The following is a 72,089-nucleotide window of genomic DNA, read 5'->3' as shown; positions in this document are numbered from 1 at the left end:
CAAGCGCATACTCGACTGCAACTTATTTATTTAAACATCAAAGAGCTTGCAAAATAGACAAATTAAACATATATTTGCATTTATGTTTGGTTTCTATCTTTTTCCTTGTCGATAACTTTTTAATAAAAAGAAACTCGTGTGCGGGTAGTAATCAAACGGATATTTATCACCGTCATCTAACCAACGAATGGTTAGATCAATTGAATAAATCACGCTAAAAAATTGTACAGCTTCTTTGTCTGGGTCATTTAAAACAATTGTTTCCGATTTTTGAGTAGAAATGTTGATAAAGATGCAATGCTTCATCAATCATCGCTTAATCTTCGTTTACATTAAAGGGGCCTTTTCACGTTTGGGTAAATTGACAAAATTGAAAAAAAGTTTGATTTTTTTTTCGTTTTAGTTATGATATTTGAAACAGTAATACTGAATATTTACCATGCTCTAAAATAGCCATCAATGCATCTTTTGACTATTTCAAAACCCGAAAATCTATAAAGCGTTGCAACGCGAAACGAATTAATAATTTGGAGAGTTCTGTTGTTGTCATTATATTTTGTGAAACTACAAGGATAGCTTATATAAAGTATAAAATGCATCTGTAATTGTATCCGGAAGGATTGCCGAGTGGTCTTATTGGTAGACTTTTTACTCCAGGAGTCCAGGGGTAAGTGGTTCGAGCACTGCTGAGGGTTACCTTTTTTTCTATTTTTAATTTTATTCTTAATTTTTTACTGGTACATTTTATATCCAATTTTTACATTTATCAATATAAAGCATTAAATGACAAACTTCAAAACATGCCAAAATCTGTGAAAAGGCCCCTTTAAGTAATTGATATTTTATGCACTTGAATTTTTAGTGGTGATTTTCTAGCGATTGCATGATACCGTTCGTTAGCCGGTTCGACTCGCAGATTACACAATGCACTCAATTATTTAGCTAGTTCAACCGTTTTTGTAGATAACGACTCCTAATAAAATAATGTTTCCATATCAAATTATGTGACTGTCCTAGCTGGTGGTTATGTTGGAATTGTTAAATTGTGTTGAGCGGAAGACTTACATGGACTTTAAAACACTTATACGTGATACTTGTATTTAAATAAATGTGTTTTTGACAAATTCTTAATGGCCGACTGACGGCCATTGTACAATTAAGTAATTTTCCAGCTTTCATTTACTTCATATAACATTAACATTCAAATACGGTGCTATGTGTTTGCAGGTTTCAAAGATTGCAGTAAGAAGAAAATGTAGTTAAATACAATCATAAAGCTAAACATTATAAAATAAACAATACATTTAGTTGCATATATTGTGTACTGTGTAGGTCTTTTTTTTAAATATCACTTTAAACAAATAACATTTACCCTCCTTATATTTCTGAAGGACGATTTGTAGATCAAGTGTTTCAATTCAGTGAAATGTCTCAGCAATCGAAGAGAGCTGCGAGTGTTCTCGTTAAAACGGAAGATTTTAGGCGACTGTCCTATTCATTATCTTAGGTCCAGTGCAAGTAAATGACGTCTGAAGGACATACTAAACTTAACAATACCATCATATACATATTTTCTAAGTAAATGTGTCACTTGTTTTGAAACCAATTGTTTAGTTAAAGAGGGCTTTTCGAAGATTTAAGCTGTACACTTTTGCAACGATTTGTGATAAACATTCAGCTGGTGATATATCGTATTTGAGACTACAATAGTACTACAGAACGAAAGGAAAATATACCTTAACTGTGTATAAACCATTCAACGTACCATTTTACAATGAGGAATAAGATGAGACCACTACATTTATAAACGCAGCGAAAATTAAAGAAGGCGAACAGATTCGAAACACTTACCTTTCATTCATGCTTTAACAGCAACACAATAGTTCAACATTCTGATTTTACAATCAAGACTATTCATGGAAAAAATTCACGCATGTAATACATGTTATGAAAACGGACCTTGTTAATTTATTGTATCCAATTAAAATTAAAAAATGTCCGTTTCTACATATGTTTAATTTGATAACAAAATAGCCCCCCAAACCCATTTTAATAAAGTGTTAAAATGTCAACAACACAGTATAACCTTTGTTGGGCCAATAATTAAATGATTAAAGTGACACTCTAAATAGTGTTTGACCCCAAGTGATATAATTTTGAAATATAACTGATATTTTAACCAAATATTGACAATAATGGTCATCGGTAATCTAAAAGAATTTCTTAATATTGGACTGATGTGCACAACGCATCATAAAGTATAATTAAATGTTGTTGTTGCGTTTCAGATTCATCAGCAATATTGTCGTCAATTGTATCCGTCGTTATTGTTGTCTGCATAATGATAATGATAATGATGGTGATACTGATGATGATTATGATGATGATGATATTTGAGATGATTACGATGATGATGATGATGATGACGATGATGATGATGATGAGGATGATGATGATGATCTGCCTCTTCGAAAATGTTGTTTTTGTACCACTTTGCAGCGTAGTTAAAGGAAAGTATTGTTCCCTCATGAGGTATTTCCCCGAGAGTCCAATTTAAAAAGTCGTATCATAATATACCATAATTTGTCGCATTTTACTGAGTAATAGTTTATTGTAATTATGGCTTTTTGCATCTCTGATCCGGTGTTAAAAGGCATTACTTACACAGCTTTCCAACTCCGCCAAGGACGGTCCCAAGCCCGTGCTGAAAAAGGAGGAGGGTTGGCGTGGGGCTAGCAACACCACCCCGTCAAAAAATGCTTGCTATGGAAACGACAACAAGGGAACAAACGACAAACGGCGCCGGGAGCGAAGCAGACCAGGCAACTGGACTTATGAAGGATGGGTATCAAAGCCGCAAGGACGTCCCCACCCCGATAGCAGAACTCTTGACGCCAAAGCGATGGATCAGAGTTGGATGTTGGAACGTGCGAACACTCTACCAGACTGGAAAGCTAGCGCAAGTGGTGAGTGAGATGAACCGATACAACCTGACCCTTATGGGAGTAACAGAAGCAAGATAGACTGGCTCTGGCAAGCAGAAGATGAGTTCCGGAGAAGTCATCATCTGGTCAGGAAAAACTGACAACGACCACCGGGAAGGAGTTGCCGTCATCATCAGCAAGAGCAAGGCCAACACCGTGCTAGAGTGGAAACCTGTGAACGAGCGCCTGCTGTACGTCAGGATGAACTCCAAGTACGCCAAGCTGTCTGTTGTTGTGGGCTACGCACCAATAGACCACGCGGAAGAAGAGGACAAGGATGCATTCTACGACGCCCTTCAAAGTGTTTTAGAGGACATTCCCCAACACGACCTGCTGATGTTTCTCGGCGACTTCGATGCTAAGGTTGGCTGCGACAACAAAGACAGAGAGAGGACCATGGGACGACATGGAGAGGGTGTGATCACCGACAACGGGAAGAGACTAGTCAACTTCTGCCAACAGAATGACTTGGTCATAGGAGGGACCCTGTTTGCGCACAAGGAGATCCACTAAGTAACATGGACATCACCAGACGACAGGACCCAGAACCAGATCGACCACATCATCATCAATGGTCAGTGGAGGCACTCTCTGCAGGACGTGCGTGTGATGCGACATGCAGACATCAGCAGCGACCATAGTCTTCTGGTGGCCAAGGTGACTTTTAAGCTCAGGAAAGCCAAGATAGGAGACATCAAGAACCTTCGCTAAGATGTGGTCAAGTTGAAAGACCCAAAAGTAAAAGAAGAGTTCAGGCTAACCCTCAGGAATAGATTTAGTATTTTGGAAGATGAGGCAGCACTGACCATCGAGGGCTTCAACAGAGTAATGAAAGAGACAGGAAAGGAAGTTCTTCAGAAAGAGCAAGAAGACAGAATTGATCTCAGAAGAAACGTGGTCTCATATAGAAGAAAGAAGACAAATAAAAAAGAAACTGCTGGACACCAACTCCCTAAGACTTAAGGAAAGAATTTCAAAGGAATATAGTGAGAAAGACAAGGTGGTGAAGACAGCAGCCAGAAGAGACAAGAGGAGGTACATGGAGAGGCTGGTAGAGGAGGCGGAGACAGCAGCCGAGCACAATGACATGAAGACAGTGTACCAGAACACTAGGAAGCTGAAGGGCGACTACGGCCAGCACCATGACCTTCCTGTGAGAGCTGTAGACGGAACTCATGTCACTGTGGAAGAGGAGAAGCTGAAGAGATGGAAGCAACACTTCGAGTCCATCCTAAACCGCCCAGATCCACCAACCCTAGCCGACATTCCTGAAGCTGAAGAGGACCTTGACATCAACCTCGGCAACATCACTGTAACGGAAGTTAATGAAGCCATCCATAAGCTGAAGAATGGGAAGGCGCCTGGCGACGATGGAGAGTGCCCTGAGATGCTGAAAGCAGAAGACACAGTGACACCGCCGCTTCTTTGCCAGATTCTTCAAAAGATTTGGGAAAGTGAAGAAGCGCAAAGCGCTTGGAAGACCGGAACCATCGTCAAACTGCCCAAGAAAGGAGACCTGGGGAACTGTAACAACTGGCGAGGCATCACTTTACTATCTCTCACCAGTAAGATCTTCAGCCGCATCATCCTCCAACGCATCACAACAGCAGTGGACGGTATCATTCGCCAGGGGACAGGCAGGCGTCAGGAAAGGCAAGTCCTGCATCGACCACATCTTCGTCCTGAGGCAGATCCTTGAGCAGTCGCATGAATGGAATGGATCCCTCTACGTGGTTTTTGTGGACTTCGAGAAGGCCTTCGACAGCCTACACCGAGACTCCCTCTGGAAGATTCTGCGACATTATGGCATCCCTCAGAAACCTTTCAACGTCATCAGGTCCCTGTATGAAAACTTTGAGTGCAGAGTCATCCACAACAACCAGCTCACTGAACCATTCAAGGTGGAAACTAGAGTGAAGCAAGGATGTTTCCTCTCGCCGCTCCTCTTTTCAATGGCAATTGACTGGATCATGCGTCGCACCACAAAGGGAAGATGGCAAGGAATACAGTGGACGCTGACCTCGCTGCTAGATGACCTGGACTACGCCGCCGATATCGGGCTACTTGCTAGCAGGAACCAGGACATCCAGCAGAAGACACAACAATTGGCATTGTCAGCAAGCACCATAGGTTTCAGGGTCAACATTGGAAAGACTCAGGTCATGAGGAAGAAGACCAGAGTGGGCGACCCAATCACCATCAATGGCAAGCCTCTGCAAGATGTGGACGAGTTCATTTATCTGGGCAGCAAGGTCACCACTGATTGAGACTGTGCAAGGGAGATCAACACGAGGATCAGCAAAGCCAACCAAGCCTTCGCGATGCTGAAGCCCATCTGGAGGACCACAAGTCTTAGCATGCACACCAACTTCCGCATCGTCAAGAGCAACGTGCTGAGCGTCTTTCTATATGGGTCTGAGTGCTGGAAGACCACTGCTACCATCGAGCGCAAACTGGAAGTCTTCCAGAACAAGTGCCTGCGCCGGATCATGAAAGTCTTCTGGCCAAACATGATCACGAACATGGAACTGCGTGAAAGAGCTGGCGCAAACAGCATCGCTGAGACCATCGCTTTGAGGAGATGGAGATGGCTAGGCCACGTCTGCAGAATGCCACCCGACTCGCTACCCAGGGTGGCACTGAGATGGACTCCACAGGGGAAAAGAAACCGTGGACGACCGAAAGAGACGTGGCGCCGAACCGTGGAGCGAGAACTCAAGAACAGAGGCCTCACTCTGCAGACAGCACCCGCAACAGCAGCTGACAGACCAAAGTGGCGCTCCCTTGCCGTCGCCTCAAGCACCAGACGGCGCAGAGAGGATTGATGAATATGATGGCACAGCTTTCCAACTATTTAGATGTGCATATAATGAACGGTTGTTCCGGTCCGTTGATCTGCGGTATAATTATTTTCTTGTGTTCGTGTGTACATGCTTGAATACACTTATCCATTTACAAAGTGCTTATCGGGGAGCATCCTTTAGTTCTATAGTTTCTATAATGGTATTGACTTTTAGCCACTCGTACTTAGCAGTATTGTAGAATGGATTAGGTTTTCTCTTACTTGCATTTCATTTCTTCCTATTTTTTGGAGGAACTTTGGAAAAGAGAAAAGAGGAACAAAGGCAATTGTCATTCAATGATCGGTGTGTCAGATAATTAAACGTTTTGATTGATATTCAATGTACCAAACATTCTTGGGGGATTGTTTAGTAATTGGATGATTGCGTCTGTTAACCGGTGCGTTTATTATGCTCCCCAAAATTTTTTGGGGGGAGCATATAGTCGCCACTTCGTCTGTCCGTGCGTGTGTGTGTCCGTCCGTCCGTGCACAATTTTTGTCCGGGTTATTTTTCAGCAATTAATGACCGGAATTCAATTAAACTTTATGGAAAGCTTCACTACCAAGAGGAGATGTGCATATTATCAGCCGGTTCTGGTCGGACGATTTTTCACAGAGTTAGTGCCCTTTGAAATTTTCTATAAACTGTATATATAGTGCAATTCTTGTCTCCCCAACTACTTTTCCTTTTATCTGAATATATAGTGCAATATTGTGACAAAAAAAACCTTTGGGGAGCATCACCCGTCTCCGACGGTTTCTTGTTACTGACGCCATGGACTAAATCTTTCAGATCCTTGAGCAGTTTTGCTTATTTATTATTCCAAATCAATTTAATTTCCGTATCACACTTTGATATCCACATAGTGGATTTGTTTACTTTATTTATGCAGAAGATTTTCATTTTTTGTTAAATGCTGTATTAGCAGTGCATGTATTCGAGATAATATTTTCTTTAATAAACAAAGTGAGCAACCACTTTTTTATTTAAATGTAAATAGTCATTTTTTATGAAAAGAAATACTCTTAGGATATTTGTGACAGTGGCAAACATTTATGTTAGAAAACCTTGCTGTACGAATGGAATTGCATGCCTGATTATTACTTAATTTATTAAAACTTATAGCTGAGAATGCTAGTATGGTCTCTTTAAAATACCACCATCGATAAGGATTCTTGTTCTTCGGATCGCATAAGTACGTTTTGCAAAGTTCCTGTATACCGAGAAATAAATGTGCACTGCATAACCTGTTTGAAAAATGAGATTGTTCTTCTTTACAAAGAAATGTTTTTGCCAACTGGTCAATTGGTCTATTGCTAATAAGAAGTGTTCATTTGAAACCAAGTGATGTCTTAAGTAGATACACAACTAAACACTAAACAATTTGAGTATGTACTTGAAATACTTTTATACAAAGACAATCTGCCTAAGAGTTTGTTTTAAAAGATTCAATGATTACACTTATCTTTAATTAGTGTAATACACTTTTAAACACTTCGAAACAATCCCCACATGATTCTTAAAAAGTTCTTATGATTGACCTGGACATTCGTAATTATATATTCATACAGTCATATGCTATCAAACGTAAATTATCTAAATGTAACTGTTTATTTGAATGGTTTTTACTTAGAAGTTTAATATTTTATCATACTTAAACGTTAAATAATTTTCATCAGTATGTTTTGAGTCCACAACATTTTAGCTCAGCCAATCACAAAGTGCTAATTAATAAGGAACTTCGTCGCCTGTCTGTCTGCACATGCGCTTGAGCTTCCGTTCATTTTTTTCTTCACACTGCCTCTCCTCCTGTACTGGTTGACAGTGTTTTTTATATATTAAACTCTACGCAATTAACTTTGGGTGACCCTCTTTCAGTTTTAAAATCGTTACGGGCCATTGTATATTCATGTCACCGGAACGAAATATAGTTCTTAGAACTGAAAACTTTAAATACTTTTTCTCAACAAAAAAAAACAAACAAAAAGACCACGGATTACGTATTTGGTGTGTTTTATCGTTTTGTGGTTTTACATATCATGTCCCTAGCGTAAAAACTAGCTAAGCTCCAAGGGTCAAATGATTCATATACATGTTGACTTGTATGGTTAATCCGGAAAAATAACCTATGAAACAGTAAGTGTAAATAGTTTACTAGTTGATGTGAAACATTGTATTGTGGTATTCCATATACTGTGTTCAAATACCCATAGGGTCAAAATTTGCTCTTGCAAAGTTTTCTTGCTGTCCTCGTATGTATTTAGAGTAAAACAATTGTATATTACCACAAGAAAGGTTTTCTAATTGGCATGAAACATTTAATCATGGTCTTCGATATTGAGTTTGTTGTTAATGTTTGTATTTGCATGACGACGAGGTACATTTGTATAAGTCTGAATAAACTGTCCATCTGTCTGTCTGTCTGTCTGTCTGTCTGTCTGTCTCTCTGTCTCTCTGTCTGTCTATCTGTCTGTCGGTTTGTCTGTCGGTCGGTCTGTCGGTCCGTCCGTCCGTCTGTCTGTCTGTCTGTTTGTTCAATTTGTTCAATTTGCTCAATTTGCACAATTTGTTCAATTTTTTCAATATTCAATTTTATATAGCGGAAACTAAAGTGAGTGATTTATAAACGTGTCTGTTGAGCCCGTTCGTGGATATCTCAAGATAGTTGTCACAATAGGTGAGTGTCTGTTACTGCTGAAGTCTAATATTTAACAAACGTTATCTTAAGCGCAAAATTTTGAAATAAAAGTTTACCATAAGGAGACATCGGATAGTGTGTTATACACATCTTCTTCGTGGATTTTTAACAGTACTGTTACTTTATCACAAATATTCACCAAATATTCAAATGCCGTGACTCAAATGTTCACCATATTGAGTGGTCATGTAGCATGTACGACTCATGCCCCTAGGTCGATGGTCAATTAGAGATCTTAGAGATTGATATAAAGCGTATCTAGGTCAAATTGAAGGTTGTTAAATATGTCAGCATTTTTTAATGGTAGTGACATGTTGACAACAGTCATATAATTCCCCACGACTGAAGCACGCATTCTTTTTTTACCCTATGCCATTGCTTTCACAGAAATGTGTACATATTTGTTACAATTTTGTTAAGAAATATTCTACCTTCAAGCGATTAAATTTAAAATTCAAATGTGACATCACAATGACGTGTCAATGTGCGAGACACTTTTTTTTCATAATACACAAGTTATACACAAATGCTTGAATTACTTGCCTTTGGTCATTGCTTACAAAGCATAGTCAATACCATGTTCTTAGTTTGTGGATCAAACTTTTACAGCTAGTCTCAACCGTGTTACTTGAAATTTAAAATATTTCCTTCCTCATCATGATATGCGAAATATAATTACTCAGCCGAAGTAATCAAGACAAGAACGTCAAAATAATGGCTTACTTTTATTGTAAACAGTGTGAACGGTTTTATTGTGGAAACATTGTTGATACGCATGACCAGTTGTTTGCTTAACATACGGCAAAAGGAAGGTAACATGATATCAAAGGGTCAGTTTTAGAATGTTCACTTCTAAAACCGTTTATGTATGCAAAACAAATCATGGTATAAAGTTAAACGTGGAAGAGAGTTGGAACCCCAATTTGTAACAACGTTTAGACGTAAAATAACTGGGCTACACGCTGAAAGGCAATACTTGTTAGAAATTACTTAAATATGAAGATCCTTACGCTTATCATAAGTATTTATTGGTGATTTCGCGGATGAGTTTGTCTGCAACAAAACGAGCCTAATTTTTCGGCTTAAATGCATCAAAATTATTGAAACTTAAACAATACTAAAACACAAATTTGGGATATCCGCTCCGACAATTGTTTGAAACCAATATGCACTAATGTAACTGAATACGTCTTTGCACACGTTTAACATCTACGTGTACGATTTATATAATGCATACTTGTCCATAAAGATAATTGTATGCGCACACGACAACACTTATATGTTCCCGATACTTCAATATGTATTGTTTATGCCGAGTTTTTCTTAAAGATAGTATTTCATAATTACCAAAAATAAGAAATCTGGAATGAATTAGTATAACCAGAACAGAACACGTTTTTATAATCTGTCTTTTGTCATAAAATACGATGAACATACATGTATTTTTGACTTCATGTTAGCAAACATCCATTAACTAATCAAACGTTAACAGTAAACATCGAAAAACAGTAAAAGATAGACAACTTAAGATTCGTTTGTGGGGACGGAAATCGAGGACTTACACCAGCTTCTGAAATGATTCACACTATCATTAAGGTTTTGGGACGTTAATTCTAGATCAAAAAAGTCAAAAGCCCATGTATACAAAGTAATCATTAAGTGTTTACAAAGTAAAAAGATATGGTTATACAAATAATACGTTTAATTGCAACAATACATACATTTACAATTTTGTATTTTTTTCCAAACAGCGTACGCACGTGCGTATTTTCGTATGCCCAGCAACGCCCCTGATTTGATTAACACGCAGTATTCTTTCGACACATTCAAATCACACTTTAATAACCGCGTAATGCGTAAGTGGGTCTTATGGCGTTCCGGTCAGCATAGCTCAAGCCCAGCCTGCGCTCAGAGGCGATGCTGTTCGCTAAAATAACTCAAAGTGTTATGGTCTCATTATGATTCTCCTGACCAGACTGCAAGGTGCGCAGGCGGGATGGGCTATATCTTTGATGGGCTCATATGGCATAAGACCCATTTTAGCATGATGCGGGTCTTTACAAATCTCATCGCGTATTGTAAACTGCACATTTTAGCAAAATGCTTTTCGATATAAAATTGAATTCAAAATAGCAAACTGGCAAAAAAAGGCATTTTGGAACGATTTCCAGAATTAATGACCGAGTACGGCAAACATCTGTGGTGAGATAATGAAACGATTTTTCTCTTATCGTGACCCTATACTTTTCGGTAGTGTTTGTTTTCTGATCTTGAAAGCAAAATTATGTCTTCTCTTGACGATTTAGTGACCGATTACAGACCCTGAAATTCTGCGAGATGGATTTTAACGCGTACTTGTAAGTGGGCCGCACGTAGTGGCTATGTGTCGTTTGAACATGCAAAGAGTAGTACGGAATTCCTTACACTGTTACATTGAACAGTAGTACATCTGTTACGACGTGCACCGACACCGTAATATAGCCAAAATGCAAAAGATTTCTCTCGAATCAGCCTGTGAAATATTCAAATGTATCGATTCGTGTCTGCTGGCGTTATGTAAAGGTCATTTAAGGTCTTATTGTACATTTTGAATGTGTATATATGGTGTAAACAACTTTTGAAAATTGAATTGCCATCATGAAATTATATCCTTAGTGTAAAATGTATTCGATATTTCAACAATGTTCATTTAATTTGAAAGTGAATGCAATTTTTATTTTATAGTAACTGGTTTTCATTATACCATTTTCATAATATTTTCTATGCTTCCTGAAGGTCTTAAAAGGACATGCTGGTGTTATTTCGTCTAAGTTATCTCTATAAAATAAATATGATTATAAACAGTGCACACACATCTTGACCAGTGCGCTAAGACACACTCTTTATAGATTTTAATGGGTTGTGTTTATTTTGTCGCCTAATTGATTTATATGTCTTGTTCGCAATAATGCATGCCTTGTGTTTACGTCAGTATGGCCGGAACTAATTAGTGTGTTGACAGTAAACGCACGCTTGTAAATGGGTTCAGTCCGTTTGAATGATGTTTTTTTTTTAACAAATTGGTTTGACCCATCAAGTTGACATATTTATGTAACGATACATGTATATATGCATTGCGTTTTGGACACTAAAAACAATAAGGATTTATCACATATTAGGGACGATAGAGGTTTATCTTCGAGACCCCACTTGTGGTGGGTCCTGTCTGGGTGAAGTTAAACTGATTTTGTCATGTCTTGGAAACGTTATTAGTTACTTGGAGAATTACGTGGACTTACAAGTATTGCATTAACAACTAATTTAAAGAATTATATGGACTTGGAAACATTATGTTAACAACTGAATAAAGAGCAAAGAACCATCCATCGAAATGCATGTGTTGTTATTGTACAATTTCAAACTTGCGATAAAAAAGAAGCTAAATCATAATTAAAAAAATAAGTTGTGTCAAAGATTATGCAATAGAAAAAAAACGATACTATGAGAAGGGCCGATACAAGAGAATAAGGGATATGTATCAATACTTGAACATATAAAAATATTTTTTTCAATCGCAGATTCCCTAGGAGCGGACTTTGTATCAATACGTAGATTCCCTAGGAGCGGACTTTGTATCAATACGTAGATTGCCTAGGAGCGGACTTTGTATCAATACGTAGATTGCCTAGGAGCAGACTTTGTATCAATACGTAGATTGCCTAGAAGCGGACTTTGTATCAATTCGTAGATTGCCTAGGAGCGGACTTGGAATCAATACGTAGATTGCCTAGGAGCGGACTTTGTATCAATACGTAGATTGCCTAGGAGCGGACTTTGTATCAATACGTAGATTGCCTAGGAGCGGACTTTGTATCAATACGTAGATTGCCTAGGAGCGGACTTTGTATCGATACGTAGATTGCCTAGGAGCGGACTTTGTATCAATACGTAGATTGCCTAGGAGCGGACTTTGTATCAATACGTAGATTGCCTAGGAGCGGACTTTGTATCAATACACAGATTGCCTAGGAGCGGACTTTGTATCAATACGTAGATTGCATAGGAGTGGACTTTGTATCAATACGTAGATTGCCTAGGAGCGAACTTTGATATCAACCATACTCGGAACAAGACATGGTATTTTACATTACAAAGTTGAATATTTGGTTTGAGTGATCAACAAATAGAAGTGGGTTGCAGTGGTCCAACATCTTTTTATTTCAACTCTGTATTCGCCTCTAACTCGTCAATGCCATCATGAACAACAGCATCGTGATAAATTTATTTAGACATAGTGATACTGTTATCTCGTGGTTGATGATAACGATGAACTGCCGCTGCCTAATGGGCGTCATCTGTGAGTTTTCATGGTTATGAGGGATTTCTATACAAATAAAGTCTCCAAGCAGTAACACCATTAGACACTACGGCGAATAAACTGATTGAAATTAAATTCGACCATATCATATCATAATAGCTTCGATATTATTGCTTGTTTTTTTTTTGTTCACGAACATGCGATACCAGAAGTAAGTACACAGTGACAATGTTACTCATGAACTCGTTATAACAGACAAGCACATCTAGTGTTTGATTACGAACATATGATAGCAAGTTAACAACCACGATACTTAAATGTGAAAACATGAATATGCCACAACAGAACAGAACAAGACTTAGTATTAACCCAGAGGGGTAATCACGTGAAAAACAAGATGGCGACGATTATGCCAAGTCCGGTAGTTTTCGCCGTTTTATTCCCTTTATTACTTGTATAAATTGTTAAAATGCCACTCACTTTCCAGCCATATCAGCAAGAAAGTGATGAGCGTTTATTTCGTATTTATACTCGCTCTTTGTCTCGACTTTACTCGCTGAAAATTTTCTAAGCGGGACATGTAATTTTGTGACCCACTAAAAATAACGCTGCGAGTTAGCTATGCCGATCCCACGAATTTGCTTTGTCGTTCTTATGAGTAAGTAAGGCTTTCTCTCGACTAACGTATTCGTTCAAACGACTTACTTACTCGTCGAGTTGTCTAGAACCAAAGTCGTGGAAATGAAATAAATAAAAGCACGCCATGCCCATATGTATCATCGTACATAACGATTTGCCTTTTCCAGCACCCACGATAAGTTCGCTTTAACTTTTTTCGATAGATTGAAATAAACTATTCCGATTGTGATAACTTCAATCGTAGCGTTGTATATCAGTGCGGAGGTTATGCAATCTTTCGTTTGGTTGAAAAACACTCGATTATGATCTGTTTTTTCCTACAAAGCACAACTTTAAAATCCGACGCAACTTTTACAGAAGTTAGTGCAGTTAACGAATAAACAAAATGCTTAAGTGCCTGAGGACATTTGAAAATTTGAATAATAAAAAGAGAACATTTGAATATCATTTCATTATTAGTCGATCCCTCCCCTTTTATAAATTAATGTACTAAATAATAAATACGATTTGAAGTTTATCTGAAGAAGCTTAATGGATTTTTTAATGATACGAGTTCATGGCTGCTATGAAACAGCCAAGCCACGATGAGACAAAGATGGATGCGTTAACCACAAACAGTACGACGTCCAGACAGTTGACGACTTCTTTCCAAGAGTACTCAACATCACCAGTTTAGGACGTGTCAAATATTTTGCTCTCGGTAATCTTTTTACTGTCCACACGATTCGTCGCAATGCTGAACTCTTTAGAAAAAAGGATTTACATTTCAAACATCGCATGAAGAAGATCAGAATACGAGGAATGGCCACCGTCTGATAGCAACTGGACATGCGCAGTAGGACTAATGCGGTCACGGTTGTCATGGTGCTGCAAATTGTTTGGATAATAAGAAAGACAGCAATAAACGCCGCGGAGTCGGAACTCTGAGGAAACGATGAAGAAATAACAATAAGGAATACCGTGAACGCTAAGAAAACCTTTATAGCGTAGCCGGCATTTTCTCCACTCGAGGTAGGCAACACGGTAACACAGAGGTATAACATTGCTAACGTCGTGATAGTATGATAACAGACAACACAAAATACTGTGATTTTCGTTTTATAGCGATGGAAAAGCTGATGGTGCTGTCTTCGTTGTCTTCCTCAATGTCCCAAGTGGAGTCGATTATTTTCCAAGATGCATTTGGTTCATAAAGAAGTGGCCGAAATCGTCACCCGTATGCTGATACAGTAGACATTGTCGATAGAAGTGGCCGAAATCGTCATCCGTATGCTAATACAGTATGAATTGCCGATAGAAGTGGCCAAAATCGTCACCCGTATGTTAATACAGTATGCATTGCCGATAGAAGTGGCCGAAATCGTCACCCGTATGCTAATACAGTATGCATTGCCGATAGAAGTGGCCAAAATCGTCACCCGTATGCTAATACAGTATGCATTGCCGATAGAAGTGGCCGAAATCGTCACCCGTATGCTAATACAGTATGCATTGCCGATAGAAGTGGCCGAAATCGTCACCCGTATGCTAATACAGGATGCATTGCCGATAGAAGTGGCCGAAATCGTCACCCGTATGCTAATACAGTATGCATTGCCGGTAGAAGTGGCCGAAATCGTCACCCGTATTCTGATACAGTAGGCATTGCCAATAGAAGTGGCCGAAATCGTAACCCGTATGCTGATACAGTATGCATTGCCGATTGAAGTGGCCGAAATCGTCACCCGTATGCTGATACAGTACATACCTTGAAAAAGTGCAATGGAATTTGTTATGCTTTTTGCCCCTTTAAGTATTTTCCGCTGAGTGCTACAAACAGGATTCTTTGTCAATATTGGAGGGTGAATTCAATGAAACATTTTATTTTATAGGACGCCAAGTGTGTGGGTGTATTTGCAAAGTAGATTAGCAACCAATAGGCCGGTGTAGAATATCACGTATAATGAATTATAAACGTCACGCTGGTAATGCGGATACTTGGATAACGGATGGCACTTTGATAACAAAAAAAACAAAAGTATCGCGCAAAATATAAGTTCCGCATTTTTTTAACTTTATACCCTTAATATACGTTTTTGAGACACGATACATGGTGGAGTTGATAAATGGTATATCCATTGTAATATGAAGAAAGAATTTTAAAGAAGAATGATAGATTTTTGCTGGAATATTAGAACATTCCATCGGAAAACAACATAACCTGAATGCGCAGAACCTATTTCAACAAAATATACATACTAAGAAATATTGCAATTCAGTGTTTGCTATTCCAGCTTGTAGAGTAATCACTGTGCTTCAAATACTGAAATTTTGATAGTACTCAATGAAATATGGACGAACATATAGCATATTTTAATACGAGGTATGCATGATTTTGTAGACACTTCGATTCCAGATGAAGGGAACGTCGGATAACATAGACTCTCAACAAATTGGACACTCTAATATCTTAGTTTTATCTTCTACTTGAAATGTGTTTATTTATATTGTTACTATTTTTTGCAAAGGTCGTTGCTATTCCAGCATGTAGATAAATTGCTGAGTTTAAATACTGAAATTTGGATAATGTTCAATGAAATATGAACGACCACAGAGCCTGTTTTAAAGGTGGTGTGCATGATGTTGTAGACACTTTGATAACAGACACGTCGGATGATGGAGACTTTTTACAACTCTGGCACTCTGATATGTTGTAGTCCGGCGAGACTGCCGGTGTAGTACCAAAGAAGCAACCATCGGCAGGAGTGTATATAAGCTTCAGCGTTACAATCAATATAAGAAAACAAAGAAACTTCACGCTATCATGGTCATTGTTTAATCCACGAGATGTCGTGTTTAAATTGAATATGCCATGAACAACTAAATCATGCTCACATTTCAAAGGGATAAGAAAAATTAAGCAAATTTTCGGTGATTCGCTTTTAATTTACGTCAGTCCAGAAATTGTTACTTATTACATGCTTTCTTTAACAGTATTCATCAGCGAATTTTGCATTTCTGGTTCTGGTTTTCAAACTCAGCAGAGTATTCCATTTAAAAAAAAGCTTTGATTCCTAGCAAGTTTCATGAGGATTGGGTAAACATGTAACTTCTGGAATGCTAAGAAACTTTTCATTTAATCTGACATAGCAACCTAGTTTTTGAACGCAGTTTTGTGATTTACCCAATTATCATTTAGACCAATCTTTTTACGAAGTTTCGTGAATATTGGAAATAAATATAATCTCTAGAATGTTAGCAATCTACATGTTGATAACGGGCAATATAGGAACGATGATTAATAATGTGCAAAATGTTATCACAAAAGCTCCCTGTAAGCAAGCTGTGCTTATTAGATCTAATAAGGACTCTTGTTGGTACATATGTGTAAGATATGACAGAGCACTTTAAACAGGGTTTAAATTCCGCGATTTTGTTAACAAACTGGGGTCCTTTGAGTTCCAAGTCGTTTCACTAAAACTGATAAAAGAAATTTCCTTTTTTGCTTACATACACTTTACAATTGAAAATAACAGTATTTACATCATTATATTACAATAATAAGTATACATGTACACAATGCATCTCCTGAAAACAAACTTGTTGACCAGACGGGGTTTTTCATGGGATAACAGAAAAATACTTATTCAAGTGCAAAGTCCAAATGATGGTATTGTTCTGGTTTTGTATATGCTTCCGACATCACTTAGTTTGATCGAACACTTCTCACTATCAAAAGAGCAGCTGTCTATAATCTTCCTTGTAAAAGAAGAACTCCTACAGTTCTCAGGCAGTGGTTGAAGTGTGCTGTTATGACTTTGGATTAAAAATTTCCTTCTTCAGTATGTAGAGGTTGAATATTAAATTATTACAATTTTAATGTGACAATAAACAAATGCAACTTTAAGATTTTATAGACAGTGTTCGACAATGACTATTCTGAGTAAGATGTTCATTTGTACAGTCATTCTGATTTTGGAAAACGATTTTGTTTATATAATTCAAAGATGATTTTGAAGGATTCCGACGGACTTCCTTGAAACAAAAAACGAGGAGTCCAAGTTTTATTGAAATCTGTCTTATTTTTGGCAAATTGCTGAAAAAGGTTAGGCATTTTGCACTGAAAAAACCCCAACTTATTAATAAAACAATGAAACTGTTATTTGGACAAAAGCAAAAAAAAAAATTAAGCCATATTTGTTAAATGCCCAGTGTGTTTATTAAATTCATTTTATGTATAAAATAAATAGCTGTTGAATTCATTCAGAATACAAGTGTTTTTCATATTTGACATGTATCAAACAGTCTGTTTATATGTTACACGTGCTGAATGATAACAAGAGTCATGTGGGTGATTAAAGTCCTTTATCCATATTTTAGGTAAACTAATTTGCTTATTCACAGTTTAGATACATGTAGCTTTAATTTCTTGTTAACTTGCTTCTCAGTAGTGAAAGGAGGTATAACTTCGGTAAACAAAGTTTGCATATATGCAAAAAAGTTTTAATTTATTTTCAAGTACAAATGCAGTATATATCATCTCAGGAACCAGTAAATAGAAATGATATTGTATTGATGTAAGATTGCACACATTTAGATTATTGTATGACTTCTTGAAGTTTCAAGAAGGTTTATTGAAGATCATGTTCTAGTGAGTTGACATCTAAGTGCTTATAGCTGCCCATATTGCTTCAAAATATACCAAAGATACGCTCCATCAGATAATTTTAAACCTATTTATTTAAGAACGATTGCATCAAAAGCCCCAGGCTTATTTAAGGTTTTGTCCAAAGTTGTGGAAATTGGATCACAATTATTTACCCAATCAAAAATTATAGTTTTCTCTTCCTTGTTGTTTGTCAAAAGGTGTTTTAAAGCATTTTAAAGTTATTTGATTGTATTTTGCCATAATGCAACTTTATTTCCAACTAATACTATGGATTATGAAAATTTGGAATATGAATGTGTCAACTTTCGATTGCACGCCAATGGTTTATGAAGCATGTGTTATCATAAATGTACAAGCACTAACGTTAAAACATGTTTGATCAAGACTAGAGCCCAGCAAAAACACACAACATATTACATTTAGGTGTCATAACTGCAATGTAACAAACTTCCTTTCCTTCAGATAGTCATTGGGCAAAGTTTGCAAAACATTAACATAACATAAATTATTTATTTTTAAAATGTTTGATAAAAGCTATGGCCTGGGCTTATTTGACAAAATCATGTTGTTTTTAATATTTGCTTTAATACCAGTAAATCAACCAGATAATCTCCAATTATATATCTATTTCTAGTTTTTATATTACATATATATTGTAGACATTAATCAACAAGATAACATTCATTTAAGTTTACAAACTAAAGAGTGAGATTGAATGATTGCATATTGACTGACGGAATATTTGCTATCATAAACATATTTTGAAGTCCATTAATCACATGTAGAATGTGTTATTGTAAATAGTTGGCCATACGCTATCTGTGTTATCTTTAGTCCTGATTAGAGGGATTGGTATGCTATGTGTTACATGTGTTATTGTAAACAAATGCACACTGACTTATCGAACAAATACTGAAAGTGAATCATTCTATTTAAATTTCCAAGAAATTAAATTTTGGTCCTTTGATTTTACAAGTGGTATTATAATGTGTATAGCTTTTTCAAACTGTAGATATTTTAGTGAATAAAATGCAATTGTGATGTTTTAATGTCTTGAACAATATTGTATCAAATGGCTTTAAGATATCATTTTAATCAAAAATTATAAACATGTACAAGGCATACTAATGTGAAAATTTATATCATATGAATAGAAAACTTTATAAATAATTTATAACTAGTCATTAATTAAAAATTTAAAACACTTAATGTTTTCTTATGAAATTATTACCCAGTATTCATAAACTCAGAACCAACATCAACCAAATGATTATAAAACCAGATACAAAGAAAGAAGAACAATAACAAATACAAAAAAGCCACTTTTGTTCTCAGAATTTCTTTTACACGTATGTTTCACCCAAAACTATTAGCAAAACATGTACCCATCTACAACAGTTTTCTACAATATCAAGATGTGTTGTATATAGTATGCAACATTGTACATATTTCCCCCCTTCTTGTTTAATCATATCATGACCCTGGGGTCAAAACTGACCACACCCAGGGGGCAACAATAGTTTATACAGATTTATTTTCAAAACAACTTGAAGATATTTTTCTCTGAATCTGCAAGGGCCACATGTTTAATACTTGGTATGTTACATTGTACTTTGGTTCTCTATTGTGTTCAAATTATGCCCCTAGCACTAAAATTGGTCAAGCGTCAGAGTCAAATTTTAATTGTTAAAGTTCAACTTGAAAAGACAGCTATAATTAGAAGTCCAATGTAACAAGACACTCTCCTTAATTTATAACATTAAGATCACCAAGCCGGCTCTCTCCGAGTTGTTGTAAAATGATGCAATTTGTTGAAAGTGGCGTTTAAATATTCATATTTGCGAAGTAAGTGGTGACAACGTTTTGTTAATACACAGCTCAGCTACTCTATCATATGGAGGTATCAAAATGTTAGAGATATTGTCAGACCAACCTGACAAAATTAAGAAAAACTGCTTTATTGGACACAGCCAGACACAGTTAATGTATGACAAAGTTTTGAACATTTCAAAATTAAAAGTCACACATGTCTAACAGATTTACCAATTGTCTTACAAGATTTCTACATTATGCCAAAATGAGTATGACAGGTCCTTTGGTCCTCTCTGGAACATTGCTTTCCAAAAAACACAATTTAACTACTGTTGTTACAATGTTTATTAAAGGGAAGCTATGGATGTGCCACCTGAACTTAAAGAGATAAGAAAAGCACTGGCTCAAGCATATATTGAAGAAGATGCACCACATAGCATTGGCACTGTCGACTTTGGAAGTTTTGAGAAGGCTGTCGATGAAGCTAGAGGCCCAGGTGTAAAAGACAGAATAAAAATGTTTGAAACTGTTGGTAATACAGAGGCATATGAACAGAACTTGCAAAGTGAGAAAAAATGTCCAAATATTGGTGAGAGTGATTCTATGTCTAGATTGCAAGATTACTCGATTATTGAGAGTACGTCAGAGAGGGAAAATACTGATGATATGAGTATCACCCAGTCATTTAAGAAAAAGCCACCATTGGCCCCTAAACCTGTGATGAAAAAGCATCCACCACAATCTGAAGATTTTTTGTATGAAGATGAGCAACCAAAAAGGGAATTTAAGCAGGATTTTTCCAAATCCCTTTTTGCAGATCATACACAAGACAGCGAAAGCAGTGTTGCAGAAGAAAAACTCATGAATAGAGACAGTTCAGAACATGATTTTGATATGGTTTGTTCTAATACAGAACTGTCAAGTTTCCCTCAAGAATTGGAAATACTGAAAGCTGACCAAATGAAAGCGGATCACCCAGACGAGCATGTTATGACTGATGGTGATGAAAAAAGTATTGTTACAGAAACACCAAATATTGAACTCTCTACTGAAACATTTGACATTGAAAACGCTGATAAACACCATCCTGCATGTCAGTTTGAAAATGATCTTTATGATCATGACAGCTCAAGTGAGGATAATCTCACTACCAAAGTTGAACAGTCTGAAAAATTTCTGGATGGATTAAATGAAAGTCGGGAAACTACGAGTGGCAGACTGGATGCTGATCTCTCTGCATGTTTAGAAAGAGGATTGGATCAAATGGAAGGAGAGCCCTACACACTGAGTGCAGACACTGGACAAGAGTCAGTTGACTATGAAAATGTACCTCAAATAAGTGACCCTAATGCAGATAATGCTCTTCACACTTCTGAAATATATGAACCTGCTTCTGAACATACAATTGAAGATATACTACCTGTCCGCAGTCACTGTGCAAAAGATGATGAGGGCAATCAACTATCAGTAGAGTATACATATGCAGATGAGGCAGAAGTCTCAATTCAACTAGTTGAAGCTCAAACTAACCAACATATTAAAACATTCAGAAGCATGTCAAGCAGTGTTGAAACTGCAGATTTAGGTTGGTCATATATTGAACCAAAAACTGAAGATGGAAATGTACCACTGTCTGACTGCCAAACTGAAGAACTAGGTGAGTCATCATGCAGTATTTCAGGGATTTCTTCAAGTGATGACAACATTACTATGAAATATGAAGATGCTTTTGTCCCAATGAAAGATGATGATTCAAGTTCTCAAATTCCAGATCAACAACCAGTGTCTGATGCTGAAGTCAAAAATGAAGATGAACCATTCGTGAGTACTACAGAAGATGAACGACCGCCAACCCCACCACCAAAGTCCTTAGTTTTTATGGAAGAACTAAAGTCCTTAGCATATAGTCAGGAATCTGAGCTTATGTCGGGGCCATACCAGCAGTTAGGAAATGACAATATGCAGTCTGAAGAAGCAAGTCAGCATCCTACAGATGACACAAACTCTACTTATGCATCGTCTGCATTCCGTAGTCAGCCCATACCACCCATTCAAGGAAGTAGTCCAAACATGTCTGATTTTGCAGATCATACACAAGACAGCGAGAGCAGTGTTGCAGAAGAAAAACTCATGAATAGAGACAGTTCAGAACATGATTTTGATATTGTTTGTTCTAATACAGAACTGTCAAGTGTCCCTAAAGAATTGGAAATACTGAAAGCTGACCAAATGAAAAAGGATCACCCAGACGAGCATGTTATGACTGATGGTGATGAAAAAAGTATTGTTACAGAAACACCAAATGTTGAAATCTCTACTCAAACACTTGACATTGAAAACGCTGATAAACACCATCCTGCATGTCAGTTTGAAAATGATCTTTATGATCATGACAGCTCAAGTGAGGATAATCTCACTACCAAAGTTGAACAGTCTGAAAAATGTCTGGATGGATTAAATGAAAGTCGGGAAACTACGCGTGGCAGACTGGATGCTGATCTCTCTGCATGTTTAGAAAGAGGATTGGATCAAATGGAAGGAGAGCCCTACACACTGAGTGCAGACACTGAACAAGAGTCAGTTGACTATGAAAATGTACCTCAAATAAGTGACCCTAATGCAGGTAATTCTCTTCACACTTCTGAAATATATGAACCTGCTTCTGAACATACAATTGAAGATATACTACCAGTCCGCAGTCACTGTGCAAAAGATGATGAGGGCAATCAACTATCAGTAGAGGATACAGATTCAGATGAGGCAGAAGACTCAATTCAACTAGTTGAAGCTCAAACTAACCAACATATTGAAACATTCAGAAGCATGTCAAGCAGTGTTGAAACTGCAGATTTAGGTTGGTCATATATTGAACCAAAAACTGAAGATGGAAATGCACCACTGTCTGACTGCCAAACTGAAGAACTGGATGAGTCATCATGCAGTATTTCAGTGATTTCTTCAAGTGATGACAACATTACGATTAAGTATGAAGATGATTTTGTCCCAATGAAAGATGATGATTCAAGTTCTCAAATTCCAGATCAACAACCAGTGTCTGATGCTGAAGTAAAAAATGAAGATGAACCATTCGTGAGTACTACAGAAGATGAACGACCGCCAACCCCACCACCAAAGTCCTTAGTTTTTATGGAAGAACTAAAGTCCTTAGCATATAGTCTTGAATCTGAGCCCATGTCGGGGCCATACCAGCAGTTAGGCAATGACAATATGCAGTCTGCAGAAGCAAGTCAGCATCCTACAGATGACACAAACTCTACTTATACATCGTCTGCATTCCATAGTCAGCCCATACCACCCATTCAAGGAAGTAGTCCAAACATGTCTGATCAAAATTTAAATAGAGGACCATTTTTAATGGAACAGCAGCATGGTGTTCCTTTTAATATGTCAGGCTTTCCATCAAAATCACCCCTTGCAGGCTTTCCTGGATTTTTTCCAACAGGTCCACAAAACCAGTGGCCACATCAACCACCTACGAGTGACCATTCTTATCCTGGAAGCTTTCCCCCAACACAAGCTCCATGGCCACCATTCATGCTCGGGATGAGGCAACCAATACAAGGACAATTTCCAGGCCAAAGTATGCCAACTCAGATGTATGGAGGCCATCCTCCACCTCACTTTGTTCCACCAGGCCCTGTCCTGCCCCCCTTTTATCCTGATCAACAGTTTCCAACTTTTGGTTTGCATTCGCCACGTGCACCTGCAACGAGCAAGGAAACATCACCCACTGATGCAAACACCCAACCTTTTAAGACAGAACAACCACAAAGTAAGGAGTCACCAATGTCTGCAAATATTGAAACACCAGTTTCGCGAGTACCAAGATCACAATCCAAACCACAATCCAAACCGAAGTCCCCAGAAAGACCAAAGTCGACAGGTAGAGACAAACCCCGTAATGTGCATGCTGAGTCACCTGCAAAAGATGAACTTACAAAGCAGCAGAACGCTACACCAACACATGCTTCACCAACACATGCTACACCAACACATCAAAGGCAGACAACAGCTCAGCTTACCAAGCATTCATCTTCTCAGAAAAATGTAACAAAACAATCAGAAACTAAGCCAAAGATAACAGAAAGAAAACCAAAAGGTGAATTTTTGTCTTTTTCAGTAATTGATTATCTGCAATTAGATTTTATATAAAGACCAAATATACTGACCCAATTGAAAGGTTAATTACAAAACAAACACAATCTAACAGTGTTTACTAAACATGTTATAGTTTTAAGACAAGTAGATCTCTACCAACACACTATGTACTATAAGTATGCCTTTATATTAATGATTACTTGATGTGTTCACTTCTTTCTGTAATGCTTGCCTACTGTTGTCTATTATTAGAGAGTGAGAAATATGAAAGGGATACACCGAAAAAGGAAGTAAAAAAAGAGCCCAAAGTAAGTCCATTAGCAGCTTTTTGGATGTTTTATTCACATTTTCAACTATGTTGAAAATCCTGGTTAGTACAAGAAACTAAAAGTAGACTAGATTTTTAGTAAATGATGTTAGAAATTAACCAAAGTTCATGTGCAGAATAAGCATTCTTAAATCATGTATTGCATTTATAAAATAATATACAAAATACACTGAAAAGGGGATTGTTGACATAAACTAATGTATATTTTGGTTTATTGTCAGTCAATTGGATGTACTTTTTGTAGTCAAATGCTTTGAAATGGCATCGATGCTTGTTCTTTAACAGTGATTCAGATTGGGATCTTTAAACATTTGTAAGTCCTCATTACAAAGCAATTTGTCATCTTCAGATACCTGAGAAGGAGGTAGGCCAAGACACAAGTACACAATACATTTTTATGAACGTCCTCAATCCACCCATGGCCAGTTGTGTCTCTCAAACGTATATGCAAGATTACCTTGAGATCTGCACAGATAAAGACATTGACCTTAAAGATATAGTCTTCAATTATTCACGAACATGCGTTGTTTTTTCAACCAAGGAAAAGCCAGGTTTGTATACATTGTTTGGTGGTGTACTTTTATGAGTATCAATAGGTTTTTGCTCAAATATGTGAACATGTTTACATAAATTATTTCCTAGAACAGCTGTTTACATTATTACACTGTTCTGTTTGGTTGATACCTAAATGAAAATAAGTATTTATTTTAAATGGTATTTGATATCTTTTCTAGTTCTGAATGATTTAATATCCCATATAACTGTTTTCTCTTTATTAGATATGGAAAGGTTAAAGCAGAAAGTCAAGGAAAAAATATTGTCTGGAACAAAATTTGAAGTTTGTCTGATTGATAGACCCTGCAGTGTTGCCATCAGCAGCGAAGTAGGGCTTGAAATCAATGATTCATTGGAGTTTTTTTTGGAAAGCCCACGTAACCATGGTGAGCATGTTGAAATCTGCAGTTTGTGTCAAAGCTAATACGCAGTTTTTATAAGTCATATTTTGCTGACACAAGCCCAAAGTGTCATCTTTTGTACAACTGTATACAAATAGAAACAATACTTACAGTTAACAGTTGTACATTCATACGACTTTTGTATTTGGCTGCAATATCATGTATTAAATCAACCCAAAGCAGCAGATTTAAATGGTCGCTCCAGCCTCTACTGGGTTGATTATTTGAATAACTAATCTATGGTAATATATTGCTACATGATGCTGCTTGTTATCAATATAATTTTATTTTGATGCCATGATTGGTTTTATTATTGAAGTGTCTTAACATAATAATTCTATACCATTAAATATAAAGTGCAATAATATTTCATAAAATGTGTCTGTTACAAAAACAAATGCAAATGTTAAAAGCTATTATTAAATTTCAATAAATACAGCAATTAAACAATGCTTCCAAGATTCAGTGTGACTTGTAAATGAAACACACTGTGATTGAATGTATCTACAAATTTAAAAAAAGACCATGATGATATCATTTCAGTGTTTACAAATGTGAGATTGCCCTGGCATCCATAAAATTTAAAACTAGAATAAAACTGGAAATGTTTAAAATCTAACGTAATAGCCTTGGGCGTTATAACTTCCTTATGTAGATTTTAAAATCGTATCATCAGTAAGCAACTTCTTTGGGACTTCTTAGTTATCTTAAAGGAATGTTCTTGTATTAATGAATAATACATTTTTTGAGATAATTTTGGTTTTGTTTAAATAATGGCAACTATTATTCAGTCATTTTTATTTATTTTCAGTGCTCAACTTCAATCTTGTGCTTACTTTTTACACATCACTTGTGTTACTTAATCTCAGTTGAGCAACACGTGGCCATCTTGGTCTTCTTGTTTGTTTTGTTCATTTCCGACAATAGCTGTTCAACTTTCAGGAGGTGATTTAGATCTACAACAGCAAATGTTTGAAACTGATGATGGAAGCTGCATAGTAGCTACTTTTAAGGATCCAAAAGGTGGGTTTGCATGATAAATGAGCCAGGCTGTGGGTAAACTGGACTAAATGCATGTAACATCCGCATAAACTTACATAGTCAACAACAAAAATCTGCTTTTATGGAATGTTTTGTAATAAAGAAGTCTCTTCTAAACAAAAATACAGTCTTGGTGAAACGTGTCTTCTCTGCTATGAAGGTGCTGACTGTACAGGATAATCTGGGACGAAACTTGACGCACATGCATTGAGCCTGGTTTACCCAGAGCGTGTTAAAACTTCAATATTCTTTAAAATTATTCTTTAAATTTGATTGTCATCCCCTGTGGAGGGATATGGAATTGGCATCGTCAGTTCATTCGTCATTCCGTCAGTCCATCTGTTCGTCTGTCACTCAGATTTTCATGGCTATATCTCAGAAACTACATGAGATATAAACTTGTAAATTCATGTATGAATACATATCAATGAGGAAAAGTGAGGCACTTGAACCATAACTCTACACTTTTGAGTTATTTCCCTTTGTTTTTTGTATGATGTAATTGTTCAGGGCTATATCTTAGGTACTATGAAAGACTTCAACATGAAACTTCATGGTCGTATTGATATCAATGAGAAGTTCCATGCACAAGATCCATAACCCAACACTTTCTTAAATAAGAGTTATTCCCCATTGTTGGTTTTGTATTGTGTAACTTTGTAGGGCAATATCTCACATATGCTACAAGATTTATATATCTAACTGCATGAATGTATAGATATTTATAAGGAGAATTGCAATGCATAAAAATAATTATTTTGCGGGAGATATCAAATCAAAGAATTTGCTTGTTTTTTTCTGCTGATACATCTGGTAAGAATGTGAATACCAGGTATAAGTAATACTGGACATTTTGGAATGTTAAACCGTCATTATTTATAAGCAACCTAAATAAGAAACTCAGTCCTGTTGAAACAAAGTCATGTAAATACAATTCATTCACAGTGGCAGAGGCATTCAGTCAGAAAAGAGACCATGTCCTTAACAACAAACCTTTGGTTGTTTCCCTGTTTTTCCGCTGCGACTGGGGAGATGTGTGGGATCCAGACCTTCATAAGGTTGTCTTGCCAGAACCAATCATCATTCGACTTACAAACAACACAAAAAGGCTTTTGCAAATGTAATTGATTATCATTATCTTTGAAGTTCATATCTTGAAGATGTCTTTTTATACTTGGCAAAAGGAGTCACTCCGTAAGGTGGTCAGTTTGTTTGCATAAAATGATATAAGTTTGTGGATCGATCAATTTGGATACTGCTTCGTCAAACACCTCAATTTCAAATAAATGACCTTTTCGAACATTTTTATAGTTGTGACTTTTTCTTTCTTTGTCTAACTAAAAGTTTAATCTTCAATTTGTATTTCCTTATTTAAATTAATTTTAATTTCTTACTTAATTGTTTAATTTTTTCCGAAGTTGCAACAAAATTAAAGCACGTATTTAAATGTATGGCTACTTAGCATCACTGATGTTTTAGCGCCTGCTTTAGATTTTTGCCTAGCAAGTGCTTACTGCGGTGGTAACTATGAATAAAAAATTAGTCATTATATATTGGGTTTGCAATAATGATTACATATATTTGGTATGCAATATTTATCACATTTTCCTAAGTTAATTCTTTATTATTGAAAAAATCCGACAAAGCGGTACCGGGCTTTGGTCATAATTGTGGGGACAGTGGTCTAGTGGTAAGATGCTGGGCTAGGGATCGAAAGGTCCCTGGTTCGAATCCCGCCCATGCACTGGATTTTTCTGAGCAAAAAATTAATCCCACGCTTGCTCCTCTCCACCCAGGTGTATAAATGGGTACCTGTGAGGGAAATAAGCCAATGTGCCGTGGCTGCCTGGTGCGCCATGTGTTAACGGATGACTTATATCCCAGTGATCGAGAGGTTGATTGTGAAGTCGGCTGAAGATGTATATGGAAGCAGACTATAAACCGCACCTTTTAACCTTAAACATAATGGTGACAAAGCTCTAGATATCTTTAATTTTACCTTCGAAAGCCTTATTTTGTTCTCAATAACTTCCTCACAAATGAAGCAGTCAAGTCTTTGCAATCATACATTCATAATACATGTTGTGGTTTATTTTAGGCCAGCTTGTATGACCTTCATTCTTAATCTTGAAAGCAAGTCATGTCGTTGTGAATTCAAAGACGAGGGACTTAAAATCATGTGCACACTTAACCGGACGACGACTAATATCAAAACTAGGAAAGCTAAATGGCATGGAGAGGTCGCTCAGTTTGTAGAAAACTTCATGAAACATGAACTTGAGCATTATGATCTTGATTGTTCTGCACAAATTTGGGAAGATATGAAAACACTTTGCAAAAGTAAGTGATGAATATTCTTTGCTTAAGGAAGATTTTTATATTATTATAAGAAAGATAAGTCAATGATGGAACATTATATTTGTATAGTCAAGGGATTAATAACTCATTGTAATAATAATAATTTATTGTAAAAAAAACTGTAAATATTGATGTTAAGTGGTAGTAAATGCTCAACATTTCTGCAAACACAGTTTATAATGGAAGATCTTGATTCAATAAACAATGGCCAACCTTAACAGTTAACTGGTGCTTGACAATAAATGCAAGTTAGTACAGTGTATCTATCTGAAAAATAGTGATTGCAATTTAATTGCTTTTGTTAACTTGTCAGAAAAGATCATCTCTCGAAAAGCTTATTAGTTTGGCTCATTTATAGTGTAACCGATTATTCTAAAATGTTAAATAAATATGCTAATTTAAATATGATTGGCATTTATGGAAAAATTTATCATATGTCATCCTGTATTTTGTAGAATATGAACATGAAGAGAAGGTTGCTGTGTGCTGCAATGACAAAACAAAACTGATTGAGATGGACAGTTTGAAAGGCTTTGGACAAGACGTGAAGGATAACCTTTTTGGTCAAGCAAAAGCTTTAGAACGGCAGTTAAGGAGGACATCAGAATGCATGCAGTTAAAAGAGTTGGACATTTGTTTGATGAGCAAGCTTGGAACATTTGAGTCCATGAAGGAGACTGACCTAGATGTAAACCTTGGAGATGACACAGTCACAATGGAAGGTCAACCTGATAATATCACAACCATGCAAAAGAATATACTGGAAACTAGGAATCGTATACAGCATGTGAACTTAAATCAGTGCCTGTCAGAACATTGTCTTCGTGTCATAAAAGAGAAACAAGCGTTGTGTGATAAACTTGATGAGGCTTTTAAGAAAGAGAACATTGAAGCTGTTTGGAAAGTCGAAGGTAGCAGCTTAAAATGTGCTTACCTGGAGGATGCCAATTATTCTTCGCAGTATGAATATGAAGATGTGGAAACGGAAGCTACAATTAGAAAGATATTTACATCAAGCGTCACAGACAAATCAATCAACTTTTTAGTCACAGATGCTAGCATAGTGGATAGTCTTGAATTTAATGTATTTTCCAAAGATTTAACTGAAGACAATGAATCTTTGGCAGATTGGCATATCTATGAGCAACATTTAAAGATAATTTTTTTTGGTTGGACACCAAATGTTGAAAAAATGGTCAGTGACATGAAAATGTTCATGGATAAAAATTTTACACGGGAGGTTGTTATACAACCAAGTGATGCAGAGTACAATTTTATTAAGAAGCACAAGCAAGATCTGATCAAACAAATGGATCAAACCCTTGAGAAGGAGAATGGATCATTGAGACTTTTAGGTAAATTATGTTTGGATGATTCTTTTTGGTTTTAATAGAAATCAATTTTAATAGTTGGTGATAAAAGAGTTTCGTAATTTTCAGAGTAGTGCACCAACGTTCATTCAAACATGTTTTGTGATCACAGGCAGATAAACATACGATAACAAAGCTGAACCAACATATTTGCTTCCTTGCATATGCTTTTGATTTACATCTGAGACTCATATATAAGTTAACAATATTTTTTACAATTTTATTGTCCAATCTTGATACTCTAACAGATTCAAGATTCTCCTTCGTTGTAAAGGGTAATGAGAGAAGTCGTAATGAAACACAGAAACAATTGAAAAAACTCATTTCATCAATTGTAAGCGAGAAACACAAAGTTGATAAAATTGGTGTCAACAGAGTTTATGATGATGTACAAGTGCATGGGAAAATAGCCGAAATTGAAGCTGAAACAAAGTAAGATAATTTTCTTATTTTAAATATTTATTATCCATATTATAAACCTGTACCTGTTTATCAGTGCCCCAGTGTCTCATGTTAATTGATGCCATACATGTGTTACAATTTTTGTGTTGCAATTTGCTTTGATTTAAAACAATGAGGATCATTTCATAGGAATATATTAACTAATATGGATGTGTTAAATATTAATCTATAAAGGTAATTTACCATACAGCTCACCTTTGCCCAATGTGTTTATGCCTGTCACGTGTCTCTTTGTCATCAATGTTTAGCTTAAGGGGGATATAGGAGTGAACTTGTCTGTCGGTCGGTCGGTCTGTCGGTCGGTCCGTGTCCACTCTCTGCCGGATCAAAAACTAGGTCACGGGGTCACTTAGTGCATTTTTAACATTCAGCATGTTGTCCGCTCTTTATTTCAAGTAGTTTTCATCCAATCTTCTCCAAATTTGGTCAGAAGTTGTATCTAGATGATGTCTAGTTAAATATGTTCTAGAGGCCACATATCATGTCAGAATTTCATAAAACTGGGTATTGTGAGTTTAAAACCCCCACTAAGTTAAATAGAAAACATCCTTGTGTTCATGGCTGTTGAAGTCTCAATGACGTCTTGACTGAGTTAAAAAACGGTTCAACTCAGCCTGAAAAGCAACGTTACAATGAGTCATGGCAGTTCACTTTACATTGCATCTTTAAAGCTTTGGAAGGCACACATTGTGTCTCAAGAAACTAGGCCAATAGATTTGTTTTGATTATATCAGAGTTCAGTAAATATTGTTCAATATTGTTAGCCAATTTTAATAAAAGGTTAGTCTGTGCACATATGTTTAAGCTTGACAAACTGTATATTGATGATAAGCGTGTTTTTAGAACTGAATGTATGTTACATTGTCTGGTGTTTTTCAGGTGCATAATAATGCGTGTAGATGAGCAGATGTATTTCAGTCCTGGAACACTTCAAATTAAAGAGGACCATTATGATACAATCCCCGCTGATGGTCAGACGCCTGGTGCTGTGGCAAGGTCACACTCAGGTCAGCGTATATATCTTTTAGCTCATCTGAACATTAATTGCCTGTGTGATCTTTTCTTATTAGTGTCAATACTGCATCGACATTGAGTGTTTTGCTGTCTGCATTATGCCTGGTCAACGGTTTGCTTTTAACAACTTAATATAATAGAGGCCACAGTTTTGGCTCGATCTTTGACTATCTTGTTAGCACCTTAAAAGCTCTATATATGATTTGATCTTCATCAAACTTTATCAGAATGTTTTTCTTAGCCCTATCTTAGCCAAGTTTTAATTTTGCTCAATTTAAGTTAAAGCTACATTACACTATTTACAAAAATGTTGTATTGTGTGATATCAGGTCAGCACTTAAGTGTTATTATGGACCTTTTTTTAAGTATCATCAGCCTTTTGTGCCATTTACATGTAAAGTTTTGAGAGTTAAACTAGTTAGTTCCTTAATATTTTATCTCATACAAACACATGACAAATTATTTCTCAATCCTTGATTTATGGAATCAGTTTTATTGAAAGTTTATTTGACAAATTATTATGTTAGTCCCACAAAAACATTTTTTGGCCAATATTTGGGAATGATAAGGTCAATCTATCTAACTGTCTGCAATATGGGTTTTTATTATGAATTTCTTGATATAACCACAGTATTAATGGTAGACATGTGTCAAATAAACTCTATAAACATTTTCAGCAGAAATCACCACATAGTATTCATATGCTTGGTAAAATCAGATTTCACAAGTCAAGATTGATTTTGGTAACGATTAGGATCCAACTGGCAATAACATAATTTTTTGCGTTTCAATGGTATTGTGTGAAACATGTGTCTTACCATGCAATGATGCTGTTTTAAGGTAAAGTAAATTGTTGGCCAGTCTTGCACTGAGAGTTCTGGCAACCCATCCGAACTCTGCAGTCTACTAATATTCTGTATAGTTATTCGTCTTAATACAATTGATAGTTGCCTGTTGGTAACATATAAACTTAAGCATATTTTCTTCCAGGTAAAACAGAAACACATCAAAAGCTGTCTTTGCAGAATGGAACCAAAATTCGTATTATTGAGGGTGAAATAGGAAAACAAAAGGTATCTTAAAAGGTCTTATAATTAAATATATAATCATTCATCAGGCGTTTTACTGTGTTACTGGATAACCATAAGGGGCTATAGGTTTAACATCGCTCGGTCCATCTGTCCATCTGAATGTGGATTCTGCAATTATCAAAAGAGTACTAAAGGTTGATTTGTGTTTGTTCGACAAAAGAAAGTTGTGGGTGCTTTGTAACAGATTTGCAATATGTCCTGCAATGAGTCAAAAGTAACGTAAGCTTGCTCCATTATTAGAAAGGGTCATATAGGAAATATGCATGCTCCTTCTTTTGTTTGTCTGAAGAAAGTGTTTCTTAAGGTTGCAGTAATAAGTAAAAACTGAAATCTTGATCACAGGGGCCGTATTCACCAACAATTCTTTACTTAATAATAAAAAATAAAGGAAATTATTTATTCTTAAGTCTCAGAATTGCTAAAGAGTTGTTGGTGAATACGGCCCTCGAAGCAACTCCAAAAGCACTGAAGCTGGTTTATTTAAACTCAGTGTGTGGATAGAATGCCATGTGGGGAATATTCATGTTATTTTAGTTTTTTCGCTCGCAAAAATTGTTGTTGCTTTGGTTACAATGCATGAAATCGAACATCTGATTCTTACAATAACTCAATGAGTCACTTAGTTGTCGGTTGATGAAACTTATTACATAGTATGTGGATAAAGGGCCATTCTGGCAATATGCATTTTATTTCTGTTTTCGTGTGTGTGTGATTGCATTGGCTGCAAAAATAAAAGAAAACTAAAAACTTAAAAAAGAACATAAGCTTGGTTGATTGACCTTATTAAGATCTGTTTTTACTTAATCAAAATTAACTATTTGGGGACTTTTAAATCTGTGACAAAGCTCTTGTGTTGAATAACTTTAAATACATTTTGACTTATGATTATCCGGAGATGATTGCGTTGACCAAAGCTTAATTTAACAAATATAAATAGAATTGAACAATACCAAGTCGAGTTCAGCAAATTATTGGCATGGTATGGTCTGCCATATTTTATAAACTTGAGTAACCAATCATCCACCGAAACAAACAAACCTCACTTTAACCTCGATCTTCAAGATTTTTAGTTGTCGACTACCCCATTTTATACAACATTTGGATTCCTATTTTACCATTTAAATTGTATGCACTTCCAAATCGGGTATGGATGTTTATTAAACCCATTTTTTTCAATTGCATTAGGGAGATATCTTTGTTGTTTCCACATCCCCAAATTTGGAACTAAAAAGCGGGAAAGCTGGTCAGGCAATTTTAAAGGTAGCTGGTGAAGAACTACAACAGGAAATCCATCATAAATATAAAGATATCAAGTTTGGTGAGATTGCAGATGTGAGTGGTAGTCGTATGAAATGCAAGAAACTGTACCTTACCAGTTTACCTGGATGGGATTCTAAAGACCCTAACCCTATCGAGGTAAGAATTAGTTAGTAGCTTTAAAAATGTATTTTCATGGCATAGTGTTCAAACATGACATTTTTATTGGGTTGGTTTTCTTTGCAAAGTAACATCTAACCTGGAAGAATATCCCTCTGTCCGCTTAATCATACCGGACATAATCATAGCAAAAGCTAACTTTATACCATTAAACCACACACATTTACAACATGCAGTCTAGTTAAAACCATATGACAGTAATACATTTTTGTGCTTAATTATCGATGAAACCATATGCCAATAATACATGTTTTTGTTAAATTATCGATAAAAACATTACACAAGCTTTATAACTTTTGAATCATTTTGGTTGATGAACATCAATAAACAAACATATATTTGAAACATGTTTTCTAGTCAGGAGTGTTATTTCGCTTGTGTCAAATTTTGTAATTTTATATTGACATTTGTCAAAATTATGGCCCATTTCACTCTCACAAATGTTTATATGCTTTAAATATAATAAGCAGGTTAAATTGTTTTAAAGGATTTTATTTATATAAACAATATATATTTTATGCATGATTTTTTTAAATTCTTTCAGCTAGTTTCTCAAGGGATTTGATTCAAACTTAAAATATCAATCCCATTATTAAAATGACTCAATATGGCAAGTTAATTAACTCTAGTTTAACATTTGTCGCAGTTAAGTGCATTTTTAAAGTAGAAATCTGCATACACACAAAATGAACAAGTGAAAGTGTTCTTCTGGTAAGCTTGTTTTCAAGCCAGGATTGGAATCAAATATCTCATTTAAACTTAAAAACATGTATTTCCCATACTAAAATGACGTCTTTACAATTTAGACAGGTTACATCTTATTGAACTTAAATATTTTTTATCGAACTTTATATATAAATACCTTGTACCAAGATATTCCAATATCACCCCCCTCCCTTGGGATTTTATGTGGGATTGGGTGGGTCAAGGTAATTTTGACTTAAAAGCAGAAGGGAATTCTTTTCATTTTTTGATGAAAAGGAGTTATTGAAATTTATAATAAAAACTAAGAATATTAAAAAATTAGTTTTTGTTTTAAAACATCGTATATACCTACCTTATATACAGACCTTGCAGGAAATTCTTGTGGCATACATGATGAGATTCAAAGTTACTGTTAATTAAATTAGAAAAATGGATACCGCTTAGTAACTAAGTACAAAATTGAGCCATTGTCATATAACTACATAAATATAGATGCGTTCCATTAAAACTTATTTTGAGAAATACTGATGGGTTTAAGATCACTGGTAAATATTTCTGGCTGAATAAGTCAATAAAAAACTGAACGATTTTATTGAAACTTCACAGCTATATGCCTTATTACCAAATTCAGCCTGCGATATGGTATGGGGTATGGGATCAAGGTCACAATTACCGGTAGTAGATATCGAGGAATTGTTTGATTTCAATAACTTGGAAAGGGATTTAGCAATATTGATGAAACTTGATACACATATTTATTATGTCCGTGTATTTCACTTTAGAGGAGTGTGATCAAAGTTTAGGTCCTTGTTACTGATTATAGACAATTAGTTGTTGGTTTAATACATATAGAACGATTGAGCTGTCGCCATGCAAAGATTATATTGATAATACAACAATTTATACCGTGTTGTAGAAGGCACATAGGGTCAACAGTCAAAGTAATTGTTAGTTTGCTTAAAAATGTAAATAAAGTGTCCCATAGATTATTTTGCAAAGAAGAAATGTTTGTGGGCCCTTTAAAAAGGGCTTATTTTGTGACAAGTGAGTACTATTTCGTCTTGCTGATGTTATTAAATAGTTAGTTAATCATGTTGATCATACATATTAATGCTGTTATATGTTGCTGTTGTATGTATTTGAATAATAGGTTTTGAAGAAAGCTGTGAAAACTGCCCTCGAGTTGGGATCCAAACAAAAAAAGGAGTCGATACTATTCAGTGCTCTAGGCTGTGGTCAACTTAAGTATCCAGTTCATAAAGTTGCACATGAGATGATGCAAGAAGCCACTGACTTTGACAAGGCAAATCCAACCTCAACTCTGAAAAGTGTGAAGTTTGTTGTGTTTCATCTTGATACAAATGTTAAACAAGTAAGTGTTGTGCATGGATTGTTTTTAACAATCTTTAAATGAAATGTTTGGAAAACAAAAATCATTTATAAATTGATTCCTACTTTTTTATGCAATATCTCAACAAATTTGAATAAGAATATTAATAAAAGTTGTTATAAAGGTCATCAGAAATATAGCAAATAACCAAAATTTCTTAGACTTTTTAGTAAATGTTTAGTACACAAAATTTATAATTTTCTTTTATAAGTATAGTAGACTTCACCAAATACATTTATTATTGTTATGTTAGTACAAATAATGAATGGTATTTTTCAAATACAAAATTTAGTGAACAACTCATTTAAGGTCTGGCATTTCCCCATTGATTGTCACAAACATTGCATTTTATTACAAAGATCACACCACATGAATTATTTTGTTTTAAAGTAATTCGTTCACAGATGTTTAAACTTTTGAAAAATTATTATAATATTTTACTAACAAAACTTAAATATAAAGAAGTGAAATGTTTGGTATAGTTTTAAATAATTGTAATAATAATGGACAAGATAAAATGGAAAACAAAATTTCTTGCCTTTAGTATTGAACCTAATACCTCTAGAAGCAAAAGCTAACTTTATACCATTAAACCACACAAATTTACAACATGCAGTCTAGTTAAAACCATATGACAGTAATACATTTTTGTGCTTAATTATATATAAAACCATATGACAATAATACATGTTTTTGTTAAATTATCGATAATAAACATTACAAAAGCTTTATAACTTTTCAATCTTTTTGGTTGATGAACATCAATAAACAAACATATATTTGAAACATGTTTTCTAGTCAAGAGTGTTATTTTGCTTGTAGGAAAATTTTACATGCTTTTTATTAATGGCAACCATTTTTAGCTCACCTGTCATGAACTGACGTGGTGAGCTTATGTGACCGTGTGATGTCCGGCGTCCGTTGTGCGTGCGTTTGTGCGTACGTGTGTCCGTCAACAATTTGTTTGTGTAGACAGTAGAGGTCACAGTTTTCATCCAATCTTTATGAAATTTGGTCAGAATGTTTATCTTGATGAAATCTGGGTTTGGATTGTATTTGGGTCATCTGGGGTCAAAAACTAGGTCACTATGTCAAATAATTGAAAAACCTTGTGTAGAAAATAAAGGTCACAGTTTTCATCCAATCTTTATGAAATTTGGTCAGAATGTTTATCTTGATAAAACCTCGGTTGGGAGTGTATTTGGGTTACCTGGGGTTAAAAAAACTAGGTCACTAGGTCAAATAATAGAAAATCATATGTAGACAATAGAGGTCACAGTTTTCATCCATTTTTTATGACATTTGGTCAGAATGTTTATTTTGATGAAATCTGGGTTGGGATTGTATTTGGGTCATCTGGGGTCAAAAACTAGGTCACAAGGTCAAATAATAGAAAAACCTTGTGTAGACAATAGAGGTCACAGTTTTCATCCAATCTTTATGAAATTTGGTCAGAATGTTTATCTTGATAAAACCTCAGTTGGGATTGTATTTGGATCACCTGGGGTCAAAAACTGGGTCACTAGGTCAAATAATCGAAAAACCATGTGTAGACAATAGAGGTCACAGTTTTCATCCAATGTTTATGAAATTTGGTCAGAATGTTAATCTTGATAAAATCTGGGTTGGGATTGTATTTGGATCATCTGGGGTCAAAAACTAGGTCACTAGGTTAAATAATAGAAAAACCTTGTGTAGACAATAGAGGTCGCAGTTTTCATCCAATCTTTATGAAATTTGGTCAGAATGTTAATCTTGATAAAATCTGGGTTGGGATTGTATTTGGATCATCTGGGGTCAAAAACTAGGTCACTAGGTCAAATAATAGAAAAACCTTGTGTAGACAATAGAGGTCGCAGTTTTCATCCAATCTTAATGAAATTTGGTCAGAATGTTTATCTTGATAAAATCTGGATTGGGTTATTATTTGGGTCATCTGGGGTCAGAAACTAGGTCACTAGGTCAAATCATAGAAAAACCTTGTGTAGACAATAGAGGTCACAGTTTTCATCAGATCTTAATGAAATGTGGTCAGCATTTTTCTTGTTAAAATCTGATTTTGGATCGTATATGGGTCATCTGGGGTCAAATATTAGGTCACCGGGCCAATTCTAGTAAAACCTTGTAAAGATGAAAGAGGTCGCAGTTCTCATCACGTCTGAATGAAATTTTGTCAGAATATATTAATTAATGAAATCTGGGTTGGGATTGTATATGGGTCTGATATAATTTAAGTTGATGTAGAAAGGTTAGTCAGGTGATTCAGGGCCATCATGGCCCTCTAGTTTTTAATTGTCATTTTCCCATACTGTGAAAAACGTTTCTTTAATGAAAACAAGAAAATCATGTGTTCATATACATTCACATTATTGTTTTTCTGTTGTTGTTTTTGTCAGGCATTTAAGTTGGAGTTAGAAAACCGACTAAGAGGCGACACAGGGACAATGGCAGCAACTAGTATGTTTTGTTACAATAATGCTCTTGTTTACCTTATTATGCCCCTTTTCAAAGAAGAAGGGGTATATTGTTTGGCTGGATGTTGATTGGTATGTCTGTTTGTCTGTCTTGTCGGGAGACCAGTTTGTTTTGTATCAATAACTTGTCAACGAATTGACCGATTGTCTTGATACTTCACATGCGCATTGGCCTTTGACAGTTGCTGTCCTCTATTGAAATTGGGGTCACTAGGTCAAAGGTCAAGGTCACTGTCACAATAAGTGTGACCATTGTTTCCAATCAAAAACTTGTCAACAAACTGACCGATTGGCTTGAAAATTTGCATGTGCATTGACCTTGGACAGTAGATGACTTCTATGGCAATTGGGGTCACTAGGTCAAAGGTCAAGGTCACTGTCACAATAAATAAATGTAAAAATATAATTTTGATTAATAACTTAATTATGAATTGACCAATTGGTTTGGTACTTCCCATGTTCATTTGCCTTGGACCGTAGATGACCCCTATTGAAATTGGGGTCACTAGGTCAAAGGTCAAGGTCACAATAAGTGTGAAAACATTTCTGATCAATAACTTTTCAACTAATTTACCGATTGGCATGATACTTCCCATGTGCATTGGCCTTGGACAGTAGATTGAAATTCTGGAAATGAGGTCAAAGGTTAATTTCACTGTGACAATAAGTGTGAAATTCCTTTCAGATTAAGAACTTGTCGATGAATTTACCGACTGGCTTCATACTTCTCATGTGCATTGGCCTTGGAAAGTAGACGACCCCTATTGAAATTGGGGTCACTAGTTCAAAGCACTGTTGTTGTTTTTTTTTGGGGGGGAAGGCATATGTCTCGGACCGCGAAACTCTGGTTGTTATTGCCTTATTTTCAAACATTTTGTGGTGGTTTTGTGGCATTTAACGTATTGTGGCTTAAATGGACGCAACAAATTAGGCAAACATGCATGCATTAGAAGGTGGAACAAAGCATATGGAGTTAAAAATATATTAATTAGATAAAGGTCAAATCTGCGTGTTAAAAAATTGTTGTTGGGCACCTGGCACTCAGTCACGCCGGGAATATTTCTAGCACGACAATGACAGTTTTTTGTTTCTTAAGTATCAAATCTCAGGTTTGAACAATATGAAACTAAGCTTTAAATAAGCACAATATAACATAATAATATCATGTATTTTTCAATCTATTTGGTAAAGGTCTCAAGAAAGGAAGTTGTACAATTGATCTTGTTGTTGAAGACATCGCAGCACAACAGGTAATTTCCACATTATGTTATTGTTTGTCCTAGAGCCTTTTTTATTAGTTTAAATGCGTATCATATTGCTGATACCAATATAGAACAAAATGCTAAACAAAAATAGTACAGGCTTTTGAGGTTGTGATTGAGATGTGATTTATAGCTGACATGTCGTTTTTTGTGTAGGTTGATGTCATTGTATGTTCCACATCTAGGACTATGGACCTAACAAAAGGTGCTTGCCACGCCCTTTTGAAAGTGGGCGGTGATTCCTTACAGGAAGAATGCAGGAAGAAGTACAGTAATAGCTTGAACAAAGGGGTTATTGCTGAAATAAAGCCTGGAAAGCTACAGTGCAAGGCTTTGTTTTTCGTGGTTCTTCCAAGATATGATGGCCCCAAATCAATTGAGGTAAATGTGTGTAATCAGATAATTTAGTATGAGAAACACTACATACTTTTAATGTAAGGGAGTGCACGTGGAAGTTACTGTTGGTTGTGAACCTTTTCTATTGGCAGTTTTCTTTGCTATAAACAAGCACAATTTCAGTAAAGAAACTTTTCAAGCACATTATCCCCTTATTACTATTTCCATTGTTTAAATGCCTTTTATATTTTACTCCTCTTTTAATTGTACGTGAAAAAAAAACTTTTAGATATGTTAATATGTATATTTTAGAATCTGAAAAAAACTATTCAAATGTGTATAAATCTATCACACACAAGAGGTTTTAAATCTTTGGCAATTCCTGCACTTGGTACTGGAAATCTGCACTATCCAAAACGCGAGGTAGCAGCGTGTTTGATTGACAGCTTGACTGAACTTGGAACTGGGGATGTTGAGGTTCCCTCCTTTAGTGTCCGCGTCGTTATGCAGTCAAACGACTATGATGTGATTCAGGTAATAACACCACTAGTAATGATCTTCATCGCATTTCATTGCATATTGTCTCTTTTACACTATAAATATGTTAAGCATTCATGTGTCTACACAGTGTTCGCTTTATTATGAAGTTGAAAGACTACGATGTGATTCAGGTAATGACGACAACGTTTTTTTTTACATTATATATATATGTTCAGCATTAATTCTTCAACATAATTTTGACCTAACAAAAACATGGCTTTACTGTAATGTTGGTTAACGTTTAGCTACCTAAATATTCATTGCATTAGGAATTGGATACCCTTCAAACTAAGTTTGAAGGATGTATATTGAAGTCACTCTGTAGGTTTGTTGGTTATTCAGTGCTCAAAACTCTTGTTCAGCTTGTGAACCACACTTCTTCAACATTTCTTAAGCACAAACTTTGAATTTCAAGTATGGCATCACCATGCAGCTGTAATGTCACCTGTTCATGACCGATTCCCTCACATTCCCTCATAGTTGCACTTCATCTTTAAAGAAAATTCATTACAAAAGTAAATGTCATGTTTGTAATATTGCAATAGTTGCTTTATTTGATCAGCAAGCAGGAAATGATAGGATTTTTTACTTGAGTCCAGCATACAATCACTTGTTGGTGATGAATATGTGTACATTTTATTTTATTTATAAAAAAACTTAATGTACTGTATTGAGTTTTAGTGGTCTTTTGTGAGCTCATCTTAAACCCCAATGTTTTCAAATCTTACATGATGATTTGGGTGATTAGTTCTGCTTTGTTCAATGAATTTATGCAATTGATTCAACTGCCACAAATTAACGCCCTTTTATTTTATTCATCAAATTATCCATCAGGTTTACACAATCTTGAACTCACAATTAGTTGTGTTTTATTTACATAAATAACATTTCAATCTTTTTAGAACTTTTTTCGAATTCTTGTGTCAATCTGTACGCTTGACTGGATTTTACCATTTCTAAAAAAGGACTCAATACACTTGCATGAAACTTTGTTTACTTATAAAATGCAATTTAAGGATTATGAATGACTTTTTGTTTTTCAACACTGGTTAAAGGCCAGGTCACACTCATTAAAAAGGACACAACTTTGAAAGAACACAAGATATTATCATTAAACTTGATATTGAAATGACAGGCAGAGTGTTAAATTCATTTCTCATTAGATTAAACGTCATGTGAATGTTAAAAGCCCACAAACAATAAAACTCAACAAATATTTTTTACAATATTTCGAAAAATAAGTTAACACATACAAAATCAATGTTCCGTATAGCAACAGCCAAAATTTCAACGCTAGATGAGGTCTGGTAACATAGATTTAACACGATACAAAATGCTCATTTTTATCAGCTCGACTATTATATATGAAATATATATAGTGGATCTATCCTACTCACGTCGGCGTGAGCGTCTGCGTGAGCATGCGCGTTGGAATGTTAAAGTTTGCGTACCACCTTAAATATTTTCTCTGTCCTTTGACATATTGCTTTCATATTTTGCATACTTCTTCACCAACATGACCCCAATCTAAAAACAAGAGCAGACAACTGTATCAAGCATTTGTAAGAATTATGGCCCTTTTTAGCTCGACTATTATATATGAAATATAGATAGTGGAGCTATCTTAGTCACCCCGGCGTCGGCGTTCCCGTGAGCGTTGGAATGTTAAAGTGTGCGTACCACCTCAAATAGTTCCTATGTCCCTAGACATATTGCTTTTATATTTTGCATACTTCTTTACCAAGATGACCCCAACCTTTAAATAAGAGCAGACAACTGTATCAAGCATTTTGTAAAGATTACGGCCCTTTTAATGCCCCCGGATCGAATGATCGGGGTCATATTGTTTTTGGCCTGTCTGTCAGTCAGTCTGTCTCATTCCGTCAGTCTGTCCCAAAACTTTAACCTTGATTAAAGTTTTACGATAACTTTTGAAATATCGAACATAGCAACTTGATATTTGGCATGCATGTGTATCTCATGGAGCTGCACATTTTGAGTGGTGAAAGGACAAGGTCAAGGTCATCCTTCAAGGTCAAAAGTAAAAAAAAAATCAAAGCGACGCATTAGGGGGCATTGTGTTTCTGACAAACACATCTCTTGTTTCACTTAGAATATGCATATTATTGATTAATCTATGTTAAATGTTGCGTACCACCTCAAATATTTTCTATGTACCTTGTCATATTGCTTTTATATTTTGTATACTTCTTTACCAACATGACCCAAATATATAAACAAGAGATGACAACTGTATCAAGCATTTTGTAAGAATTATGTTTCTTTTTTGTCCTTAGAAAATTGAAAATTAAGTTAAGTTTGTGCTGAGGTTCACTTTATTCCTAAAGTATCATAACTTTTGCTTTAAGACGTGGGAACTGTAAGGGGACTATACAGGGCAAGTTGCATAACTCTGGTTGGCATTTTAACGGAATTATGGCCCTTTTTTGTCTTAGTAACTTTGAATATTTTGTAAAATTTTGTGTTTAGATCGACAAAACAAAACTTACCTGACATACCACAAAATCCGCCCAAAACATCCACCACGCCCCTTCCCAGACCCCCCCCCCCCTCCCGAATTTTTTTTTCTATTTGAAAGATCATCTAATAAATGTCCATACCCCACATTATACTCCCCTCTCCATCCCCCCTCAACCTCTCCATCCATCTTTTTTGAACCATGGTAAAAACATAACAAATATTTATTTATTTTATTTGTGAAGGACCGTACAACCATCCCAACCAAGCCATTCCTATCAAACTTGGAATAAAATCTTATAAGTTTGTTTTATGTCTTTACAAATTGTCAATAGATTGTGAAAAGTATACCTTAACTCAGAATCATCAATAAAGTACAACTTCTTTAAAACATAAGCGATCAATATGTGTCAATTATGGTCCTCTTCCACTTAGAATATGACTATGTTACCTTGACCTTATTGAATATGAACACTTTCCCCATGATGGCTTGCGTTATAATGTCAAGCACTCGAATAGTCGAGCGCGCTGTCTTCTGACAGCGCTTGTTTTATGTGTGTCCCAATATATTCCATGTTAATTTCTGGCTATGATATCCGAACATTTACGAGCGAACGCGTGATTGGCTTCGAGAAGCTTCGGAAGCACCACGTAGTTCTCATGAGTACGTCGATTTTATGGGTTAACTTTATTTTTACTAAATATTTTGCGAAATATTCATTTATTTTGAGTATTTATGTTTTTTTAATACCTTAATTCTTAAATAATATGTGAAAAAATTAACATTTTATTAGAATATGAAACATTATTCCGCACTGATTAAATGCAACCTTTCTTTATTTCATGAGGGTTTTAACCAGCATGATACAATATTGTGGAATGCTTTCATTTATGTCAAAGCAAATTATTTTTCATATGCACTGGATTGGGTTGAAAATTGCAATATATTTACAGGAATTTAAAAGTTTCATGGCTCACGCAAAAACACTTGGTGTACGCCGAGAGAGGTCGTATGGAACTGCAAAAAAATTATCAAGGACTCAACAGGTTGACACTGCACGACTTAATTACAGCTCATCACAACATGGTACATGTTTATTGTATGAGTTTGTCAGATTATTTGAGAGTTCTTGTTTTATGACGAAATTATATATACGTCAGCATTTTAATTAATCTGCTTTAGATGTCTGCAGCTTTTATAACACGTGTTGCTAGACAGAGCTGTTATTCTTTTTAATAATCTTGCTCAGAACATGTTTTATTATCTATTTAGAACATTGTTTCTTAGTAATGTCTGCAGAGTGCAAACTGATATATTAGACACAAGAAACAGGCCCCTACATCCAAAGTCAAGGACACAATTAAAGATCAAATTAACATAAGCGTTAACATTGTCAGTGCATAATTTGGAACAGCATGAATAAGATTGTGATAAGTGATAAGCATGGTGAGACAGATTGCTGCCTACAATAACAAGGTCAATGTCGATGTAATATCAAAGATAAAATACAGAAAATCAAATGGGAACACTTTGTATTATTTTAAGTATTTTACAGCACAGTTGGCTTTTAAAAGACATTGGGAAAATATGATAGGAAAGCTGATGGTTGGAACAAAGGCCAAAGTAGAAGCACAAATAATGACTACTGGTACATAATTTTGCTCTAATCATATATAGCTGAAAATGCTTTTTTTCCTGGCACATCTATGTGACAATTTCACTTTTCTATATAATGAATAACTCATTTATTTTAGAATTCCATCTGCATAATACCACACTAAAGGTTGCAACTGGGGACATATTGGATCAAGATGGAGATGCAATCATTGCTTCAGTTGGAAAGGATTTTGATATTAACGGTATGATTTAATAACTTAACAACCATGATAATTGATATTCAAAATTTGGCTTCACTTTTCACTTCTTTGCATGTTAGGCCTTATTGGTATGTATGTGAATAATGTTTGGCCTTATTGGTATGTATGTGAATAATGTTTGGCCTTATTAGTACGTATGTGAATAATGTTTGGCCTAATTGGTATGTATATGAATTATGTTTGGCCTTATTGGAATGTATGTGAATAATGTTTGGCCTTATTAATATATATGTGAATAATGTTTGGCCTTACCTTATTGCTAAGTATGTGAATAATGTTTGGCCTTATTGGAATGTATGTGAATAATGTTTGGCCTTATTTATTTGTATGTGAATAATGTTTGCCCTTACTGGTATGTATGTGAATAATGTTTGGCCTTATTGGTATGTATGTTAATAATGTTTGGCCTTATTGGTATGCATGTGAATAATGCTTGGCCTTATTGGTATGTTTGTGAATAATGTTTTGCCTTATTGGTATGTTTGTGAATAATGAAGTTTTGTAAAGAATCAAAGCCTTTTCAACAATTGCAAGTGACAACAGGTGATAAGGCCTATGGCATTGGATTGATATCATTTGAAATGCGCATGTATGACTTAAACTTGTCATTTAAAATTAGACATTTTAATTTAAACCTGAATGTATTTGTATGCTTATGTATCTCAAAAGTCTTAATTTAATTTGAACAATAATAAATTAAAGATACATACAAAATATTGATGACCATGCTTTGTTGATATACAATACTGTTTTGCATTTTATAATCTTACTCAATGTTGGATCAATAATATTCTCCATTTGAGGAAATAGAGATATTTGTTATAATCAAGAGTAACCATGAAATGTTTACTTAAAATGTTTCAATCAAAATACTGTCCATGTTATTGTACATATTTATTGTATTTAGATTTTTTTTTAATTAACTGTCACTCATTTGAATTTTACTTATGGTGAAACTTTATTTCTGTTTAAGGGAAAGTTGCAGATATGTTGAAAAGGAAATTCCCTGATATAGAAACTGTCTGTAAAGGTAGAAGCTATGTTTATTTACTTAAACATAAATTGTTGACCATATTTTCTATATGTACATGTGTTTCGACATTGTCTTACATAATAATTATCATAAGTAACGATTTAACAGATGTTTTGATGTTATGTTTAGCTTAACTGAGTACAAGGTGTGCATGGGGAGCATTAATTATTTCCTTTTACCTGTCATTAGTCATGTCCTATTCATCAGCGGCATTAAGCTAATGAACACTCTGGATGTTAAATGTATTGCCCAATCTTCATTAAATTCAAATTAGAACAGAACTCTTGTCCACATTCCAAACTTTGCCATATAAGATCCATTAGAAAGAGCAAGACAGATTTCTTCCTACAACACGAATTTGCTCAGAACATTTTGCTCTCTTGATATCTTGACTGAGTTCAAAAATGGTTCTGGTCTTTGGGCAGATTTTCTTGTATGGTTTGTGAACACTATAGGATAAACTGTTTATTTTGTGGAAATAACAATACAACTTGCCCAGATTTGTTCTAATGATATCTTGGCTGGGTTCCAAAAAATGTTCTGGTCTGTTGAAAGACATGGATTTGAGTTGAAAGGGCATTGCCATAATCCATCTTTTGTAATGATCTAGATGTGACTTTTGCAAAATCGCCCAATCATCATAACACAACTTACTCTGATTATTTGTTAAAATGATATTTTGGATTAGTTTTAAAAAGATTTCGATCTGTGGAAAAAACTTGGCTGCCAGGGTTTTAGGCAATATGTTTATGTTAATTTATGTTGACCTTGGGGCTGGGGTGAAAGATATCTTGAATATGTTCACACGTATTTAAAATGGGGTCCTTTTTGTGTGAAGGGATTGCTGGTTTATATAGTAATGGTCCCTCCACAATGGTTGGCTATGGGTTTGTGTTAAATTCCTAGTGTCCTGGCAGGGTACCTAGGAACCAGTTTAAGATGAGCTTCACAATTTATTTTCTATTTTAGCATGTTTTGTTCTGCCTGGCTGTTTTTCTATATTGTTAAAGTCAGATCTATGTCACCGGAGTTCAGAAGCTACATTTATTTTTCACATATCACAAAACCTGCTTACAGCAGTTTGGTTCTTTCTGGTCTCAGTTAAGGGCGGGTCTTTCAGTGTGTTTTCTAGCCATTTAAGGAAAATGAGTCCGGTAATTAGAAATTGTTTAATCAATAAAATGGACCAAATCGGGATTTTTTCATCAGGCCTTTTCGTGGCCATTAAAAAATCGTATATGTTTATAAATAGATTGAGATATAATATTTATAAGACACTTCTTTCCAAATAATTTTTTTTTTGGATTGAGAATTTTTTTTACAAATTCGTTTTGGATCGGGTCCGTTTGCTTCGGAATCGGGTCCGTTTTACGGTCTTTTTTACATAGCAGAAAACCCCCTGCCTGTTTACCCTTTTATTTTCTGAATACTGATTCAGTACGTTTTCAAACTCTTCGAATGTTGTTTTGACATTTTTTACATACTGATTTGAACCATATGGGAAGTTTTCAAATTCTGATGTTGTTGTGACATTTTTGCAGCAAGAAGACAAGAATTGCAAGATACAGGGGTGGTAATTGTGCCGTTTGTGGGACTACGCGCAAAACACATTATGTTTTTGCAGTATGCTGACTCTCTTCATTCATGGAGACAACAAATAAAGACGTGCTTGAAAATGGCCAATCAACAAAACTTTCGCACAATCAGCTTTCCTGTTCTGGGATCAGGTTTGTTTCAATGTTTTGAGTAATGAAGTTCCATTATATATACTATAATTTGCTCAGAAATTTGTTAAGTTGTTGTCCTGAAGACTTAGGCAATCAGGTACTACACTTTAAATGTCATTGTCGGTTCATATTACTTTAGGAAAACTGTCATTTAGCAAAAATAATTCATCTCAAGATCATATTTCTAAAAGTTCAAAGACCTTAGACTGATCTTGATCAAGTGGGAATGAACACATCAACAATATAGATGTAAAATAATTATGTTTTTATTTCAAGGACTTGGATCTGTTCGATTAAAGCCAGAGTCAAGCGCGTCATGCTTGTTTGAGGCTTTAGAAAGTTTCATATGGAGCAACATAACCACAAGTCTGAGAGAAGTTCGCCAGATCGTGTTTCAGGGTCAGTCGGAGATGTTTCAGCCAATTGTGGATGAATTAAAAAAACAGGCGAATGTGGCCGCTGCCGATGCACAACAGAGTGGCGCAATAGGCTTGTTAAAAAGGGGTAAATCTTTATTACAGTTTTATTTGTATATTTGCAATATTGTGTGTTAATTTATTATGTTCCTCTTGAAGGATTGGGGTATATATATTTGCACCTGTTTGACATTTAATAGCTTGTCTGTTCCTTTATTCTGCATGATATCTTTAGGATTCTTTGTTACACCATCATCATCCGAATTGGTAGGTGGGTTACTGGGGAATTTCTTTTACGTCAACAGGTGAAAGGTCAAGGATACTGGGGCTTTTAATATAAAGTTATGAACTTACTTACTCAAGTCGGTTTCAGCACTACTCTAGTAAACATCCCTAAAGTTGACTCTCGAACACAATGGTACTTTTGCAGTAAATGTGTCTTCTTTCATAGTGTTTACAAAAAACTGATTATGTCAGTTTTTATCCTCCCAATATATATATATGGGGAGCATATAGTTGCCAGTTTGGGGTTCCTTACTTACTTCCATCACACTTTTATTACCAGTTCTCATAGCGCATTCAATATTTTACCGATCTCTTACATATTTGGCATGCACCTTGCATGGACCTTTACCTTTTGATGTTGTTTGAGGTCACTGGGGTCAAGGTCACTGATGCTAATAATAGATTTTTCCGTCACAATTTTGTTACAGTTTCTCATAGCACCTTCAATATTTTTCCGATCTCTTACATAATTGGCATGTAGGTACCTTTTATCGACCTCGACCTTTTGATGAGGTTTGAGTTCACTGGGGTCAAGGTCACCGAGGTTAATAATAGATTTTTCTGTCAAACTGTTGTTACAGTTTCTCATAGCGCCTTACATATTTTACCGTTCACTTACATATTTTGCATGTAGGTACCTTGCATGGACCTCTACCGTTTGATGAGGTTTGAGGTCACTGGGGTCAAGTTCAAGGTCACCTAGGCTAAAAATAGATTTTTCTGTCACAATTTTGTTACAGTTTCTCATAGCGCCTTCAATATTTTACCGATCTCTTACATATTTGGCATGTAGCTACCTTGCATGGACCTCTACCTTTTGATGAGGTTTGAGGTAACTGGGATCAAGGTCAAGGTCGACGAGGCTAATTATAGATTTTCCTAATGTCACACTTTGGTTACAGCTTTTCATAGCGCCTTGAATATATGATATATCTCTTATATAGTTAGGGTGTAGGTACCTTGCATGGACCTCTACCTTTTTGATGAGGTTTGAGGTCACTGGGGTCAAGGTCAAGGTCACTGAGGCTATAAATAGATTTTCTAAAGGTCACACCTTTTTTCCACACAATTAAACAATATATCGATAAAGAATCATTAGGGAGCATCCATCTTTTTTACTGATATCCTTGTTTATTGTGGAGAATTGAAATCATTTATAATTGGTGTCAATTTGGGAACGGAGGGCGCATACAAAAATGTTTTTGTTCTATTTTTAATTAGCTCACTGAGCAAGAATTGATCATGGTGAGCAAGTGCATAAATGACTATGCCTTCATATAGACATGTAAAGCATTACAACTTTGTTGTAACACGGTAGGATGGTCCTCTTCCAAATTAATTACACATATTCAACCCGAGGTCATACTTTGCTCACTCATGGGGATATTGTTTTCCCTTATACATTTATATTACAATTTTATAAATCTCTCAACATATATATGACATCTTAATTATTTAGTGTCATTTCGTGGTCCTTGGCAAAGTTAGTTGAATGTATGGGTCTGGAATAAATGTTTGCCTCACTGCAAGGTATCACATGGCATACAATAAAAAATAAAGTTTTAGATTTAAAAAATTCTTAAAAGTCTCCTCAGAAACCATAAGGCACAGATGTTTGTCCATATTGCGAAAAATACAACATCTTAAATGGTCTAAGAAACATCATCATGACATGTATCATTTTCAAACTTTTGCAGGGGGTCCAAAGTTTTTACGAAATGTTAACGAAACATTGCTTGATGATGGAACTATTGGCACCAGAGAGACCATTCCTAGGAGCATACCCATCAATCCTGCTGAGACCATGGCCTTTAAAGAAAAAGAAAAACAATCGTCTCTGGAAGTTGTTATTTACTCAGATTCAGTGGATAACATACAAAAATGCAAAACTGTGCTGGAAAAGGGCCTTGAAGATGCGATGATGACAGAAAGAATTGGTGATTATCAGGAGCTAATCAAAGGACTAAAACAAGAAGAGGTAAAGGGTAACAAGGGTTTGAATAAAGTTTTAAGATAGATAAATATTGGGTGGCATACGAGCTGTGTCAAACAAGTGGTTTAAGTTAATATCTTAAGTTTGCATGAACATATCTTTATGACATTTCGGATATTGACAGCTTGCTTAAAAGATATAGCTGGAGATTGTATTTGGAGCGTGTCAGTTCAATGATAAGGACAGTGTTACTAAAAAAACAATTTCTTCTCAATAATTTGAGTTTGGATGCAAATATTGCACTGAATTTGGTTTGTAGGTAGCTTTTATGAAGACCTAGAGACTGCATTTAGGGGCAGTTGAGTGAGGGTCAAGGTCACTAAATTAATAAGAATAGAAAAAAACCCATCAGGCATGTTGTTTCCTATCAATAAATTTAGTTTTGCTCTGAACAACATAAGATATAGCAAGCTTGCATTGAAATTCAGCTGAACATCGTATTTTGGGCATGTCAGGTAAAGGTAAAGGTCAATTAAACTTCAATAAAACATAGGTGTGTGTAGGTTGCTTAAAAGCTGATAAAGCATGCACTTTCTGTAGGGCAAATTTAAAATAAGGTCAAGGTCATTGGTTGAGCAGTTGAGATGTGGATGTTGCGCTGTTATTGTCTTTTTAGTAGCGTAAGTGCCAAATCCTTGCCTTGGATTACATTTAGGGCAAGTTGGGTCAAGATTAAGGTCACCATTTCTTAACATATGTGGATATATGTTTGGTAGCTTATAATAAAAGCCAGTATAGAATCGCATTTTGAACCAGTTCGATCAAGGTAATTAAACAACTGTTTTCTGCTCACAAATTTTAGTTTGGCTCAACGTTTTGAGCTGACTTTTTTGTGTCGGCAGGCTACATGCAAACCTAGATTTAACATTGACTTAAATCAATAATAAACATATCAAAAATTGAAAAGCTGGTTTTGTGGTATTCCATGTTTTCTGTTTTGTAGTGATAAGTTTGATAAAAGAATTGAGAAATTGAACCAATTATATGTTGCAATTGTATTTACACACACAAAATGTTAAAATGTATGTTTCTGTAAGTGCCCAGCATGTTAAAGGCAGTTTGAGTTCACATAGTCAATCCAGGACCTTGAGACATCACTAGGTGATAAAAGACATTAACTCAATCAGTTGTTATTTAAGGAAGCGGCCAGTTGCATTTACACTGCAGGACAATATGTTTATTACAACTCTCAACAAATGAATAATATAAATTGGGGTAACTAGTAAAAAACAAACACGCACACTTGTATATGTTAATAGATAGCCTAAGGATTGAAACTCGTGCATGCGCGTTGTACGGAAATATGATGAACTTAAACTGTGCTCAATTCATCGCCTGACATTCATTTAATGTTATTTTAACACAAAAGTTTAAAACAATCGATGCAAAAATATTGATAAACTTACCTTTTGACCTTAACAACCGGATGTCAAAATCAGCTGGAGTTTCCTGTACATCCGTTGCTTTTGATTGGCTCGTTCAGAAGCTTGTCTTTTTTTATCAATAAAATATCAAATATGTGTATAGCAGTTTGTTTAAGTGAAAGGTATAGGAATGTTATCCATGTTCTCACAATTTTTGTATGCTGTGCAGTTGAATTTCTGCTGCCTGCTATGCTTCTTGTAAATACACACATACTGTAATTAACCTTTTTTCGACACTTAATTTTTGAAAAAAAAATTGTGTCCGAAAATTAAGATATGAAAAATATTAAACAATTACAGAAGGCTGAAAATTTAGAAACAAAAATTTAGGTGTCCGAAAATTAAAATTATCTTGAAACGAAAGCAATCATTATATCTACAATTTTAAATTTCTTGTGAATGACTCTTCCTTTTCTGCTTAAAAAAATATAAAAACTTCACAGCTTTGCTAAGTTTTGCCTTAAATGATATAGAACAAACAAGTAAAAACAGAAAAGATTCTGCTTCTTCAATAGGACGACACAGTTATTTACCTTATTACGCGAATGTAATGGTCAATTCCCCTCAGGCATTCATCTGCCAGGCTTTATGACCTTAATCCGGTTGTGAAAATCCATGATCCAAGTGTCACGGGATAAGCAGAAACAGAACCGAAGTCTATAGAATTGCGCAGTAAAATATACTGTCCGAAAATAAAGAGACATAAATTATTGACGAAAAACCTGTTTGTCCGAAAATTAAGGGTCATGAAAAATATTTTTTTTCCTGAAAAGAGAGGGTGTCTGAAAACTTTGAGTGCCTGAAAACTGAGAGTATTTTCGGTTCTGCTTTGCATCAGTAGCATACATAAAATCGATACGTACATAATTGTAAACTTAATTTATTGCACGAATATGTTATCTCTAGTAAGTATTCAAGAAAATAAGGACTTAAGCATATCTGATTTAAAAGGCCCACACAAACAGGAAGGCATTGAGCATTGTACACCCTATTGCTCGTTTCCTTTGCTTTAAGTATAAGGACCAGAGGTTTAGTGTCAAATATTGACACGATACAGTTTTTGCCACCTATGATAATATTTATATAATGTTTAATGCCATTCGTTAATCGGGACATGTGTTAAGCCTTTCTCCAAATGTTCTGTAATGCATTCTTGTCTGTGTCACACTCAGTTATTTATACCAGTGTTGCAATGCTACTTTTAGGTTGAAGGGCTTGACTGTGTATCACTGTTGGTTAACTTCAAAGTTGATCAAGCAGCAGGGATTATCACAATTCATGGAGAACCTCGACAGGTTCATCAAGCTGTGACAGAAATAAGAGGAAAACTTAATAAAATAATAAAAGAAAAGAATGACAAAGAACAGTCAAAAGAACTTGCAAAGAAGATCAAGTGGCAGTACGAACAAGAAGAAAGACGTATGATCAAGTATGATGAAATGCTAAGTTTTCGGATAGAAATGGCATACTTAAATAATAAGACATCGTATCAATTTAGTGACAATGGACAATTGTGTGAAATTGATTTTGCTGAACTAAAGGAATATCCAGTCAGTGATAAATCAGACTTTGTAAAAGTGTTCAGAAGAGAAATGCTTAAAGGTAATATTTAATATATGACTTGGTACACGATTTGTTAAATATTGATTGCTCAGGTGAGCCATATGGGCCATGATTGTCCAGTTAATGTTTTCATTTTAAACATGACATGATGTAATGTTATATAATTTGACCTTTAGTTATTGTTCACATAACAGAAGATTGGTTTAACATGCATTTAGTAATGTCCATAAGTGGTAGGTGCATTGATATGAATAAATAATATGATAATTGCTTTGGCCTTATAGTATCATGCTGAATATGGTCAACATAAAGTAACCTGTATCCTAATATTCTTATGGATTTGGTCTAAATATTGTCTAAATAAATGCAGGTAAAGCAAACACGTGTAAAGTAACTAAATATTAGTTAATTTATAAGTTCATGTCCACTGTTCAGTTCTAAATAACCATAAAATTATTGTGAATATATAACTATTCTTTTGATTTTGTTTTTTAAATACTGTCAGCTGATAATGCTGCTCTACCAGAAGACTGGAAACCTATGAAGGATGACGAAAATGTAATGCTTGTACAATTGCAAAGAACTGATCCCGATTTTCAGAGAATTGAACAGAGATTCTTGACTGAGGTAAATTGTGAGCACACATGAAATGCTCATGGTGAGCTATTATGGTACCATATATTCGGTGTCTTGCATTGTCTATTATAAACTTTAAGCTCATTGCCACTCTTAAGTACACATTTTTTCATTTAATCTTGATGGAATCTGGTCAGAATATATATATTGACAACATATAGGTCAGGCTCGAATCTTGGTCACTTGCGTCTGGAAACTATTTCACTAGGTCAAATCTTAGAACAAACCTTTTTGCTACCCTAGAAGCCATATTTATTACTTAACCTTGATGAAATCAGGTTAGAATGTTTATCTTAATGATAACTAGGATGAATTTGAAATTGGAAACCTAATCAAATCTTATATAAACCTTATTAGAGGCCACATGTCTTGTCCAGTCTTGATGAAATATGGTCAAATTGTTTTTATTGATAATGTTTATGACATGTAAGAATCTGGCAAATATTGATGAATCTAAATGTCATCTTGACCATATCTATTTCGAGTTTAGAACTTGGTCATGTGCTTCCAAAAGTTATATCACTACTTTAAATCTGAGAAAACCATTTTTACCACTCCAGATGCCATATTTAGTTCTCAATCTTGATTAAACTTGGTCAGAAAGTTGTTCTTGACCAGATTGAGGCTGAATTTGAATCTAGGTTACAGGCCTCTTTAACCAACATTCTCAGGTCTGATCTATGAAAATCTTATTACCATAGTAAAGGCCACCTAATGGATCTTGATGAAACTTTGTCGGATGCTATGTCTTAACAATATGTGGGCCAAATTTTAATCTGAGTTACTCATGACGAAAAACAAGTTCACGATGTCAAATCTTTGAAAAACCATGTTACCACTCTAGAGACCACTTTAACATAAACACATATGCTAAATGGCATACATATAAAGGCGATCGTAAGTAATGGATTGTTTAGCTGTGATCGTTTTTTTCCAGTATTTTGGCTTACTGAGGTAACACGCTTTACATTTCCTCCCCAAAATTGTGTTTTATCAATTTCTATTTCACTGTTTAGGGCATTTCCCTCAAACTTTCACAACTGAACAACCGCATGTAGCTGCAATACATGTTATGTAATTGCTGCACCCTTCGTCATGATTACAGGTATTGGGTATATTCAAAAATGGTTCTTATGGTGTGGAAGCAAGTACTCTTTGACTAGTGGATTTGTATGTGTCCAAAGATGTGTAAGATCACTTTTTTGTGTTTGCAGTTAAACAATGGGAAGTATGCTAAAAGCCCTGGTCACAAATATGACAAAAGCAAGACGAAAGTGGAGAAGGTAAATACGTTTGCATAAGGTGTAAACATTATATAATTTTTTCGATTGTTTAGAAAATGTATGTTTTGGCAGTGGTTAGAAACATGTAAACTTATCATTCCTTATAACAATGAATAATAAAATAATAATTTTGTGTTAAACATATTTACCAAAAAGTATATAAATATTTTATTTGTTTTTTTGTAAAACATTCAATCCTTTTTATCATGTATCTTGGATTTTGTACAAAACAGTTCTGTATAAATTATTGTATTCTTTTTTCTTAAATACATCAGTTTATTTACAGTGTTTTTTTTCTATTTTTTAGATTGAAAAAATCCAAAATAAAACCCTGTGCCGTCAATATCTAACAAAGAAAAAATGCTTGGAAGAAAGCAATCCAAATCGCCCAGCAAACATGCCTCTGGAAAGGGAACTGTGGCACGGAACTAATCAAAATGCAAAGGACAGCATCATCCTGCATGGTTTCAATAGGAGTTACGCTGGGGATAATGGTAAAGTTATTTGGCGTTATAAAATATGCGATAATGCTCTTAACATTTCTCATAATAAAAAAGTATTGATGCATTTATGCACACCTTTCTATGTTTGGAATATATATATGGGTTACATGTCAGTTAACAATCTGTCTTTAAATGAAATTAAAATAGCAGTGATTACAATGTGTTTAAAAACTGTTTATTAATTTGAATTGTGGGGTATTTGAGTTATTCTCATTCAACACTTATGGCTATAAGTTACTATATATAGGATGAAATAAGTACAATGATAAATACAACGGACTCTTCATTAATGAACTGTCATAAAAAACTAACCACTTACAAGCTAGTTGCGAGTCTCGGAACTTAAAATTTTGCCTTAAAAATGAAATGCAACTGGTTTACAATATATATTCTAACTTAATTTTTAGTGTTTATTGCGACAGTCTGGAGATATATTTCTTATGTCAAGTAGTTTATTTCTATAATTTATGCAATAAATCTTGCATTTTAACTCCAGCTGGAAAGCCCTGGTTTGGTCAAGGAGTGTACTTTGCCCCAGACGCATCCTACTCTGCTCGGTCATGGATGACAGGGGCAGACAGCGCTGGTAGCAAAGGATATGTCTTCCTAGTGAAAGTACTCACTGGTAAGTCTATGATTTATTGGCTGTCTTCCTAGTGAAAGTACTCAATGGTAAGTCTATGATTTATTGTCTGTCTTCCGAGTGAAAGTACTCAAAGGTAAGTATATGAGTGATTGTCTGTCTTCCTGGTGATAGTACTCACTGTTAAGTTTATGATTGATTGTCCTCCTAGTGAAAATACTCACTGGTAAGTAAATTATTGATTGTCTGTCTTTCTAGTGAAAGTACTCACTGGTAAGTAAATGATTAATTGTCTTCCTAGCGAAAATACTCACTGCTCAGTTTATGCTTGATTGTATACCTAGTGAAAGTACTCACTGATAAGTATTTGATTTATTTTCGTGCTTCCTAGTGAAAGTACTCACTGGTATGTTTATGATTGATTGTCTTCCTAGGGAAAGTACTCACTGGTAAGTTTATGATTGATTGTCGTCCAAGGGAAAGTACTCACTGGTAAGTTTATGATTGATTGTCGTCCAAGGGAAAGTACTCACTGGTAAGTTTATGATTGATTGTCTTCCTAGGGAACGTACTCACTGGAAAGTTTATGATTGTTTGTCTTCCCAGTAAAAAACTCACTGGTAAGTATATGATTGATTGTCTGTCTTCCACGTGAAAGTACTCAATGGTAAGTTTATGCTTGATCGTCTACATAGTGAAAGTACCCACTGATAAGTATTTGATTATTTATCGGTCTTCCTAGTGAAAGAACTCAATGGTTAGTTTATGTTTGCTTGTCTTTCTAGTGAAAGTACCCACTGAAATGTATTTGATTTATTGTCGGTCTTCCTAGTGCAAGAACTCACTGGTAAGTATATGATTGAGTGTATGTCTTCCTAGGGAAATTACTTAATGGTAAGTATATGATTGATTGTCTTTTTATGGAAGTACTTACTGTTAAGTTTATGATTGATTGTCTGCCTAGCAAAAGTACTCAATGGTAAGTATATGATTGATTGTTTTCCTAGTGAAAGTACTTACTGGTTAGTTTTTTTATTTATTGTCTGTCTTCCTAGTGAAAGTACATACTGGTAAGTATATGATTGATTTTCTGTCCATCTAGTGAAAGTACTCACTGGTAAATGTATGATTTATTGTCTGTCTTCCAAGTGAAAGTATTCACTGGTAAAGTTTTTTTTTTATATATGATTGATTTTTCTGTCTTCCTAGTGAAAGTACTCACTTGTAAGTATATGATTTATTGTCTGTCTTCCTATTGAAAGTACTCACTGGTAAGTATATGATTTATTGTCTGTCTTCCTATTGAAAGTACTCACTGGTAAGTTTTTGATTTATTGTCTGTCTTCCTATTGAAAGCACTCACTGGTAAGTATTTGATTTATTGTCTGTCTTCCTAGTAAAAGTACTCAATGATAAGTAACTGGTTTATTGTTTCTCTTCCTAGTGAAAGCACTCACTGGTAAGTATTTGATTTATTGTCCGTCTTTCTAGTGAAAGTACTCAATGATAAGAAACTGATTTATTGTTTGTCTTCCTAATGAAAGTGCTCACTGGTTGGTATATGATTGATTGTCTGACTTCTTAGTGAAAGTACTCAGTGGTAAGTAACTGATTTCTTATTTGTCTTCCTAGTGAAAGTACTCACTGTGACTTTTTTAAACAAAAAACATGGTTCTCAATTGAGTGTGTTTGTGCGTTTAATGGTTGAACGTTTTTAAAAATATTTATTGAAAACATTTCCACTTTGACCCTTAGCTGGAGATCAACAAAACTTGATATGAATATGAATTTTGGGTAGTACTTACAATGAGGACATGGTTTGTTGGCATATGTAAAGTTGTTGATTATATCAGTTCGGTTTTAACCCTTATGGTGGAACAGTAAGATGATTTTTATGCTCCCCCCCCAAAAAAAAAATTTTTTTTTTGGGGTGGGGGAGCATATAGTCGCCGCTTCGTTTGTCCGTGTGTCTGTGTGTCCATCCGTCCGTCCGTGCACAATTTTTGTCCGGGCTATTTCTCAGCAACTAATGACCGGAATTCAATGAAACTTTATGGGAAGCTTCACTACCAAGAGGAGATGTGCATATTATCAGCCGGTTATGGTCGGATGATTTTTCACAGAGTTATGGCCCTTTGAAATTTTCCATTATACATATAGTGCAATTCTTGTTCGGGCTATTTCTCAGCAACTAATGACCGGAATTCAATGAAACTTTATGGGAAGCTTCACTACCAAGAGGAGATGTGCATATTATAAGCCGGTTCTCGTCGGATGATTTTTCACAGAGTTATGGCCCTTTGAAATTTTCCATTATACATATAGTGCAATTCTTGTTCGGGCTATTTCTCAGCAACTAATGACCGGAATTCAATGAAACTTTATGGGAAGCTTCACTACCAAGAGGAGATGTGCATATTATAAGCCGGTTCTCGTCGGATGATTTTTTCACAGAGTTATGGCCCTTTGAAATTTGAAATTTTTAAGTTGCTAAACCATCCATCGCATTATTTTGTCCAAAGTTATGCCCCTCAAGACGTTTCCTTTTATCTGAATATATAGTGCAATATTGTGACAAAAAAACTTTAGGGAGCATCACCTGTCTCCGACGGTTTCTTGTTTAATCGAGTCAGTCATTTTCATTTCCATGTTTGTTGTCGTTATATATTGGTAGTGATATGATTGTTACACCCGCATTGCAAAAGTAATTGGGGGTATACAGGAGTCACCATGAACCTATGTCCATCTGGTTATCTTTTAACACAAACCTATCCACATGCATTCATTTACAATTTTAAATATACCAAACAATAAAAAAAACTGGCATTCATTTATGTTGTGATGTTGTGCAATTGCTATCACCATTTGTTTAAAATTACACAAGTAATGCCGTTTTTCTACTTAAAATTTCTTTAACATCACGATTATTAATATACATTTTAATGGATTATTTTTGCTGAAACTAACTGGGCCATAGGTGTTTTATTTTGTATGTTATATTGTATAGCAGTCCTCTACATAGTTTTCTCAAATTATGCCTCTTGGGTATGAACTGGCCACGTCATTGGGGTCACAATGTTAGTATATACATGCAAGGCCCTGGAGGTCACGTGATTTATATACACTTATATATAAAAAATAACTAAACAAATCTTAAATCTCATGAATCACAAAGTAATATTTGGTATACAATGTCCTCATAACATTAAAACAAGGTCCCTGAGATAAAAAAAAAACTGGACGTTTGATTGTGTAAATTTCCTACCTATTTCAAAATGTTGGGTATTTTTATTCATTATTGTCAAAATCTCTAGTTTTATTTCAATTTTGACATAAACACATATGCTAATTTTATAATTAAATGACAAGTACTGCAGTTACAATTAAATTTACTTAAACATCTAAAATCATGTTGACATAATTTGTTGCTACTAATATTCCAGGTCAGTTCCGGAAAGGAACTAAGAACATGAGGTACTTACCACCAATAGATAAGAAAAACCCATCAGTTTTGTACGACTGTGCAGTGGACAAAGTGAAGAAGCCGATGGAGTTTGTCATCTTTAATGACACTCAGGCTTATCCTGACTATATACTGACGTTTTCAGGATCTTAAATTTGTGTTGATTCTGAAGTGGACAGACCTTTGTAAAATGCGATTTCGAGATATATAAATGTGATGAAAATCCTTGAACTGTACTTTTTTGTTTTGATGTTTTAGAAGATAATAAATTCTTTTTTTTTCCATAAAAAATATGTTTAATGTTTGCACCATTTAGAAACATGATGATGGTATTTGTAGTTTCATTAATTTTGTTTTAAAATTCACTTAAACAGACCAACAAAATGTGTTTATACTTTGAAATATATCCATACGTCTTGTAATTTGATTTCATATGTTAATTGTTCTTCTTTAAATTATAAAATGATTGCTTTCTAAATTCAGCATATGAAATGTTCTTGTGACATTTTTTCTTATTTGTTGTGTAAAACTAATTTCAATCTATGACTCATTCAACACCTATGTATTGAATTGCAACATACTACTTTTTGTTTTGTTAGTTTGAAATGTCTGAATACATATTGATTCATTGATAAATAAGAATTGTATTTATTCCATGTTTCGATTACATAGCAAGCTGTGGCTCGCATTTTGCCATTTTACTGATATGTCTACACCTGTTTAATATGTCATTATTATTGTTATGGTATTTTGTTTGCATTTCCAATTATATCGTTAGCTTGTTCTATGTGATTTTCCAGAATTCCAGGTTGGAGACATATGTTAATTCATGTGTATCAATTATTTGAATATTGGTTAGTTTTAACAGGATATGCATACACCGAAATAGGCTATTATATTAGTAAGTAATAAAATACATATATACAGCCAGGCCCAGTTTTTAACATCTTAAGACTTGCTTTAGTTACAAAGGAATTATGTGGCTTTAAAAATATGTGTTTATTATTATTATGATCATCAAATGAAACATGTGTGAAAGATACTCAGACATTTCATACACTCGTTTAACTAAAGTCATCATAGATGTGGGCGCATAGAATTTATCATGTATAATGTATAGATAATTTCGTGTACAATATTTAGAAAGATGGAGTTTTGTTTAGTTACTATTTATTTCCAGTTTCGTTTTAAAATATACAATTGAATGGATAGTTCATTAATTGTTAGTAAATGTATGATTATAGCTGAGAGTTGGCCTGGAATCTTAAAACAAGTTATTTACACTTAAACAATTGTCTTATAAATGCAATTTATATCACGTAGGCGTAACGTCTGGTGTATCATCGTCAAAAGTATGTTTGGTAACATATAATCATTTTGCATGGCATCCTGATGAACTGTGTGCACTTATTGGTCCTCCTTATCCAGTATTGTGTGGCAATTTACTTTAAGACAAGTTATTTTGAGTATTGAGCTTCTTGACATTGTATAATATAAATTGGTCACTTACATTTTATTATTTTTTACAATACACTTGAATTCATATGTTAAATTGTGTTAAGTATTATCATTCAAAACTTCTTAAAAGCTTTTGTTGTAAAAATGTTTTGTTTTGTTTTTTCTTAATTTGGCTGAATTCTTTGGTGTTTTTTTTTAGATTTTGACCACACACGTGTTTTTTTAATCTCATATATGTCACCATATGTTAATGTTTTATGTATAAGTGTTGCAATATTTTTTTATTTAGGGTGTGATACACCTTTTTGACTTACTGTTCCTAAGTAATAGAGTAAAATGACCATGATAAACTAATCATCTAGTAACTTAGTGCAAAAGCTCATGTAACTCCAACTGCATATTAACATCATGTTAGCTTATTGGTGGTTGTTAAAAAGGCTTTTAATTAATCATACTGCTTTAAATGTTAAATACATATCCGTTCATCTATGACTTTTTTTTAAATTGAGAGGTAGGAGCGAGGCCTTGGGTACAGCACATGCCAAGAAATTTGGTGCATTTCAATTCTTGAAGCGTTCTAAAGATTTCCTTAAAAGGCACAAATTGCTGGTTCTAGTACACAGATTCACGTGGGTCTATATATTTTGCTTTCGTTGCAATCAAGCTAAAAATTGAATTGGTTTCGACTAAATATTTTATGTTTATATGAGTGAGTACACATATGTATTGTATCCATATACTGTCAATATCGTCTGGAAGTGGGTATGCACGATTTTGATATGTGCTAAATTGTAATATATTGATAAATATATGTTACAATAACACACAATAGGCAAGAAAAATTATACATTGAAGACGAATTTCATAAAATGCAGCAAAGACAAATTAGCGCCCCGAGCCGATTGCGACGAAGATATATCGTACATATTTTCCTACAATAACCGAAGCATTCGTGTTTTTATTAGGATCGGATTTAGTGTTCGTGTGTCGTGTGAATAGATATCGTTGCATGAAATTAAAATGATTCGTAAAACTAAATTTAGATTCACATCGTACATGCATGATATTATACTGGCGAATTAGACTTTACAGGCATTTTCGATTTCAGAATTAAATATCTGGCTTATTTCGCATTTTCGACATATGTTCTTCTTAACTTTTATTTCAATTTTTATTGAAATATATTTTTAATATTTTTTTTTTACACATTTTATATAAATTCATAAATATTTGACAAAATCGTGCATACCCACTTTAAATTGCATTCGGGTTAATTACTAACATTGGACAATGTTAATATAAAAAATGTTGTTATATATTGTCAAGTACCATCATCAAATAAAATATTTCGGAACGTTTGTTTTGTTGTTTTTCGAAACTAACGAAAATGGATAATTATTTTTAAAACGTTTAAAACTGAAGTACAAACCAGCATATATGAAGATGAATAGATTGACGGTACTCTGCAATATAGAAGTGTATAAACAAGTTTATTTACTACACGCAAATTGTTTTAATGCATTTTGGGGGAATTAAAAGTGAATGTAATGAAAATCAGTAATCATGCCAGCCAAGTGCTAGTAATCCACGTCCACGTTTGCTGTTCCTTCATAATATCATATCGCATAAAGGAATTTTCATATTACTTCAGATTATTTTCTCATATGAGCAGATAATGTGCAAGAACATTAACTGAAAATATCGGTATTGGTTTTTACCATAAGTGCGACATTGGACCCGCACATATTTTTTTTGCCATTGACATATCGTCTTATCATAGTGTTCCGATTAGTAATGCTTAATCTTAAAAGCAAACTGATTTGTGATATGGATTGTTGACTATCGAATGTGTATGTCAAACTAGCATGTATGAATTGGTTTAAAAAAACCTCTCTCTCTCGCAGTAATAATTGAAATAATTGAAAACGTACGTCTTCATCCCCCTTAGCTGCTTAAGCGCACTTAAGCTACGATAATTTAAATGTATTGAGATCCTGTGTTTACGACATAACACCGGGAAATAATTGCTGTTGTGTCTGTGATAATGTTCTTGTTATTTTACGTTTCATGTAACACAGATGAACCATTTATAAATAATTATTATAAGAGATTTTTTTTAATTACATGTTGCCTCAAATCACATTTTATGTACAAACATATCTTCACATAAATTGAATTATTTCATTAATTTATTATTTAAATTACGTTTTTACATCATTATCTTCGGTAAACAAAAATAATTTATTACGTCGAGTGCTTATACGAAAATCTTAACATTTTATTAACCTAGTGGTGGTTAATAACAAGTAATTCAAGGCTAAGAATTAAGCAAACAGCTTTAAATATTATATCTTAAATATTGAGAGGTTAGTGAGGTATTACGTTTAGGGTTCTATGCCTAGCTATCGGGTGGACCTGGGTTCAACCACAACTTATGTACCATTCCCAGAAACTCCCCAAAACAGACACCATGTACTGGCCCAGGAATTGTACACTTGACTGTCTGTATAAATATGTTTGAGTATTTCGAAGCCAGCGATCTTAATTAAAAGTACGTTCAAACTAAATACAAGATAAGTATTGATGCAAAGCATCAAAAGGCGTCGGGAATTTCAGTGTAAAAGGCACTCAATGAAGTTACATGGAACGATTTTTTTCTACTGTAAATATTAATATATTGGCCGATTATTTTAAACAAAATAGAAAAAGATACTGCTATAACCATTATCTATGATTTTGTGTTATAACCCCCAAATAACCATTATCTGTGATGTTGTGTTATAACCCCCAAATAACCATTATCTATGATTTTGTGTTGTAACCCCCAAATATTTCATAGTTCATTTTATTTACATTGGTTTCTTTTTTTTACTGGCATCCGTGTGCAGTTTTCATTAATGGAACAGAACTGTGTAGGTTTTAAAAATCTGCTTCATCTTGTAAGCGTAATTTTATATTTTTCTCAACTTCAAGGGAAGTTGATTCTGAACTTATTCTTACGTTGCTTATTTACGATAGGGTTTGAGTACCTATTGATATGAAAACACTGTAAAAGTTTTAATGTGTTTACGAACCCCCACCCCCCACCCTCTCACACATATATTTCATGGGCATAATAAAAACAAAAAATGGTTACAATAAAACAGCATAATTTTTAAACTAAAATGTCTACATCAAAACAAAAAGTTAACATAGAACACAAATACAATAATTTGATTCTACTGGGGCTCGAACCATCTGAAGCGAGCGTGTAACCACTACACTAAGGAACCGCTTGAAAAATCACCTTCTAACTAAGATATTAATAAGTGACTGTAGTGTAACGGTTATCAATAAAGTTATCATTCTATACATAGATGGTGACGTCACTACGTTATTGTCAGTAAGACCGGTGTGTACATAATGATAAAGCAATAAACCGTGTAATCGCTGTCGTCTTGTAAAATTGAAGAAAATACGCGGTTACCAAAACTCGAACAGCAAAAGTCTGCGCTATTGTTAGAAAAACCACAAAATAAATATATTTTGATTATGTTTTGTTTTTATACAAAACCAGACAGTTTCACCGGTTCGCGTATTTGCCCAGTCCCTGTGATCTTTTATTATTGCCCAGTCCCTGTGATCAGTTATTAATTAAAAGAATTAGCTTTGCATTATTGGCAATACATGTTGTAGTAGATGTAATAAGCACAAATGCAGTACTTATTTACACTCATTTACACAAAAAAATCACAACTATACAAGCTATTCTGACAACAAAAATATATATACATTGATCCGTAAAATAACTTCTCCTCCCATAAGCGTAAAAAACGTATTACATACTAATCGCCGCACTTCAGTGCGACACCAATCACATGTGTGTGTACATGAGTTTAAACATGCATTGTATCCTTGTAATTTTGACACAAGCAGTCTGTTAAATTGTATTCAGTTTAATTATTAATATTGGATAAGGTTGCTATAAATGCTGTAGGGTTTGTGTTTCTTGTAAAAGACATACATTTTCCAGATGACAACAAAATCAGCCCGTTATGGTTTATAAATCTTTTATGTGCTTGTTACTTTGATCTCTAATCAAAAGGTTGTTTCCCTTCATTTGCTTAAAAATAATGTCGAGTTGTACAGTTCTCTTACTCAAATACAAAGCTATAATTACGTACATGTATGTAGGTAACTAGGTTACAATGCGTACATTTTTATTGTATTTGTAATTATGTATGTTCATTGACGGCAACTTATTTGGTATCTTTAGTATACAGACTATAATGGTCACGTCGAATGTTTAGATCTATACTAAAAGCACGTGATAATACTAAGTTTTCATGATATCTTGGTGAAACCGTTAAACAAAACAGTCAATTCCAATCAATTGCTTTGGATCTACATGTATATCTCTAGTGGGATTCGAACATAAACAGATCGTATGTCAATGAGAATTTTACTTTACTATAAACCGTTGTCGATGTGACATGCGTATAGCGGTATTTTCTATACATTTCATTACAAAATTAAGACGGAACATATCCTTATGAGCTTTTTTATGATGTTAATCCGAAGACTAAGTAACTCGTTCCCACGACTAACGAAGTAGTGAAAATTTGAACGCGATTTCTAACTCATGGGAACGAGATAGTTAGTCGTATGGACCACTTAGTAAGTTTAGGAGCATGTTACTAAGTTATGAAAACGACATAGCCAACTCGTGGTAACGATAAAGCTTACTTTAAACGACTTAGATACGCATGGAAACGTGATAACTAGACCGTAGTAACGACATAATCAACCTAGCTTAAAACATTAACTTTGAAAATAATAAATAGGCGCAAATCTATCCTATTTATATCGTCCAAAATTGTTATGACCTCCATTTTGTTAGCAATTTTGAAACACCATGTATTTTGGATGGTAAATTCTGTTGAATCAAATTAATTATTTCGTTTCTAGGACACACGTACTAAGTCCAACGAGGAAGTAAGTCTTTCCCACAATTTATTTTCTATTTCAAACGAGTTAGAGTTTTCGAGACACAAGGTCGTGAAATGGACATACATAAAGGCACGCCCAATTTACAACTGCACCATCGTACATAACGATTTAGCCACGACTACTTTTCCCCACACCCGTTCGATTTGATTTTGTTGTTGTTGAGGAAGATTGAAATAAAACACTTCGATTGGTATAATTTAACACATACACGGACGGTGTCAGGTCAAATAACTTCAAAGTGTGACATATTTGTTATTGCATTTGTTTCTCGTCATGTTTGGTTTTATTTAAGCTATTTATATTCTCTTACTAAGAATGAATGTACCAAATTAAGATGTTGTAATTGTACTTATATATTCACTCCGCTGTATTACCATTTTTCAAATCGTTTCATCACTGTACAATAGTTGTTAGAATATTCCAGTAGAAAACAAATATCAAATACATCTCTTTTTATTTTTTTTAATGACAATGTTGTTAAAATCAACATTAAAGTGTATAGAAATTTCAACGTTTATAATTCGAAACCCTTTATAATTCTTCTAGATGTGTATTTGTCCTATATATTCGAAGCCCGTTGATGCATACTCGTGTTAGAGAGATGAGGAGATTCGTGACAGACGGACGGGCAGACAAACACAAAATGATTTCAATAACCCCAAGGTAATGGTAGACGAGTAAAATTATTGATTTATTTGCTTCGCGAACGGATTTCTGATGGCATGTTTTGGTGTCTTCAGCGCATTTTAGATGTTATTCTTCTAAAATTGTTTCATCTTTAATTTATATTTCCATATCTCCAACCTTTTAAACATATTTTGTTCTCGAAATTCAATACAACCATACATTGTTTCTATTACAAATTTTTCATACATGTACACAAATGTGTGATGTATAAATAAATTATTTTTAATTATGTATAATCTTTGAAGATGATCTTAAGAAGCTTAATTATTGTCATGGTTTAGAGTTCTTTGCTGCCATAAAACAGCCAAGCCACGATGAGACAAAGATGGATGCGTTTACCACAAACAGCACGACGTCCAGACAGTTGACGACTTCTTTCCAAGAGTATTCGACATCACCAGTTGAGGACATGTCAAATATTTTGCTCTCGGTATCCTTTATACTGACCACACGATTCGGCGCAATGTTGAACTCTTTAGAACAGGATTTACATTTCAAACATCGCATGAAGAAGATCAAGATGCGAGGAATGGCCACCGTTTGATCGAAACTGGACATGCGCAGAAGGGCCAATGCGAGCACGGTTGTCAATGTGCTGCAAATTGTTTGGATAATAAGAAAGACCGCAATCAACGCCACGGAGTCGGAACTCTGGGGCAACGATGAAGAAATTACAGTAAGGAATACCGTGAACGCTAAGAATACCGTTATAGCGTAGCCGGCCTTTTCCCCACTCGAGGTGGGCAACACGGAAACACATAGGTTTAAAATTGCTAACGTCGTGATAGGTATGATAACAGACAACATAAAATACAGTGGTTTTCGTTTCATAGTGATGGAAAAGCTGATGGTGCTGTCTTCGTTGTCCTCCACAATGTCCCAAGTGGAGTCGATTATTTCCCAAGCTGCATTCGGTTCGTAATCGTTCAATTTAACTCCATTTGACCCACCGATCATTATAACCTAGAAGTAAAAGTATGACACAAGTTAACCATGTCCTACCGCTTGAGCGATATTATGTCTTAATAAAACTAAGCAGTGTCAAAGTTAATTTACTTGATTAGTGTTCTATGACGCAATACCTGAGCTTTCAAGTAACTCCAAGCCTCAAACTTCATGTAGCAGGTCTGATAATCAAACGGGAAGTGGGTGATGTCGAGTGAACACGAAGATTCGAAAACCTTTAATTATGAAACAAAAACACTAAACATTGGTTCATATTTGTTAACCGTTGGCAAATCGGTCCTATTCGTTTCATATTCGTTGAAATTTAACAAATATAAGTTATGCATGTATGCTATGTAAAGAAATTTCTCTTCACATATATATATATGCAAACATATGTCAAATCATTAAAATACATGGGTTATATTTTAGTCAATTGCATAATACAGTACGTACTTGAAATGGCCTCCATTCGACGGTCCCGTCATATCTGTTTAAAACATTGAGTGACGGCACACCAAGTTCCTTATACTCCAGATTGGAATTCTTCAAAGCAATGTCAGGCTTCCATACCTCTCCCTGTTGAATGATTGCTCAATAATTGGTGTACAAATAAATATTGTGTTTCATCCTTTGTTATAAAGTTTAAATTGATGCAATTATTGGCGGAGAAAGCGACAGATTGGGAACAGCAGCTTCACTTGAAATTGACGCAGTGCATCGCATATAATCGAGTACATAATCACTAGACCTAGCTATAAATAATACATGAATAGACCTTTTAATTTGTAAGTGGGTATACTGTGCATACTAAACATCTTGGATCCATCCATCCTTAAGTTTATTGGATGTTTTAACGATTCATGACTTTTAAGCGCATTATGTATTACATAGTTATTTTTCAAGATTCAATGTTAATATTGATTTCACATGTTGAAGTTGTCCTGCGCATGCGTTGCAGGTACCAAATTTTCACGTCATAACTATACGGATAGATGATAAAGAGGCAAAGTACAGAGCTCAAACAATAACACACGTTTTGAATAAATAACGGATGTATTTTAGTTTGTCAGTTTTATTTTTCTGGCTATACTATTCGCGCCAAATACAGTGCCGTTTAAGTGAATCCCCCGTATCAATTTGACCCGGTCAAATGAAGTTCAAAGGAAAGGGATTTAAGCTTTATAGAAAACACATAATGTTACCTGCGGCCAGAATGCATCCTGTATGTTACCATAGTCGCTCGGTTTCCATTTCAGAAACGCATCAGTCCAAATCAGCGCAAGGTACGCCGTTGTTTTCATCGTTTGTTTGGCTTCGTTCAGCTCGTTAATGGCTAGGAGATGAAGGTCCACTGATATTTCTGTGAAAACAATTAACGACGACTCTATTCGTATACGCGACATAATTGTTATGCCTTTGCAACATATGATTGTATGATTTCATTGAGGTATTTTAAATAAACGATGTCTGTAATGTACAATCGTCGTTAATCACTTATGTAATTAGACACAGTTTCAAAGAATCCTTTACAAGATAATAAACCCGCTAACATTAAACATGTTAATTAATATGATGTTCGCAAGAACAATGTTAGTGTTCGCATTTAAGCACACGTTTTGAAACCAGGTCCATAAGGAAATAAAAAATGTTTCCTTATGTCATAATACACAAAAACAATTTGCTGTCTTCCAATCGACGTTAGTACCTTACCAATGCAAACTAAATTAAAATCTTTTTTTGCCTACAGCTAATTACAAAAATAACAAAAATATCATTTCGATTTAATCAAACACTGGCACGCTGGAATGAGTAAAAGTCTAGAATTGCAAACATTTCTTACAATTATGGGCTAATATTTTTAACTATTGCGTTTGAAAATAATCAAACTGGCAAGATAAAAAAATAAACGTTCAAAACTCAAGCAGACCGCTAAAATCTATAGCAACAAATTAGCAGTTTAGGTTGATTTTAATTATTTAATAATTAAATAATTATTTATTTGTAGGCTATGCATGTTTGTCAATAAGTTTTTAAAGGGATGATTTTGCGTTTACAAAAAATAATAATTTTACAAATGCTGGGTACAATGTTAAGAAATAACACGATACACAACTCGCGTGACATACTAGTCAACGATCAGACCCGATTTATGAATGAAATCATCAGGATCAAAGACACACGTTCGCATTGGACCAATGAAATCACTCGTGTGCTTAAAATAACGGCCAGTTGAAATGTATGTAAACAAAGGTTCAAACGGCGTTGGACAGTTAGTTTTGATGCATAATTTAACGACAATACCGGTTATTATGTTGTTATTTTTTTCAAACGTTTTATTGAATTATGGATCTTAGGTCCGTGAACTTTGCAGGGAAAATGCCCTTTACTCCGTGAAGATTTCAGTCGTCGATCGGGTCTGATCGATGACTAGTAGGTCACACGAGATGTGCATCGTGTTATTTGTTAAAATTTGACCCAGCATTTGTAAAAAAATATTACAAGATATGTACATTTCCAGAAAGGAAATTCATTTCTGCGTTGAATAAGACCACGTTCATGGAAATAGCTGCACAATTGATGAAGTTATGGCTGTTGAAAGCCATGCACCTTGTTTTGGGTGATTTTGAGTTGAATACCTTGTTCTATATATATTTGATAGTGATTTTTTTTTCAACAAAGTTGATTTTTGTGATAATTTGATTATTTATCATTCAAAATGATGTTTTTACTAATTAAAATTATAGCCTCACGCTAACCACTTGTGGGGGGAGAGGAGTAGAAGAAGGGGGGGGGGGGGAAATAGCAACTCATGCCGAGTGCCTGTGGGACCGAGGAGACAATCATATTGCCAACCAAACCGATTCGGAACAAACATTTAATTAACATTTATTTAATTATCATAACATTATTTGATCAAATTTTGTGTTGAAATCAATTTTTGGCAACCAGTATTATTTTAGTCATCACTTAATTTGACGATCGGAGAATGTGTGCGCTTGCCAATAATATTGTGTGTTTTTAATTAATATGATTCAAATGCATATTTTACAAAATTGACAAATTATTTATAAAAAAACTATACATCAAAAAGACATTTCGAATAAAAACGCATCATGTTGGCAAATATCATTCCATAGAGACAACCGCACTTGAGTAGGGCGTCCAATAAAACACATAAGCGCTTGCCATGGTTTGACGAACACATATTGAATTTGTAGTTTGTAATTGCCCCTTGTGACGTTCGTTTAAAGATCACACAAACGTGCTTTTACGACTAACAAATTATTAATAGTTTTCTTGTTTTAAACCATTGTCTTATAAATAAACTATTACTCTAAGTGTTAAACATTGTTTTGGGGTACTCGTATAACACTTGGGTATTTCATTTTACGAACTTCGAATAAAACGGTTGAAGTGTTTTTATGAAAGATGAATGCATAATATTGTTACAAAATAAACACAAAATATGTTCATTTAGCAAGTACATGTAATAACAAAAGATCTGAAAACAAAACACATGTTATATTCGAAAGACATTGCCCAAACTAGTGGCATTCATTTGACATATCCTATAACGATTCAACACAATAATAAACGTTCGCACGTTTGAGAAAAAACTATACCTGTAGGCAACTTTTGGTCATTGGTGGGTCGGACCCGGTAGTCGTACGAATCCGTGACGAACAGTTTTGTTCTCAGATCCTTAAAATTCGCTCCAGTTTGACAGGTCACGCAAGGCGCAATACCAATCAAGATCAACGCAGTGAAAATGATATTACGCATGTTCTGAAATCTAACGTTATTTGGACAATAAAAAAACAGGAAACAGATGTATACGTTATGTCATACTTTGATATCAAAGCTAATTCCATAGTTAAAAATTAATAATCAGACTTGACCATCGGAAAAAATGAATAAATGTTATGACCCCCAAATTA

The 72,089-nt window shown here is 34.8% G+C and overlaps 2 protein-coding genes across 2 annotated transcripts; both read left to right on the top strand.

Annotated features, from left to right (window-relative positions):
* Window positions 1-5,305: 5,305 nt before the first annotated feature.
* LOC127840753 (uncharacterized) lies at window positions 5,306-5,809 on the top strand. Its single transcript, XM_052369168.1, has one exon. The coding sequence runs from the start codon at window positions 5,306-5,308 to the stop codon at window positions 5,807-5,809; it is 504 nt and encodes a 167-aa protein (XP_052225128.1).
* An 11,362-nt stretch (window positions 5,810-17,171) lies between these two features.
* On the top strand, window positions 17,172-62,964 carry LOC127841042 (protein mono-ADP-ribosyltransferase PARP14-like). The gene is made up of 30 exons (XM_052369554.1): window positions 17,172-17,282; window positions 20,275-24,041; window positions 24,293-24,348; window positions 24,718-24,919; window positions 25,148-25,309; window positions 26,267-26,347; window positions 27,311-27,485; window positions 28,464-28,705; window positions 29,179-30,078; window positions 30,342-30,525; window positions 31,435-31,562; window positions 32,560-32,642; window positions 33,846-34,076; window positions 35,953-36,174; window positions 38,589-38,649; window positions 39,858-39,916; window positions 40,085-40,309; window positions 40,577-40,798; window positions 44,237-44,369; window positions 45,038-45,142; window positions 46,134-46,190; window positions 47,735-47,920; window positions 48,197-48,424; window positions 50,319-50,599; window positions 53,244-53,640; window positions 54,107-54,228; window positions 55,452-55,520; window positions 55,828-56,014; window positions 56,520-56,648; window positions 60,050-62,964. The coding sequence occupies exons 2-30, from the start codon at window positions 20,282-20,284 to the stop codon at window positions 60,220-60,222; spliced, it is 9,060 nt and encodes a 3,019-aa protein (XP_052225514.1). The 5' UTR covers window positions 17,172-17,282; window positions 20,275-20,281; the 3' UTR covers window positions 60,223-62,964.
* The last annotated feature ends 9,125 nt before the right edge of the window (window positions 62,965-72,089 follow it).

This window comes from Dreissena polymorpha, chromosome 8 (assembly GCF_020536995.1).
Source record: "Dreissena polymorpha isolate Duluth1 chromosome 8, UMN_Dpol_1.0, whole genome shotgun sequence".
Taxonomy (NCBI): domain Eukaryota; kingdom Metazoa; phylum Mollusca; class Bivalvia; order Myida; family Dreissenidae; genus Dreissena; species Dreissena polymorpha.
This window is presented reverse-complemented; position numbering and strand designations above follow the sequence as displayed.

Excerpts from the sequence above, each read along its gene's own strand:
- LOC127840753 (XM_052369168.1), top strand. The coding sequence starts at position 5,306 with ATGCTGAAGCCCATCTGGAGGACCACAAGTCTTAGCATGCACACCAAC.
- LOC127841042 (XM_052369554.1), top strand. The coding sequence starts at position 20,282 with ATGGATGTGCCACCTGAACTTAAAGAGATAAGAAAAGCACTGGCTCAA. Across the intron at positions 28,706-29,178 it reads TATGAAAACACTTTGCAAAA|AATATGAACATGAAGAGAAG; the intron begins GTAAGTGATGAA and ends TGTATTTTGTAG. Across the intron at positions 56,649-60,049 it reads CCTAGTGAAAGTACTCACTG|GTCAGTTCCGGAAAGGAACT; the intron begins GTAAGTCTATGA and ends CTAATATTCCAG.